Source organism: Acanthaster planci, linkage group LG02, assembly GCF_054643075.1.
Source record: "Acanthaster planci isolate LZ-2023a linkage group LG02, COTS_SCS, whole genome shotgun sequence".
Taxonomy (NCBI): domain Eukaryota; kingdom Metazoa; phylum Echinodermata; class Asteroidea; order Valvatida; family Acanthasteridae; genus Acanthaster; species Acanthaster planci.
Window position 1 is genome coordinate 9733185 of NC_141778.1, and position 69678 is coordinate 9802862.

The 69678-nt window shown below is 41.6% G+C and overlaps 6 protein-coding genes across 11 annotated transcripts in view; 1 reads left to right on the top strand and 5 right to left on the bottom strand.

Moving 5' to 3' along the window:
* Positions 1-4830: 4830 nt before the first annotated feature.
* On the bottom strand, positions 4831-13216 carry LOC147799844 (solute carrier organic anion transporter family member 5A1-like). Its single transcript, XM_087133616.1, has 12 exons — positions 13070-13216; positions 12464-12863; positions 12010-12215; positions 11369-11650; positions 11043-11207; positions 10463-10658; positions 9881-10034; positions 9059-9234; positions 8824-8885; positions 8036-8184; positions 7636-7731; positions 4831-7199 (listed from the first exon to the last, which is right to left on the bottom strand). The coding sequence occupies exons 2-12, from the start codon at positions 12808-12810 to the stop codon at positions 7104-7106; spliced, it is 1929 nt and encodes a 642-aa protein (XP_086989742.1). The 5' UTR covers positions 12811-12863; positions 13070-13216; the 3' UTR covers positions 4831-7103.
* Positions 13217-16490: 3274 nt separating this feature from the next.
* LOC110987638 (solute carrier organic anion transporter family member 2A1-like) lies at positions 16491-29026 on the bottom strand. Its single transcript, XM_022250540.2, has 12 exons — positions 28715-29026; positions 28129-28528; positions 27704-27909; positions 22632-22913; positions 22283-22447; positions 21703-21898; positions 21192-21345; positions 20276-20451; positions 20051-20112; positions 19583-19731; positions 19182-19277; positions 16491-17970 (listed from the first exon to the last, which is right to left on the bottom strand). The coding sequence occupies exons 2-12, from the start codon at positions 28473-28475 to the stop codon at positions 17875-17877; spliced, it is 1929 nt and encodes a 642-aa protein (XP_022106232.2). The 5' UTR covers positions 28476-28528; positions 28715-29026; the 3' UTR covers positions 16491-17874.
* Positions 29027-33641: 4615 nt separating this feature from the next.
* LOC110987658 (solute carrier organic anion transporter family member 5A1-like) lies at positions 33642-44236 on the bottom strand. 2 transcript variants are annotated; one of them, XM_087133604.1, is made up of 12 exons: positions 44078-44236; positions 43003-43216; positions 42591-42864; positions 42023-42218; positions 39623-39997; positions 39214-39378; positions 38575-38773; positions 36866-37040; positions 36274-36470; positions 35871-35935; positions 35552-35763; positions 33642-35182 (listed from the first exon to the last, which is right to left on the bottom strand). In XM_087133604.1, exons 2-12 carry the CDS (start codon positions 43197-43199, stop codon positions 35063-35065), a joined length of 2175 nt encoding a protein of 724 aa, XP_086989730.1. In that variant the 5' UTR covers positions 43200-43216; positions 44078-44236; the 3' UTR covers positions 33642-35062. The 2 variants fall into 2 exon arrangements, with proteins under 2 accessions (XP_086989730.1, XP_086989729.1); XM_087133603.1 differs by having other exon boundaries at positions 35544-35763.
* A 731-nt stretch (positions 44237-44967) lies between these two features.
* On the bottom strand, positions 44968-51574 carry LOC147799845 (solute carrier organic anion transporter family member 2A1-like). The gene is made up of 12 exons (XM_087133629.1): positions 51434-51574; positions 51038-51278; positions 50641-50938; positions 50288-50498; positions 49369-49743; positions 48704-48868; positions 48157-48361; positions 47558-47735; positions 46774-46970; positions 46610-46674; positions 45856-46064; positions 44968-45718 (listed from the first exon to the last, which is right to left on the bottom strand). Exons 2-12 carry the CDS (start codon positions 51262-51264, stop codon positions 45635-45637), a joined length of 2214 nt encoding a protein of 737 aa, XP_086989755.1. The 5' UTR covers positions 51265-51278; positions 51434-51574; the 3' UTR covers positions 44968-45634.
* A 932-nt stretch (positions 51575-52506) lies between these two features.
* On the bottom strand, positions 52507-62301 carry LOC147799846 (solute carrier organic anion transporter family member 5A1-like). Of its 5 annotated transcripts, none has more exons than XM_087133753.1 (12): positions 61947-62301; positions 59690-59995; positions 58953-59256; positions 57821-58025; positions 57361-57729; positions 56939-57103; positions 56223-56427; positions 55571-55736; positions 55105-55301; positions 54755-54819; positions 54006-54217; positions 52507-53699 (listed from the first exon to the last, which is right to left on the bottom strand). In XM_087133753.1, exons 2-12 carry the CDS (start codon positions 59932-59934, stop codon positions 53583-53585), a joined length of 2250 nt encoding a protein of 749 aa, XP_086989879.1. In that variant the 5' UTR covers positions 59935-59995; positions 61947-62301; the 3' UTR covers positions 52507-53582. The 5 variants fall into 5 exon arrangements, with proteins under 5 accessions (XP_086989879.1, XP_086989878.1, XP_086989880.1 ...); XM_087133752.1 differs by lacking the exon at positions 61947-62301 and adding an exon at positions 61345-61561; XM_087133754.1 differs by lacking the exon at positions 61947-62301 and adding an exon at positions 60791-60839.
* A 135-nt stretch (positions 62302-62436) lies between these two features.
* Positions 62437-69678, top strand: part of bysl (bystin like) — an 11118-nt gene continuing 3876 nt past the window's right edge. The window contains exons 1-4 of the mRNA XM_022250579.2: positions 62437-62708; positions 64961-65046; positions 65197-65305; positions 69591-69678. The exon at positions 69591-69678 is cut by the window's right edge and continues 45 nt beyond it. Coding sequence (XP_022106271.2) covers positions 62559-62708; positions 64961-65046; positions 65197-65305; positions 69591-69678 — 433 coding nt within the window. The 5' untranslated portion in view covers positions 62437-62558. The remainder of the gene's footprint in view (positions 62709-64960; positions 65047-65196; positions 65306-69590) is intronic.

Sequence of the window (69678 nt, forward strand, 5' to 3'; positions counted from 1 at the left end):
CTCCCTATACAAGACGGGTTGGGGATGACGTCATGTAACACTGTATTGGGAATTATGCTTACGATGCCGATTTACATCTTATCCGATTACATCTTATCCATTTTTTAATTGTCTTCGTTGTTTGATTGTGTTTTGGTTCAAAAATTTGTCACAATCTACTTCAATTTCTTATATCATGAACACAGATAGCTGCCTTGGGCAATATAAACTGGGCACCAACGTGTTCATCTAGGGTTTAGGGTATCTGTAGGAAGGACTGATCCAAGTCTACGAAGAGAGCTTAGATTTTTGCAGTTTTCACTTTTCAACGCAGGGTCCCTTGGACAACCCCTGCCGCTCGTATTGGTGTTCTGCAGTGTCACCGTGTCTAAAGTTATTTTTTTCACTTTATTTTCGGCAAAGTAAGCGAATGGTTTCTCGCATCATTGAGCACTTTCAAGAAATGAAGACCTCTGTAGAATTGGACTACATCCACAGTGCATTAAAAAACTACTAAAGATTGCACACAATGTGCATTTTTAAAAACTATGAATATTGCAACTTCGCCATCTGTTTTTTGTAATAGAGGTATCTCGCATTTCGGCATGTACATTGCGCAGAAAAATGGTATCACTAGGCACCTTAGCAATAACTGACGAGATAAAGTTTCAGTGAGGCAAAGGAACTGGAAGGAAATGGAAAGGAAAGTAAAGGAAAAAGTAAGGATTGAGTAAATTTTTGCGTCCATGAAGTGCTTGTAATAGTTGAACAACTCCGGGAAAAATACTTTGTAACCTGCATCATCAGTGGTCATAATTTGACATAAGTTGAAGGCCATGTCCGATATTTCACGAGATTTCTTCATGCCAGACTCCAGGATCATTACAAAGGATATCTTTTTACTCAGAGAAACAAGGACGAACATATCAAAATACAAACTTTTATTTTTCATCAAAAATACTTTTGTATGTGCACCCCAGGTGACACAGTGAGCTATACAGAGGATCTTGACTCGAATAATACTGATACTTCATACTTATTCCTATGCAGTATTCTATGGCAACCGTTTGTGTCAGGATAAAAAGAAACACTTGAAGGAGTCACCACGTGCTCGTTTGAACCAGAAATTTGACCTATTTTATAAAGGTTTACAGCTCAAGCAACGATCTCAAAAGTTGTGTTTTACAAGGACGAAAACCATTTTGACGAAGTTGCACCTCACATTGGTGAGGCAAAATTGGTAAATTGCATTGCAAAAACTAAAGAAGTGATTCTTCTTTCAACAAACAAGGAATGAAAAAGCAGTGAACTTAGCTATATGTCAATTTCAAGAACAGCGGTCGAGACACTACTACACAAATATCCTAATGTTACTAAACACGGACCAAATTGATCCAACGTAAGATTTATAACTGCTGGAACATTGATAATAATACAATTGAAATTTAATGAATAGTTCAAGTTTCGAATATTATTTCAAAAAGCTGACCGGAAAATATATATATATATACATAAAAGAAACGACAAATCTTCAAGTTCAAACTCATTCAACAAACGACATAAAAGTAACTTTCTCTTACATATTGAATTGCATATTGAAATTAAAGAGACTATTATAGAAACACCCAATAGATAAACATGCTCACTTAAAGAAAGAAGCCTAATGCTGGAATATACATGTAAATATAGAATTCGAATCAGCTGTGTTAAAGAATATATAATACTCTACAATGTGCCAAGCTATTTATAAAAGGAGAAAAAGTGATTTTCAACCGAAGGAAAAGGTTCTTCAGATATTGTTCGACAGAGTTTATTAAAAAATAACAAAGAAGGCTAAAAAGATCAAAAAGAATTAAGCATTTTTCTCTGAAGAACCTCTGGATATTTGGTCCCATTTTGATCCAAAATTGCTGAAGTGGTTTGAGTTTGGAGTTAAAGTACAAGACAATCATTTATGGGGGTTGGGTGAACTTTCATAACAAGAGTTGGCGATCACCAATTATCTTTCACGTTCATACATGGGGTGGTGGTACCCTACGGTGGTGGGATACGCCTAAGTTTTAAGTTAGGGACGGCATCCCTCCGGTGTTTAAAATACTTCAAATAAATCAAGAATTGGCACAAGGAATTGTTCTCACTGTATATTACAGTTGATTTATTTCTATTTGAAATCAAGTTGAGAAATTTAGGACTGCCCCTTTATTAAAATTGAGAAAATTTATGCAGTTGTGGAAACTAATAAACGGAGTTGACAATGATATGCATTGATTGACCAGTAACGGAAAAAGAAGCTTATGATGTGGTAATTGCAAGAACAAAACGTTTAGTCATAAGATATGGCAGAGCCAGTGGGCAAAGGGATAAAAGGATAATTAAAGGATAGACGAAAAGATAAAAGGGCAAAAGGGCACTGTGCAACCTGCTCTCTCCACAGAGTTCAGCTGTGTAAAGAACACAGAATGAAACGATTCAAGGACATGTAATATTCGTTGAGTGCAACATGAAACAGTCGTTATGCTTCGTGCATGTGCACAAGTCACATGGCCAAACTTTCCACAAAACTTTCACGACAACGGAACTAACAAAATCAGTCCGAATGACGAATTTTTGACCTGGCTTGGAGCCCACACCTGAGCCCACATGTGAAAAGGCCAGAACTGTGCATAACGATAAACGAACGATAAGAGTTGCAAAAAGTTTATGACAAAAGTGAACTTACCTTCTGACAGAACAAACTCCTGCTAGAGTGTGGCGGATTGTCACATACGCCAAGGCGAAGTACGTCGCGTAAGCGTACAAGAATACGTCCATTTCTGGTACGAACTAATAGACTAAAACCTGTTGTTGTAGACTAATATTGATGAGGATACGATTAATTTATGATTTTGACCATTAACAACCACTTGGGCGACTCTACACAGAAAATACAACAAATAATGTTGGGACTATGTTGAACGAGTAGGAACACTCGAGGTTTTATGGCGAAGTGCGTGGTGTGGAAACCTGAGAGAACCCTAGACTTGACAAAGTCTGACCACCACAGAAACATTGCAACGGTGAACCATGAAAAAAGAAAGAAAAAGGATGTGAGTGACTCTCCCTTTTTTAGTGAAGGTTGTGTACAGGTGCGTTTGTAATCGCCCAAGCGCTTTATAAAGAGTGGGATGTACGCGCTCCCTATTAGGATTAGGCGGACTTTTTAGAGACAATGCTGGACAAATCTCGTTGTAACATGCCTCCCCGCTCGCCCCTGTCAATGTTGTTTTTCACTGGGTAAGCTGGGCCGAATCTTGGTCTAATAAATGACCGCATCATTAAATGGGTGAGAGGGGGAATTTTTTCATCGCGCTTCCCACAAGGTGTTCCGACTATTTTGTCCAGGATTGTAGCTTCTGCTGGCGGGATAAATTCTATGCAGTCCCCAGAAGATCAGAATCTGCTAACCTTGTACAAGGATGGCCAAATCCATAACACAGGACAGGATCCTCTGTCAATGTGACAAAGGACAAGCACAAAACCCATGGCAGGAAACGAGAATTTGAGAAGTCATCCATTATTAAGCACTCCCACACCAGATCACAAGCCGAACTCAACACAAGCACTGAACATTCATAACTCGCCGCATCATAGTGGATGTCGAAATCATTGAGCAAAACATAGTTCTCCAAGACACTGGGTTAATTGTCAGCGACTTCTAACGCCCCATCTTCGGATCCCAGTCCAATCTGTCCCCCATACCCTAGAATTATCTAGCTTCCCATACTTAAGTACCCTTCAGTTGGATCCTGAGGTTGATCCTGGGTTAACATCCTCTGCACGCCGAACCGAAACCAGACACCATTGGCCGCTTCACCTTTGGAATCCTGGCAGTCTCTTGACGACGGAGAAAGCACACTACAAAAACGTAGAAAGAAAAGAGATTAATAAAATTCTTAAGGTACCTTCTGGTCCCCATCAAAACCACAAATGCACACAAAGAGCTAATTTTTATGCTGCTACCGTAAACCTATTACCTCTGTTTGCCACCTTCACTGTGAAAACTTCTAATTTCATTTGCACAAACCTCGCAATTGATTGTGGCTTCACACAAGAGCCAGGTTATTTTGACCCATCTCACAGCCGGGGACAGGGGCTTACTTCGCTCCCAAGAACTCACCTGTACCTTGCTCGATTGAAAACTTGGCATGCATGTCTAGACACTCCTTATGATTGTAAATTTGAAGTTGTAAGTTAATCAGTCGTATATTTTTTATGTTACAGTTATTCAAAGATCAGGGCTCCCTGTGTGCCAGCCCCCTTGCGCACCGCAGTGGAAAATTGTACATTTTTTGGCTGACTTGCAGGCCATGAAAAATTTAAAAAGGGCGTTGGGGATGACGTTATGTAACGTTGTATTTGGGATTAGGCTTATAATACCGATATACATATGCAAAAAGAATTACATGCAGAATCTTAGACCAGAATGGCATATTCATGTTTTGCTTTTTATCCTGGTTGTCTTAACTGCGTTGAAATACGTTTTGGTCCAAACATTTGTCACAATCCACTTACTTTTTTATACCATGAAAAAAGATGGCATCCGCTTGTTTATCTAGGTTTAGGGTATCAATAGGAAGGACTGGTCCAAGTATATAAAGAGAGCTCAAGTTTTGTTTTGTGGTCTTGGGGCAACCCCTGCCTCTCGTATCGCTGTTCTGAAGTGTCACCGTGTCTAAATTAAAGTTATTAACGGCAAAGTAAAAAAACGGTTTGTTGCATCCTTGATTACTTTCAGTAAAGTGTAGATCTCCGTAGAATTGGTCTACATCCACAATGCCTTAAAAAACTACTAAAGATTGCACACCATGGGCATTTGTAAAACTACGAATATTGCAACTTCGTGACCTGTATTTTAATAGAGGTATCACGCATTTAGGCATGTACATTGCGCAGAAAAATGGGATCACTAGGCACCTTAGCGATAACTGGCAAGATAAAAGTTTTAGTGACGAAAAGGAAAAGAAAGGAAATAGTTGAAATATCTTTTGGGAAAAACGCTTTATGTACTGCATCATTGGTGGTCATAATTTGACATACGTTGGAGTCAATATCCAACATTTCACTAGATTTCTTCATTCCAGACTCTAGCATCATTACGAAGGATATCTGTTACTCAGAGTGACAAAAACGAAGATATCAAAATAAAAAAAGCGTTTACTTTTCATCGAAAGTACTTCTGTATGTGGGGCCCGGATGACACAGTGAACTAGATACGGTGATTCTCGACTCAAGTAATACTAATTCATTTGCATTATTCTGAAGGAACCATTTTTGCGAAGTTGTACCTCTCATTAGTCAGGCAAAATTGGTAAATTGCATTGGCAAAACTAAAGAAGTGATTCTTCTTTCAAGAAACAAGAAATGAAAAGCCTTGAACTTAGTTTTTTATGTCAATTTCAAGAACAGTGGTCGAGACTCTACTACTCAAATATAGTAATGACCAAATTGATTCGACGTAAGATTTATAACTGCAGGTACGGTGATCATAGTAAAATTCAAATTTACAATTCAAGTTTCGAATATTATTTCAAAAAGCTGACCGGAAAATATATGCTTGAATAATAATGTGTCAAATAAATGTACATAAAAGAAACGACAAATCTTCAATTTCAAGCTCATACAATAAACGACGTAAACGTAACTTTCTCTTACATATTGAATTGCATATTGAAATTTAAGAGACTATTACATTAGAAACACCCAATATATAGACATTCTCACTTAAAGAAAGAAGCCTAATGCCGGAATATACGTGTAAATATAGAATTCGAATCAGCTGTGTTAAAGAAAATAAAACACCTTTATGTGCCCAATTATTTTAGAAAAAGAAAAAGTGAAGTTGAACGAAAGGAAAAGGCTCGACAGAGTTAATTAAAAAAAATGACGAAGAAGGCCAAAAAGATTGTAAAAGAATTAAGCATTTTTCCAGGAAGAAGCTCTGGATATTTGGTCCCATTTTGATCCAAAGTTACTAAAGTGGCTCGAGTTTGGATTCAAACTACAAGACCATGAATGGGTTGAGTAATATTTGACGGAGTTGGCGGTCACCAATTATCTAATTATTGTGTATACAGAGCTCGTGATTAAGGAAATATGTTTTGTGAGAGGCCGAATCATCAATATTTGTTATTTTCGGGTTGAGCTTCAATTGTAAAACGTCATTCAGGTATCTGTGAGCTCCCTGACTCTTAGAAAAAAAAATCATCTTTCATATAGAAGGTAAGGTTAATTTTGAAGGCAGTTACTTATCCAACAACAGATTTATTTCTACATAGGTATACATTATACACAAGGAGGTAAACATTCGATACATAATGCCCTGCTACCGGTCTCAAGCAACATTTTCTAAATAACGGTCATTTCTCATTTTATTGGTCGCGTTTAGCATGGCTGTGTTTTTCGTCGTGGTTTTGGAGATACGAGTGATGATTTTTGCTTCAATAACATTTGGGTCACTCGTTTGAAAACCACCAACGCTTTTTGACAGCTTTACCAGACTTTGAAACCTAACGTTTTGCAGAGCTAAAGTTTTCTTTGTTATTTGTGACCCACCATCCCCAAACCAGGCTGAAGTCAGTATTTGTGATACTGGACAATTCCTCTTCTTCAGTTTTTTCACTTTAAAGTGATCCACGTTAAATCAAAATTCTGTCTGCAGTAAACTTCGTATGGGTAGTGATAGCTTCAAAACTCCCCTGTAAATCTGAACAGTGGAAGTTCCACTACTTTAGGGTTATGACGTTACCTACTTCAGCCTGGTTTGGGCATGGTGGGTGACATTTTGCTTCTTTTACAAGAATTTCATTTCGTGCCATATGGTTATACGACTTGTCCATTTGTTTTCAAAAACGCAGTCCTTTTTTAAACCAGTCTTTTCAGTTGGTCTAATTCCTTATCGTTTTGCTGGTTATGTGATGTTCATTTGGGAATACACCTCTAAACCAGTAGAGGAAACTGTATTATCGCCAAGATTTATTTCCATTTTAGGTTTAGGCACACGGAATGTCGTTGATTGGCCTGGGCAGGGGTCACTGTTGTAAAAGCTTCCTTCGAGCAGGCTGATAAGCTGACAGGTCACGATTGCCTCACAGACTGGTGAAATCGGTCTGGGTCCCCACCTCGCAGTCGATCTCGTAGCCTTTGTTGTCGTGTCCGTTGAGGCCGTTCTGCATAGCTCCGTCCTGAATCGAGAACAAAATAAGACTCGTTAATACGCTGACTCCAGTTTAGTATTGTATGATTGGAAAGGCAGTGCCAAAAATGGTGTCATTATTTTAATGGTTTGGATGGAAGAACACAAACATTTGCAAGAGACTGCATGTAAAGGATGTAGGCTGACCCTTGATTAAACATCCGTTAGAATATTTTAGAGAGAACTGAGCAAATTGTTGGATATAGGCCTACCTTTAATGTTTGTAAATATATCTACAAAATTTAATGGCAGTGCTTCCTATAAAGAAAGATTGGTCTATTTTATACATTGAATAAGAAAAGAAATGATTGAGTTTGTATATTTTTGTACATTAAAAGAACTTTTAAACTATAAAGATTACATATATATAACATGCTTAAATGAAAATTAAATTACCTAAACTCAAGACAGTCACTACATCTCACCTTAAGTTCTTCTGCATGGTCTTCCCGTTCTTTTTCCTTCCGGGCATTTCTGAACACTCCCACCGTGGCGGCGACGTAGCATATCCACGATCCAACCTGATGAATGATACATCAGTCAAGTGATGAGGTTTCTTGTTGGTTCGATCTATATGATTCAGTTAACATCTAATATCGCTCAACTCAGAGCTAATGTGGCCTCTAAGGTTAAGTCAAAGGTCAGGTGTTTCTGATAGAGGACCCCTTTGAAGGGGAGGGCTAGGAAAGTTATTATAAGCTGATTGATTTGATAAAATGTAATTTCTATAAAGACTTGGCCAGTTAGGCTCTCCAAAAGCCAAGTTTGAAAAAAATTAAATGGTTAATTTGTTGAACTCTTTTTTAATTTTGTAATTTTTTTTACTTTCATGCTGAAGAAAATTCCGAGGAAGGTTATGCGGAAGAGCTGAGCGTTGTAGATGAGGCAATCACCAGTGACGCCACACTCGATTCGATCTAGAATACAGGCGCCTTCGATCGCAGCACCAAAGTACAGCGGAGCTGGTAGGAACCCTGAAGCAAACAGGTGAGAAAAGTTCCAAACGCTGTCAATGGACGTACATTACATAAAATGCATTTCAACTGGAAGCTTTGCAGGGACAGTGACCTGTTCAACGGGATTCCTGGCTTTTGCTGTGACACGTTTTTAATCGTGAACCTTGTAAAAGTTATTGACCACAGTAATCACGATTTGGACTCTCCAAAGTGTGGTCTTGTTGACTGTATTGCCCATGAAGCCACGGGCGAGCTGTTACGGGGAACAGTCAAGGCTAACAGCGACACTGGTAAAGGCCAGGCGCTCAAACCTTACACTGCAGAAGGCGCTTGGAGTAATCTTCATCTGCACCCACTTTTTAAAAATACTTTCACCTTTGACATGCACAAACGTTGTACTGAAATTTTTAGGAATGTGTTTAAATGCTAAGTTGATCTCACAAATCTTTTAGATTAGTGTACCACGGAAAAAAAACATTTAAAATTTAAATACATTCTTAAATGCCTTGCGGGAAACAGGCTGTGTATTAAATGTGTTAAAATGTGGGTACACAATATAATGTTTAAGCTCTAGACGCTGTTTTGGGGAGTGTGCATGACACCAAAACAATATGAACACGAAACCCACACAAGATAATCAAACTCGAAGAATTTTACCTAAAGCTCGACCAAACAGAGACTGTATTCCGAGAGCGTAGGTCTTATCGTCTCCAACACTCCTGTTGAAATGAAATGGGAAGTGCACTCTGGTAGTAGTTTCACACTAAATCGTACGCGCCAAGCGGCAAAGAACGGTTGAATGCATTACTGATTTGCTGCAATGGTTTATATGAAATACGGATGCTAACTGAATTTTCTCTCGCTGTGGAAGAAGAAATAATAAAAAAGATACCTCATTGTCATCATAAGCAAGGGATTCTTGGCAGGCGTCCCAAATATGACACAGCAGAAGAGGAAAACTGCAGCGTAATACACCATGTTACATGTCTGCTCACAAGAACCCGCTACCGCCTGTTTTGAGAAATCATCCGTTGAATTGGCTGAGCTACAAGAACATCCAGTGTAGACCTATATTTTGGTGTGAGAAATGACGTACGATCAATATCGCCATATCTTGCTTGATCGTTATCCCCAATACTACAGTGCACAGTACGTGACAGAGCCGATTCTTGAGCCACTGCGCTTTAAGTTCATAATCCATGCTCACTTTGAGGTGAATGCCGTTGAGCTACGTACGAGGGAAGAGTGTTACTTAAAATGGGCTTCATGTTATTTGGTGTGTCTCACGCACCCAGTGACAATCAGGTGATAATTTGATATCAGGTTATCAGTTGAGCGGGTCTACCCCGCAGCTCTCACTGGTTTCACAAGCACACTTTATACGATCTCAATGCATCTCAGGCGAGGCCTAGAAACCATCACCTCTTACACGAATGAAGGGTTAAAAGTCGCCTAAAATCTAAACACGCATATAGTTTAATATTATTTATATGCCTGCTGTGTTGGTGGACTATAATACAGTACAATCGAATTAGTTTAGAACTGCGGTAAGGACTAGTAGTGTATTTATACGTCAAACCCCCTTTATCGTTATCGTCGATCTGATAATATAAAATCAAACCCAGTGCTTCTTTGAAATAATTATTTTTGTTTCAATAGGTCAGTTAGAGATAAAAAAGGACGCAGTTGAAACGGGAGAGTAGTTGCTTCCTACCGTGAGATTGACATTGGGGTCGTCTGTCTGATTTTCCTGCTTGCCAGTACAGCCAGCGAAACACGGTGTGGCGTATACCAGTCCGTCATGGCCACAAACTGGTTCATATCGCCCGGCGGAGCATTTGCAATCTTCGTTGCACGGGTTGGTTGTGCTGTGCAGATGAAAGATAATGGATTAAGTACAATAAATTTCGTTTAATATAGGAAATCTTGTCGGTACGTGTCTTTGTCAAAAATGAATACCTCAACTCATTCATTGACAGGAGAAGTCTAAATCTTCTTGCTAGTTCTACATCTTGGTGTTCACCTGTCGCAGATACGTGAAGACGTGCTGACAAAAGACGTTGCCCTTTCTCGAGCAGCTTGTGTTCACAAGAGATCATAAATATGCTCGTTTCCAGTTTCTGTATACGCCTTTGGCTATTCTACCTTTCTAGCAGTCTGAGCCATCTTGTTCTCCAGGACTTCGAGTGGCAATGCCAGCAAGCGGTACTACTTGGAGAGCGCACGTAAGTATTACGTTAGCTGCTCTGACTTCAGAATGAGACATGTTTAAGCAGTGGTTTGACCATTCTCTCACCTGATTACCCCGTTCATATTGCCGGCGTAAGTTGGTTCAGGACATGAAAGGAAGTATACGACTGGTATGCAGCACATAACTATCACACCGAGTGTCAGAACAACCTTGCCGCAGCCTTTGGAATCCAAGTTGAGCTTCTTGACCAGAAATCCACCAACAATGTTGCCAAGGAAGGCCCCAGGCGTAATGATAATACCTTTGAGAGGGGAAGGACACGAGGACGTCAGATTGAAGTTTTTATGTCCATACATCAAATGGTTTACATCCTCAGTGACAACGAATGGTTAATGGTATTCTGTCAGTTGACATAAAATTCAGAGAACTAGTCATTGTTGTCTTAGATGCTTACCCCAAACTTTGCTGTTTAGTGACCTCCTGGATAGTTCGCTTTAATAACCTAGCAGTTGTCTGAATTTTTTTTTTTGCACATGCATTGAAATGTTTGAATAACGGTTCCAACATGTATAACTTGCAGTTATTCCCAGTCCATTTTATAATGAGTGTCTTTCTCAATCTGGAACAATTTGTAACGTCTATCATCTGAGTTTTACTGGGGCAAGATGGGTTGATGGCAACATACCAACAAATAAGGAAGACTGGGCTGCCGGTATGTTGAATTGAATCTGGAGAAATTTTGCCAGGAAGAAGCCAAAGGAGGCAGCTATCGCTAGATCGAAGATACTTCCTACCAACAGCGCCATGAACACGAAGTTGGTGACGAGTCGTTTGGATGCGACAAGAAAATCTAGCGGGAAGTAGGGGAAAACAAGTTTATAAGGATTAAGAATGGACAAGAGTGAACAGATAATCTAATTTTTTTATGAACTGGAAACTTACTTTACGATCTTGTCGTTTCGAGTGCTCAAAATATACTAGGCAATTTAACCCTCGCACTTAAAGCCTCACCTTTGACAGAGATTTTATTATCGCCTTTTCCTTCCAAGGCTAACTTCTCCTTTGGGATGTCTTCCTCTTTTATTTCCACATCCATCTCCTTCGGGAAGAAGAAGAAAGGAATGGAAAGGATCAAGATGATGACTGAGGTCACGATGAAACCCATCCACCATGCGCCCAGCCACTCCTTGGTGCCGTCGTACTGCTGCGGCCAGTCGACGAACAAGCTTAGGAACAGGAAACCCTCTCCATACCCGACCAGGGTAGCGCTTGTACCAGCCGTCAGGATACCAGCTGAGAGAAGTGGGGAAAGAACAGGGCACTGGTTTATTTCCATGTATTCTCTCTGTTTTCCTGCGTCAGTGGTAAATTTTGCATACGTCATCTGCTGTGTAAGGTCAGTTTTTTTTATCGAAGTAGCTTCAGCTAAATCGTACAAATTATATACTTCGCGCACAGACTTCGAAATTGCACATAGTTTTGTATTTGATGCTAGCACGTATTCCAAATGCCATATTGTGGTGTTAAATACACTTAGCAAGGCCAGGCATGGGATATTTTCCTTTAAACCTCTTGGACGACGATGATCCTATGGGTTGGTGATGGGTTAAACTCATCAGAAGTGAGATACAACAGTGAAAACCTAGACCCACCGATGTAGTAGGGTGTGGTTGTCCCTTTAACTTGATCATCAATATAGGTCAGAGCAACCGGAAAGACTGGTCCGTAGGCCAGGCCCATGAGAGCTTGACCCAGCAATAAAGCCCACATCTCATGAATCCTGGAGCCAGATTGACTGATGTCGTCAGCGGAACATGTTTCATCCTCTCTTGTCGCATCACAAACAAATACGCTGGAACTGGATCCAAAAGAGAGAAAAACTATAGTTTTAGTGTATTAGTTTTGGAATCGCACAACTTGCCGTAATGGGAAGTACACATACCGGTATATATAACACCTAACTGGTCACCTGGGCGTACACGCATGTGTCTTTAAATGTCCCACGTATGTGAGAGAGAGTACCCATATGTGTCTTGTACACTATTTTTACAAACAGAAAAACAAATCTTGTACCTGCAGTATATCTAAATTTCATCTGCTGCTTACCCTGTACTATTGCCACTTGGCAGGGTGTCTCCCTCTCTGTAAGCCGGGTATAAGAAGTGCGGGACCCCGCTCAAGAACCCACCGACTGCCGTCATTATTCCTAGCACGCCGACAATGCGTGGCCTGTGCCATGTGTCGCCGACATACGACATCAAAGGGATCGAGATGAGACTGGCGAAGTCACTGGTGGAGAGCACCAATCCAGCTACCGAGGTGGTTATCCGGTACTGCTTCTCCAAGGTGGTGAGGACGCCGGCAATGTACAGCCCCACGGTCACTTGGAAGCAGGTGAAAAGGGCAAAGCACAAGCCGAAAGCCCAGGGACGACTGAAGAAATTTAAGCCCATTATTTAAGACGAAGACACAAGCAGAAAAAGCAGACTCGTAGCTTGGTCAGGGTCTGCGAAATCACATAAAATGGATTGAAAATGAAATTGTCATCACAGTAAAATTAACTTATATTTCTGGTTCGTTTCAGCCAAAACAGATGAACATAATGTCCGAATCAGTTGTTTCCCAAAATCTTAAATTGAATATTCCCACCAATCTTGCAGCTTTATACAGTGCCCTTCTTCATCATGCACAAAAAGGTGGTACGAAAGTTACCTCGACAGAGATCGGCAAGGTATCCGCTGATTGAATGTGTGCATTAGACGACTTAATGCTTAATGTTCAGCTGAGTTGAAGAGGAAATGTCCAATGGTTTGTCAAATCCGCTAGATAAACATCATGGGACTTGGTGAACACGGAGGCTACACTATTTGGCCTGTGATTGGTGGGCGATGTTTGACTTGTATGTCAGGGGATGCGCAGTCTAGTTAACGCAGTATTCATTTTTCTAAAATTAGTCACTGTCGAATGCATGACAAGCTGCCAGCAACTTGCATGTCTTTTCATTGCTGACGCTAGGTGCGGAAAGTGTGATTTTAATGCTGACCCTCCCAACAGCCAGCAGGGAGCTGTCTATCATTTATGACTACGATATTTTCTATTGGAAGACTTTGAACTTTACAAAATGCTTTAATGTCAACACATTAAACAGTCACAATAGGGTTAAACTATCGTATCTTACAATCCTGTTGTCACGATATGCTGCCAAAGATATCATGTAAAGTGCTCATGAAGTGGGTGTTCGGGCATGTTTTGTGGGGTGACTCCCTTAAACGAGTACTATCTAAAAGTAATGGCAGCCAGTCTTTCTTCGCCTTCCACTCGAGTGTTCCTTTCCAACACAGCCAGAATCACCCTGTTGATCTGATCTTTCTGATTGTATGCTTTAAATTCAGAATGATCATTCTGGGATTGGGTTTATACCTTTTAAAATGACAAAATATTTCCCTGCCTGCTCTGTTTTCAAAACTGGTAGAGGGGAAAACTTCTTTCTGTCACAGATTAGAAGGAATACGTTAGCCATATTTTATGCAACTCTATACTCCTCTGCCCTGAAAGAAAAACTTCTGACATCCCTTTCTCGTTACCGTCACTGAAAAAATGCACGTTAACTCTTAAAAATTTCCATGCCTTTCCCTAAAGGGGGGGGGGGCACAGAGACTGTGATGTCACTGCAGGAAGACAATATTAATTTTGGAGATTTCCTGTTAAAATTGTACTCTCCGAAATGGCTGACTGAAAGTACTAGTGAGAAGTGTCTTGCTTCCGTCGTGAACTGAAACAGCAACAAATCATCAAAGTAGGCAAAAATATCCAAACGTTCGGCGAAATTGCTATTCCTTGAAGAGCTCGAACACTGTGGATTTTGTCCCATGTGACTTTTGCACATTAATGTGCAAATTCATATAAGTGAATAAATGAAAAGGGGCTTTTACCCAGAAATCGACTGTGGACAACATGCATTTACATTAACATTAAAATTACATTGCAGTGGCCCTTAAGAAGATACTGCAATGACATAACTATGGATTGAAGGGGCAGAAGTATCCATACTGCGTAGACCTCAAAGGTAACAGGTTTGTGATACCACCATCACATCAAGCCCGACCTTCGCTCAGAGGAATCTTTTACCCAGCACATTTTTTATCTGAGCTGACGAATCCTCTCCGTAGACAAGACGAAAGGAACACAAGGTTACACAAGGTCCGCAGTTTTCACGCTTAGAAGAGATCATTCCACTCTCCGCCATCTTGACCAGTCGACAGCAAATGAGATCCGCCTGCAAATAAACCTCGCCATGACCGTGAATGATCACAAGGTGGCAGATGTGCTCAACTCCGACTGCTACTGTTTACTTTGGGAAGACCCCACACTTTCCTTTGAAAGGAAGCTGCATCACAAGCTTCTCCTCACTTGCGTCAACTCATCTAGCTTCTGCTGGCGGGATAAATTCTCTGCAGCCCCCAGAAGATCAGAATCTGCTAATCTCGTACAAGGATGGCCAAACCCATAACACAAGGCAGGTGTAAACAAGATTTCCTATCAATGTGGCAGGGGATGGGCATAAAGCCCATGGCAGGAAAGGAGAATTTGAGACATCATCCATTATTAAGCACTTCCACACCAAATGACAAGGCGACCTCATCACCAGCACTGAACACTCGTACCTCGCCGCATCAGGGACACTATCGAAATCATCGAGCAAAACACAGTTCTCCAAGACACTGGGTTAATTGTCAGCGACTTCTAATGCCCCATCTTCGCATCCCGGTTCAATCTGTCCCCCATACCCTAGAATTATCTAGCTTCCCAGACTTAAGTACCCTTCAGTTGAACCCTGAGGTTGGTCCTGACTTAGTTTCCTCTGCCCGCCTCATTGTAATTGGACACCATAGGCTGCTTCACTGTTCAAATCCTGCCAGTCTCTTGACGACGGAAAGAGCGTTCTGCTCAAAACGTAGAAAGAAAAAAAATGAAAAAGTATCTTCCAGTCCTTATCAAAAACCATGCATACTCACAAAAAGCTCATTTTGATGGTGCTACCGCAAACCTATTAACTCTGCTTGCCACCTTCAGCATAAAACTTTAAACCTCATTTGCATAAACCTCGCAATCGATTGTGCGTTCACGCAAGAGCCAGGTTTTTTTTAACCATCTCACAGCCGGGGCGGGGTTTGACTCCGCTCCTAAGAACCTGACTTAATTAGTAGTATAGTTTTGTTGCTACCGTCATTAAAGATCAAGGCTACTTGTGTGCGTTGCGCACCGCAGTGGAAAAAGTATAGATTTTTTTGGCTGACTAGCCTAGACATGGAAAATTTGAAAGGGGGGTAGGGGATGACGTCATGTCACACTGTATTGGGCATCATGCTTATGATGGACCTAACGATTTATATCGGCAAAATGAATTACATTAATGCGGAATCTTACATCTCATTTATTTTTTATTGTCCTAGTTTTTGGACTGCGTTTGAATACGTTTTGGTTCAAACACTGGTCACAATGTACGTAATTTTGTTTTTAAAACAGATAGGTGCTTTGTTCAAAGTAAATTGGGCACAAGCTTGTTCATCTAAGGTTTAGGTTATCAGTAGGAACTAGGAAGGACTGATCCAAGTCTATAAAGAGAGCTGATTGTTTGCGGTTTTCACTTTTCAACGTAGGGTCCCTTGGACAACCCCTGCCGTTCGTATTGGTGTTCTGCAGTGTCACCGTGTCTAAAAGTTATTCCACTTTATTTACGGCGAAGTAAGCGAATGGTTTCTCGCATCATTGATCACTTTCAAGATAATGTTGACCTACGTAAAATTGGACTACATCTTCAGTGCATTAAAAAACTACTAAAGACTGCACACTCTGGGGCATTTTTAAAAACTATGAATATTGCAACTTGCATTATTCTGAAGCAACCGTTTGTGTGAGGATGAAAAAGAAACACTCGAAGGGTCAAATACGAAAACCATTTTTGCGAAGTTGCACCTCACATTGGTCGGGCAAAATTAGTAAATTGCATTGCCAAAACTAAAGAAGTGATTCTTCTTGTAACAAACAAGGAAAGAAAAGCAGTAAACTCAGCTTTATGTCAATTTAAGAACAGTGGTCGAGACTCTGCTAGTAAAATATGCAGGAACGTTGATCAGAGTAAAATTCAAATTTAATGAATTGTTCAAGTTTCGAATATTATTTAAAAAGCTGACCGGAAAATATATGCTTGAATAATAATGTGTCAAATAAATGTACATAAAAGAAACGACAAATCTTCAATATCAAGCTCATACAATAAACGACGTAAACGTAAGTTTCTCTTACATATTGAATTGCATATTGAAATTAAAGAGACTATTACAGAAACACCCAATATATAGACATTCTCACTTAAAAAAGAAGCTTAATGCCGGAATATACGTGTAAATATAGAATTCGAATCAGCTGTATTAAAGAATATATAATACTCTACAATGTGCCAAGCTATTTATAAAAAGAAAAAAAGTGATTTTCAACCGAAGGAAAATGTTCTTCAGGTATTGTTTGGTAGAGTTAATTAAAAAATGACAAAGAAAGCTAAAAAGATCATAAAAAAATTAAGCACTTTTTTGAAGAACCTTTAGATATTTGGTCCCATTTTGACCCAAAATTACTGAAGTGGTTGGAGTTTTGATTTAAACTACAAGACAATCAATTATGAGGGGTTGGGTGAACTTTCATAACAAGAGTTGTTGGTCACCAATTATCTAATTATTCTTTATTCAGAAATGATGATTTAGGACATACGTTTGGTGAGAGACCGAATCATTCGTAAGTTCAATATTTACTATTCTTTCGATAGAGCTTCAATTTTAAAACCCCATTCAGGTTTCTGTGGGCTTTTTGACTCTTAAAAAATAAAATCATCTTTCATAGAAGGTAAGATTAATTTTAAAAGCGGTTTCTTAAAATCCAATTCCAGATATATTTCTAAATAGGTTTACATTATATACAAGGAGGTAAACATTCGATACATAATGCCTTGCTACCGGTCTCATGCAACATTTTCTAAATGACTGTCGTTTCTCACTTGATTTATTACTTTTAACAAGGCTGTGTTTTTGGTCGGCAATTATGCAAAGGAGATACGAATGATCGTCTGGCTTCAGAAACATTTGGTTAACTCGTTTGAAAACCACTGACACTTTTTGACATCTTTACCGAACTTTGATAGCTCAACGTTTTGCAGAGTTAAAGTTTTCTTTGTTCTTTAGCAATATCAACATTAAATATTTCTGAGCTTCTTTTACAAGAATTCCATTTAGTGGCGCATTTCTATACAACTTTCAACTTTGTTTTCAAAAACGCAGTCCTTTTTTAAACCAGTCTTTTCAGTTGGCCTAATTCCTTATCGTTTTGCTGGTTATGTGATGTTCATTTGGGAATACTCCTCTAAACCAGTAGAGGAAACTGTATTATCGCCAAGATTTATTTCCATTTTAGGTTTAGGCACACGGAATGTCGTTGATTAAAAGCTGCCTTCAAACAGGTTGATTTCACAGACTGGTGAAATCAGTCTGCGTCCCCACCTCGCAGTCGACCTCGTAGCCTTTGTTGTAGTGTCCGTCGAGCCCGTTCTGCATGGCACCATCCTGAAATGAGAACAAAACAGACTCGTTACGCTGACCCCTGTTTAGTATCGTGATAGGAAATGCAGAGCAAAATTACGTCATAATTTTTAATCTGCATGTAACGCCCTCGTGTGTTAGGTTTGGATGGAAAACAGAAATTTGCAAGAGATTGTATGTCAAGGATGTAGGCTAACCCTTGACAAAACATCTGTGAGACTGTGATAGATAAAACTGAGCAAATTGTTGGATATACATGTATATTACTATGTAAATTAATCTACAAATGGTTGTGCTTCCTAAAGAAAGATTTGACTCTTTTATACCTTGCTTAAGAAAAAACTGTTCAGTTTGCATATTTGTAAGTGTGACCGGCCATCTATTAAGGAGGTGCGCTGAAATTATTAGTTTAAGGACGCTAAGGCAAAGGAAGACGGGCACAAAGATTCCAAATGTAACTGTCTCAAAATATACAGACTTTTATTTACATGTCAACTTTAGAGGGTTCAAATGTGCAGGTATGATTACAATTAAATGATTTAAATCTCTTTTTATTCCTTCATTCTTTCACATGAAATGCCATAGGGGCCTATTCCCCGAATTCCTCAAATTCCAATTACTCAATTTCTCAATTTCCCAATTTCCTCAATTTCCCCAAAAGCCAGGCCGGTGTGCGACTGTGGACTAGGCCTTTTCCGACAGCACCTAATAATTAACAGTGTGTGGAGTAAGGATCGAAACCCTAGTGTAAATCATACGAGTCACCACACAAACAAACAGCTGAAGTACAATGTACATGTACAGTGAACAACATCATATGTACGCTTCACGTGAGACTTTTACAATCAAGACTGTGAATTTTCACTCCAAAATCACTCATTCCTCGTTCTGCCATGACCCCAATAATCATCAAGTCGGGTCACACACTATGGAATCATAGATTGCGAAGGTGAAGAGACTACAAATCAGCTATTACAATGCAAAAAGCTAGTTTTCATGGTAACAGATTATTCCCAAGATAGTCACTCTGTGTTGCCCACACTAGAAAGAATTATAATTATTACTCGCACGCCCACCGCACTTCCTTCACGGGAATTTGTTATACATTTCTAACCATGGTGCCCCTAAAACACGTTTCCCTACATTCATTAAAAGAGTTTTTAGACTATAAGGATTTTTATAACAAGTTGAAAGAAAAAAAATTACCTAAACTCAAGACAGTCCCTACATCTTACCTTAAGTTCTTCTGCATGGTCTTCCAGTTCTTTTTCCTTCCGGGCCTTTCTGAACACTCCCGCCGTAGCGGCAACGTAGCATGTCCATGCTCCAGCCTAATGAATGATACATAACTCAAGTGATGAAGTTTCTTGTCGACTTGAGCTATGTGATTCAGTTAACATCTGATATTGTTCATTTTAGAGCTATTGTGGCTTCTAAGGTTAAGTCAAAGGTCAGGTGTTTCTGATAGAGGACCCCTTTGAAGGGGAGGGCTAGGAAAGTCATTATAATCTGATTGATTTGATAAAATGTAATTTCTATAAAGACTTGGTCGGGTAGAGGCTCCAAACGCCAAGTTTGAAAAGAAATTATGGTTAATTCGTTGATCTACTTCCAAATTTTCTTATTTTTTGTTTACTTTCAAGCCGAAGAAGATTCCCAGGAAGGTTATGCGGAAGAGCTGAGCGTTGTAGATGAGGCAATCACCAGTGACGCCACACTCGATTCGGTCTAGAATACAGGCGCCTTCGATCGCAGCACCAAAGTACAGCGGAGCTGGTAGGAACCCTGAGGCAAACAGGTTAGAAAAGTTCCGGACACCGTCAATTGACGTATTAGACGTAAACTTCTTTTCGTTTGAAAACTTTGCAGGGCCACTGAACTGTCCAACAGGATCAATGGCTTTTGCCGTGACACTTTTTTTTAGCAGTATTGTGAAATTTGAAAACTTTTCCACTGTGAAATGCGGCCTTGTTGGGCTGGCTGTTGCGAGGAAGAGTCACAGCTAACAGGGACACTGATAGTGCCAGGGGTCCACACTTTATATGACGTCAGGACAATAGGAACATAAAACCCACGCAAGATAATCAGAATCGAAGTATTTTACCTAAAGCTCGACCAAACAGAGACTGTATTCCGAGAGCGTAGGTCTTATCATCTCCAACACTCCTGTTGAAATGGAATGGAAAGTGCATTCTGGTAGTAGATTCACACTAAATTGTGTCAATCGGAAAAGAAGTGTGTAATGCACTGTTGATTTGCAACATTTGTTTATGAAAAACTGACGCTAACTGATTTTCTCTCACTGTGGGAGAAGTAAAAAAAAAGATACCTCATTGTCATCATGAGCAAGGGATTCTGAGCCGGTGTCCCAAATACGACACAGCCGAAGAGGAAAATGGCGGCAAAATACACCATGGTACAGGTTTTCTCGCAGGAACCCGCTGCTGCCTGTCTTGAGAACTCATCCGTTGAATTGGCTGCGCTACAAGAACACCCAGTGTAGACCTATATTTTGGTGCAAGAAATGACATACGAACAATCGCTAAATCTTAAGTAATCGTTATCCGCAATACTACCGTGCACAGTAAGTGACATAGCCGGTTCTTGAGCCACTGCGCCTTAAGTTCATGCATGCTCACTTTGTGGTGAATTCCGTAGGGCTATGTACGAAGGAAGATGTTATTTGGTGTGTGTCACGTACAAATCCCAAAGTAAGGTATTCTTCGGTTGTCATCCATAGCAAATCCTGTTACCAAAAGTTTTCCACTTCAAGTTTTCAAACTCGCAGCCTTCTGAATACAAAAAATAATCGGGTGATAATGTGATATCAGGCTATCAATTGAACAGGTCAACCCCACTGCTCGGTCCGGTTTCGCAAGCAAACTTTACACAATATTGCTATGCATCTCAGTCAAAGCCTAGAAACCATCACTGCTTTAGAACGAAGGGTTAAAAGTCGCTTAGAATGTAAACATGCATAGTTTCAGAAAATAATACTGTGTGAGTGGAGAAAAATACAGTATTAGTACAGAAATACAGGTAATTTGCCAGGCGTTCACGTTCTTCCCTTCCCATTTGCAACCAATAGTGTACTTATACTTCAACAACACCATTTCGGTAATTCATACATAATACCTATAAGATCTAACCCAGTGCTTCTCTGAAATAGTTATTTTTCTTTTAGTAGATCAGATGAAGGTGGAGAAAGAGTCAACAGAAAAACGAGAGAGTAGTTGCTTTCTTACAGTGAGATTGACATTGGGGTCGTCTGTCTGATTTTCCTGCTTGCCAGTACAGCCAGCGAAACACGGTGTGGCGTATACCAGTCCGTCATGGCCACAAACTGGTTCATATCGCCCTGCGGAGCATTTGCAATCTTTGTTGCACGGGTTGGTTGTGCTGTGTGAATGAAAGAGAATGGACTAATTGGAGTAAATTTCATTTAATACAATAAATCTTATCGGTACATGTCTTTGTCTAAAGACAGGCCGAGTCTAAATCTTCCTTCTAGAACTACATCTTGGCGTTTGCCTGTCACAGATACGTGGAGACGTGCCGACAGCAGATGTTACCCTTATTCGAGCAGCTTTTGGCTAATCTACCCTCCTCGCAGTCTGAGTAATGCATCTTGTTCTTCCGGACTATGAGTGGCGATACTAGGAAGCTGTACTTATTGGAGAGCGCACCTATCACGATAGCTGCTCTGTGACTATAGAATGGGACGTTTAAGTTGTGTTCTGATGACCACTCTCTCACCTGATTACCCCGTCCATATTGCCGGCGTAAGTTGGTTGGGGACATGAGAGGAAGTATACGACTGGTATGCAGCACATGACTATCACACCGAGTGTCAGAACAACCTTGCCGCATCCTTTGGAATCCAAGTTGAGCTTCTTCACTAGAAGTCCACCTACCATGTGGCCAATTAGGGCTCCGGGCATGATGATAATACCTTCAAGAGGGGAAGGACACGAGGACATCACTAAAGACTAAAGTTTATGTACATGGTTAACATGTATCCACGGCAGTGTAGGATGAATGGTACATGTTAGCTGACTTCAGGGAACTATATAGTAATTGCTTTTTGTCTTGGTTTTTGCTCCAAACTTTGCTGTTTAATGTCCTCCTAGACACCTCGCTTTTAATAACCTAGCAGTTGACTTTTTATTTTATATTGCAATGTTTAATAAATTTCTTCATGGCTCCAACATTATATACATAACAGTATGTGTAATTGGGTTATCCTTTTCCACTTTTTTAAATCAGGGTCTTTCCTTAGTCGCCAACAGATGGTGAGGATTTGACGAGCATTATAACTGGGTCGATGGTAACATACCAACAAATAAGGAGGACTGGGCTGCCGGTATGTTATATTGAATCTGAAGAAACTTTGCCAGGAAAAAGCCAAAAGAAGCTCCTATCGCCAGATCGAAGATACTTCCTATCAACAGCGTTATGAACACGAAGTTGGTGACGAGTCGTTTGGATACGACGAGAAAATCTAGCGAAAATAAGGGGAGAAAAGGTTTGTAAGGATTGAGAATAGACAAGACCGAAGAGGTAGTCTAATCTTTTCATAAACTTGGATCTTGCTTTACGATTTTGTAGTTTTGTAAATGTGAAGATATCCGTGATCGAGTGCTCAAAACATATTAGGCAATTTAACCCTCGCACTTAAGCCTCACCTTTGACAGAGATTTTATTATCGCCTTTTCCTTCCAAGGCTAACTTCTCCTTCGGGATGTCTTCCTCTTTTATCTCAACATCCATCTCCTTTGGGAAGAAGAAGAAAGGAATAGAAAGGAGCAAGAGGATGACTGAGGTCACGATGAAACCCATCCACCATGCGCCCAGCCACTCCTTGGTGCCGTCGTACTGCTGCGGCCAGTCGACGAACAAGCTTAGGAACAGGAAACCCTCTCCATACCCGACCAGGGTAGCGCTTGTACCAGCCGTCAGGATACCGGCTGAGAGAAAAAGGGAAAGAACAGGAAACTGGTTTATTTCCCCGGGAAGTTGCTTTGTTTAGTGCATTCTTTATTTTCCCGAGACAGTGGTAAATTTGACATATGTCAACCGCTGTATGGTGTGTTCGTTGTCGAGGCAGCTTCAGCTAAATCTTACCGATAGATTACCTCGACATGCCACACAGTTTTGTGTTTGACGCTAGCACGTATACCATTGGCAGGTTGCAAATGCCATCTTGTGGTACCTGGTTTCCATATCGGAGTGAGAAACACAGAGAACAACGCCATCAAGACGCAAACTGCAACGCTGAAATATGGGATGTCAAACGGAAGTGTCGTCACAAACGCAAACCAGCCCCAGACTGATCGGCAAAGTTGAGTCCGGGCTCAACTTTGCCGACTGTCTGCGTTAAGTTGCTGAGTTGGCCGAAACAAACATGCACGCTGGCATGACTGGTGTACTACAACGATGTTTTTCTCGCTAGTACAACTGATTTTGTCCATTTTCTCCTTATTGCTAGCATATGCAGCCCCAATCGTCAACAAAATAGCTGACTCTTAGCAAATTACATTAAACTAGAGTATCAGTTTGGTTTCAAGAGGCAACATTGCCACTTAAAGGTTGTTTGCACCATTGGTAAAATCCCGAACATCGGACTACCGTATAATCCTGAAATATCTTACTTGAAAGAAAGTTCACTGCAGTGCTAATCAGTCTGTAAAGTATTTCCACCCAGAATGCTGTAGTTTTCGAGAGAAACAAAAAATTGTTCTCTTTTATCACGACGGTTGGTCGACCATCGTAATAGAGTTAATTTCACTTCGCACATCACATCCTTCAACAGGCGCCAAATTTCTTATATGTAGTGTTTGCAGATGTTGTGGGAGTCTTGGGCCAAATTATCTATGAAGGGGTCGTTGTAGGATTCGGATACGTGTCTCTTCACAATGGGACGAATCGACTGCTGTGTTCCTGGATGAAGTTTGTTCATGAATCCGCAACGCTACATTGTAGAGGAGGCGCATTACTCCAAGGTGAATTCACTGATTACTCCTAGCCGTTGACAACTGCTCCCTTTTTAAGGGAATGAGAACCTGTCATGCTAGTTTCCCATCCTGACCCCGCAGACAATGTTCGCTTGTACTACGAAACGCCCTATAATCCGTAGATTTTACTCGAGATAAACTACCATACCTTCAATTTAAGCGTTGAAAATGCCGCGGTGTTTTTCTCGATTTTTCACAAAGCAGTTGACTCAATCATGAAACAAGTGAGTGGTATGTAAGTTGCAGAGAATATTACACACCCTAATCAGCCAATTTTGTGAAATTACGACAAAAAACCCCCCAAAAAACACAATGGTGTACATCACCTTTGAAAAAACAATTTTTCTTTGCAAATACATTCCGAGTTTAAGACGCCATTTTTTGGGGTGAAATGACGTCGCATAGCGTCTCTTCCGCGAATATCGGCATCTTGGCGTCGTGTTCTATCTGCGTTATTAACGACCGTATGGAAACCAGGCTTACTCATACTTACTATATTCCTGTGCAATTACACTCTTTAAGAATTCATTGATATTCTATCATAAATTCCTGGGACAGTTTTTCTATTCCTATTGGTCTAAACGCGTCACATGACCATGTATTAACATTTCATAATGACTGCTGAGAAGTGATAATGCCCGCTGCGTAAATCACACGCTGGCATATGGATACAGTTTAATCGGTCTGATTGGCCGGGAGTCTGTGTGCACGCGACGCACCATGTTCATTGAAGGGGATTCTATTGGACATCTTTCAAAAGGAATATACCATAAAAAGGACGGGGGAGTTCGGGTAAATGAAAGTACAATTTTAGAACAAAATCGTTGGAAACACATCGTATGTTGACTTCTTTTGACTGTCTGAATAAAAGGTATTTAGGATTTGAAACTAATATGTGCTTGGCCTGTCTTAAACTAATGTTTAAGACCTTGCACTGGAGAATGAACGCTGATAATGCCCTTGCCTACGGCTCGGGCATAGTCGCGTCCACTCTCCTGAGCCGGTCTTAAACGCCCGTTTAAGACTGGCCAAGCACATATTTATTCCCTTTTTATCAGGTAGTAAACAAATATACAGTTAAATCCAAGAGTACCCTGCACTAAAAACAAGGTACCAAAAATATTAGGCACACATACATGACACAAAAAGCACACAACAATTACAGACTGGCAGTGGAAACTTACATAATTTCGGAGACCAAAGCTTACAATTACATGTTCCTATATGAGCTTTTTAAAACTCACTACAGATGTAGGAAGAGAATACTTGAATGATGTAGAGAGAGCATTAAATGCTCGAAGCACAAATGAACGTTCTCCACATGTAGTTTCACGAAATGGAACAAGGTCATCATAAGAAACAGACCTTGTGTTTTACATATTTGCAGTGTGGATGGAGCAGTTAATGCACAATTCTGATGGTAACTTCACTGTGAGTCTCTTATATGCTAAGGCTGTCTTTCCGTATGCGCGTCAGCACTTGCGCCAAACGTTGCATATCCGTCAAAATCGCTCCCGGGGTGGTTTTGACTTCTGAACGCAACGTACACGTGCATTCGAATGAATGGGTTAATTTTTGTGTCCGTGAAGGTGAAACGCATGAACGCATCTTAATCTTAAGCTTATACGCAATGCGCCAAAACACGTTCATTTGGAAAGGCGCGATAATGTGACCAAATGAAAGGTAGTCTTTCATTCTAAGGTAGACCACCCTAAAGTCGACAGGACAAAGTCTGTGTGAGCTCTCCGGGGAAGACCCAAAATAACTTTCCCACCATTGCTTTGAAGTTTGTCGAGCTTACTGAGGTTTGTTTTTGAAGAGCCCATAAATAAACTATGGCAAAGTCAGAGTTTTGTAAAGCAGATTTATAGTGTGCAGTATTAATAGGAGGACATTTCTGACTCTCCGGAGAACCCCGACACGCTTAACTTTCTTAACTGGTTTATCGATATGAACGTTCCATGTTAACGATGGGTCTAACCAGACACCTGGATACTTACGATAAGTAACATTATCAACAGCATTGGTTTCGATATGCAAGTTGTCCTTGCTCCTTATTAACAGGTATGAGTGCAGAGCAGCATACTTTTAGTTTGATTGATATTCAGAGTTCAGAAATACACCTGCAACCATTTGAATATTACAGCCATGTCCCTATTAAGAGCTCTATTGACATTGCCTACAGACTTAGCCCGGGCTCAAAGGGTTTTTCATCAGCATATAAAAAGTTTCTGGAGTCTGGAGGAACAACATTTATAAGGTCACTGATATACAAGGTAAACAAAAGTGGACCCAGCGTTGAACCCCAGGCACCCCACAATTCACATCGGCGTAGGCAGAGTGTAAGATATTCTACCTTTTGCGCCCTTCTTTGGCTTTTGATGTGTTGGTGTAATGATTAGTTGTTTTACCCCTCAAATTTTAATGGAATGTTCTTTCCCCCCAATTTAGGTTGACCAGGCCATGAGTCTTCTTCATGAACTTTCTCATCTTATACATCTCTCCAGTTGGAGTCTTTCCATGCAGGTCTTTTGTGTAGTTTGCCTAGTTTTCTTTCACTGATAGGGAAGTATTGTTAAATTTAGAGTTGAATTAGTGATGGGAGTCGACTAGGAAGTCTCAAATCTCAAATTGACAAGTTGGCTACATATTCACTCCATGTGTTGAACAATAAACCAGCATTGAAGGTGAACTCATGTTTGTGTCTCTTTCTTTAGTAAATTAGGTTAGCCACGTTCTGGCAAAAAGCTGCTTCTTTTATTATTTAAAATTAGCTTGAGCTTGTTTGAGTGAACTGTGAAAAAGAAACGATGTGGGAAACATTTGAGTTACTCCTATAAAGTCTTTTCTCGTTGGCAACCTGACACAATTTAGAGGCATTTTTGCCCAGTAGGCACAAATCAGGTGTCTCATGCAACAACAACCCTGCCACGGTTAGAACAGAACCGAGGAAAATCCAACCTGTTAGATTTTGTTGTCAAGGCCAGTAGTTGAGCAAAACTCAAGTACTTGTCACTGAAGAAACGTGTAATTGTAAATACCTTATTTATTTTGACAGATTATTCTATAAGTTCATTGATGTTTTGTTAGGATAAAGTTCCTTTCCTTTGCTGGAAGTAGGCCTATCAATGGAATTTGTGGATGCAGTAAATTTGATTTACTGCATCTTGGAATTTGAATTTGATTTATTTTGGATTAACAGAATAAATTGGATAACTAATAATACGAAAACTAAAGAGGCAATTGAACAGTCGATTATAAAAGATTATAAACTTCATTTTGCAAATCCTTGATCGAATCTTGTTCGTTTCATGCTTACATATAGCGTTTTGTAAATAAATCAGTTGTAAACCCGAAGGGAGGAACACTTTAAAACTGAGACGTTTCCGCTGCATCCTTTTGGCAGTCACGTCCTTACACAGAGTAACTGTCACTAAGTTTGGTTATATGCCGTCATCAAGGTCACGCACACTGGAATTTGCTAAGTTTTTCAATGAGACAATTGTATTGAACAGTATCAAAGGCTTTCTTTAAGTTCAAAAATATGGCACCGGTGAAATACCCAGAATTCATATTTTCAAGCAAGAAATCTGACAAACTTACAAGACAAGCTTTCCAAACTTAGCACGAGCAGACATGTGATTTTTTCCTTTAAAGCTCTTGGACAGCACTGATCCTTACAAAGGTTGGTGATAGATTAAGCTCATCCAGAGTCAGACACAAACGTGTATACACGGACTCACCAATGTAGTAGGGTGTGGTTGTTCCTTTAACTTGATCATCAATATAGGTCAGAGCAATCGGAAACACTGGCCCGTAGGCCAGGCCCATGAGAGCTTGACCCAGCAATAAAGCCCACATCTCATGAATCCTGGAGCCAGATTGACTGATGTCATCAGCGGAACATGTTTCATCCTCTCTCGTCGCATCACAAACAAATACGCTGGAACTGGATCCAAAAGAGAGAGGGAGAAAAACGTAGTTTTGTATATAAAGATTGATCGGAATTGGATAACTTGCCGTTATGGAAGGAAAACAAACATGACACAACTGGTTAGCTGGACGTACGCATAATGAGAAAGTAAACGTACCGGCATGTGTCTTTAACCTAGTTTAGAGTAAATATTGTACGACACTTCAATTTGAATGCAATAGATCTGCTGCTTACCCTGTGCTGTTGCCACTTGGCAGGGTGTCTCCCTCTCTGTAAGCCGGGTATAAGAAGTGCGGGACCCCGCTCAAGAACCCACCGACTGCCGTCATTACCCCTAGCACGCCGACGATGCGTGGCCTGTGCCATCTGTCACCGATGTACGACACCAAAGGGATCGAGATGAGACTGGCGAAGTCACTGGTGGAGAGCACCAATCCAGCTACCGAGGTGGTTATCCGGTACTGCTTCTCCAAGGTGGTGAGGACGCCAGCAATGTACAGCCCCACGGTCACTTGGAAGCAGGTGAAAAGGGCAAAGCACAAGCCGAAAGCCCAGGGACGACTGAAGAAATTTAAGCCCATTATTTAAGACGAAGACGCAACCAGAAAAAGCAGACTCGTAGCTTGGTCAGGGTCTGCGAAGTCCAAATTTGAAATGAGTTTGTCAGCACAGTACAGTTAACTTATATTTCAATTTTATTTTAGCCAAAGCATAAGGACATATGTCCTGATCAAATGTTTTAAATGGAAGTGATTTCCCGCCAACCTTACGGCTTCATAATTTTTCCAATCTTGCGCGAAAAAAAAGTAGGAAAAGTTACCTTGATAGAGATCGGCAAAGTATCCGGTGATAGAATGCGTGCATCAGACGATTTGCATGTTCAGCTGTGTTGAAGAGGAAATGTCCAGTGGTTTGTCAAATCTGCTATATAACATCATGCTATTTCATCCACGTCTACGGAGGCCACGCCATTTGGCCTCTGATTGGTGACCAATGTTTGAATTCTAAGTCAGGGGATGCGCAGGACAGTTGGCGCATTGATTAACTTAATTTGAACAACTGGTCACTGTCAAAGGCGTGACAAGCTGCCAATAAGGTCACAGCTTTTCATTGTCCCCTGTGATAACGCTAGGTGTGATAAAGTGCCAATTGCAATCTCAGATCCTGCCAGTTTGTGTGATTTTGAAGCTGACTCTCCCACCAGCTGTCTATCATTTATAATTACGATATTTCCTATTAGAAGACTTTGAACTTTACGAAATACTGCAGTGTCAACACATTAAACAGTAGTGTTAGGGTTAAACTATCCTATCTTACAATCCCGTCGTCGACGATATGCTGCGAAAGATAACGAGTAAAGTGCTCGTGAATGGGCCTTCAGGCATGTTTTGTGGGATGACTTCCTGAAACCACTACTGTTGCATGCAAGTAATGGCAGCCAGTCTTTCTTCGCCTTCCATTCGAGTGTTCCCCTTCCAACACCAGCCAGAATCACCCTGTTGATCTGATCTTTCTGATTGCATGCTTTGAAATCAGAATAATTGCGCTGGGATTGTGGGTTGTACCTTCAAGTAAAATGACGATTTCGCTTTCCTGTCTGGCCTAATTTCAAATTTGGTAGGGAGAAAAACTATTTCAATCACAGAATGAAAAGAATTCGTTAATCATTAAAAGGGTCCTTGACATTAATTTCATTGGGAACAAATTTTATGCAACTGTATACTCCTCTTGAAAGAAAACTTCTGACATCCTGTTCTATATAGTTACTCTCAATACTTCGGATTTTCCACACCTTTTCTGGAAGCTGGGGCTGCAGTCACAATGATGTCGTTGCAGGAAGACACTGCTAATTTTGGAGATTTTCTGTTCGAATTCGAGCTCCAAAAATAGCTGACTGAAACAACAATTCATTAAAGTAAACAAAATTATCCAAAATTTGGCGAATGTTCAATGCTTGAATACCTTGAATACTGAGGAATCTGCCCTGGATGGCATCTCAATTTTTCTTGTGTATGCGCACATTTACACTACTGTAAAAGATAAGGGCAATACCCTGAAAATTGAGTTCAGTTGAACAAACGTGCACTTACAAGAAATGCATTAAGATGACATAGCACGGGCCCTTTGAAAAAGATACTGGAACAGCGTACTGTTGAGTGAAGGGGCAGAAGTACACTTACAGCATCAACCTACCCATTGACTGAACCGGAACACAAGTTGCCTGCGTTAATTAAAGCAAACTATGATAAAGGAACCCTGCCGTGGCGTAAATGTGTGCTGGAAATCGGGGGGATTGGGGATGGAAACTTGTAGGAGGGGGATTTACCGGTCCTAGATATTTGAGGAGTGTGAATGACACATAACACTATATAGAGGCTATGTTCATGAAACCGGTGTACATTAGGCCTTGGCTACATTAATCAGAACGGCATATTCATGTTTTTAATAATTGTTTTCCTTTTGGAGTAGGCTCCTATCGAATACGTTTTGGTCGTTGGAAAGTAAAAAAATTCTTCAAAACCCGCTTATTTTTTTTTTGCAGCACAAAAATGTCGTGGGAGATGATTCAATAGCCCGTTTCCTGGTCAAAAGTGGGGGATATATACCCCTATCCCATGGGATTTACACCTGTGGAAGGAACAAACCAGGCTTTATGAACGCCATTTGAATATATCTTAAACCAAAGCAGACTTTCTTTTATAACTTGACTTGTTTGATTGATTACAGAATCTAAAATACTAAAGCCCTAGCCCTGTGTTATGCAGTAAGTTGGCAGTAAGCAAAGGCAAAGATGAGATTCTAACCTATGCCAAAGCAGTGATACTCGGAGGGTTCTTCAATAGTCGTCCTTGACATATATAGCATGGAACCTTATGTGACCCTGTGCTTTAGCTATGTTAACAATGTGTTCCTCAAGAAAACACCCAGAGCCGAATCTGGGCCAACTCGAAGGCATTGAAATGTTTTTTGCACAGGTTGGTGCTGGCCTACTTTTCTTTTGGTGTCCTACCGACACAGCCCCACTTACAATAATTGCCACCTCCCACTCGTTTTCTTTGTGGCAAGTGTCAGCAGGATAGGGAGCTTCACAACAGTTAAAAAAAACAACCAATAACAGTTTTTAGGGAACTGACCCACTATTGGGGAGCGGGTTAGCGAAGCGGTTCTTTCCTCGCTGTGCACCAACAACGCCCAGGCTCCAGTCTCGGCTTGGCCCAGACTTTTAAATTCATTTGGTTTCCAGTCCATACTCTTTCATTCACAGGTTTCCCCCTGCCCATAAACCTGAACCTTCTTGCTACCTCCGTAATGTGATTCTGATTAATAAAGATTGTGATTTAACGTGCAGTTATTGGCTCCAGTAGCCTGAGTTGCTGAAAGCGCCGGCAACAAGGCAACAGCGACTGAGCCACTGCAGGAGTTACCAGCAGGAAAATCTCTATGCTTTGTTGCTTTCAGCATATTTTGCTTCATTCAGATCGCTCATGTCAAGCACAATCGTCCTATCACTTTTTGCCATTTTTCCCTGCGCCTTTGAGAACATTTTAAAAAAATGTATTTAGGTTGCCAACCCACTTTCCCAGGTTGGACACAGTAGCAGGAGCATCAGGGTGTGCTCGACAAAACAAGTGGCATAAACAGGAAAAACAAATCTAAACAAGTAGATACAATTAATCAACCTGTGGACGTTTTGTCACGACGCATGCATTTCAGTTTGGGAGACTGTTAGGTTGAACACCATTGCGCAATAGAAAAGTTTGAACAGCTTTCTGGTTCCCACGCATCGTACACTCTGCAAAAAGACTGCCTGGGTAATTGAGAGTAGTTCATCCGTGAAACTCTATTCCAGGTTTTTTCATAATACAAACTGGATTAGAAACCTGTGATGGCTTTTAGTACAAAGAAATATTTTGCATTATCTTTTACTTTTGTGAAGAGAAATATATTTTTTTAACATGCATGATTGCCTGCCCCATACCAAACACTGGCAAGTTTGAATAGCATGTACTTGAATGGACGTGAATTGTACGAAAAATAAACATCTAAGTTTAGGTCAAGGCTAGGTAAACTCTTAAAGGGGCTGGGCAGATGAGTTTGCGTTATTTCAGTGTATGTTTGAATCTCCTATGAACCACCACCTGCAACTCTGTGCAAGTTAAATTTACACCTGGGTCGTTAAAACAAAACACGTTTATGTTGCTGTCAGAAAGAGAGAGAGAGAGAGAGAGAGAGAGAGAGATGAGGAGAGAGAGAGGAGAGAGAGAGAGAGGAGAGAGAGAGAGAGAGACGGAGAGAGAGAGAGAGAGAGAGAGAGAGAGAGAGAGAGAGAGAGAGAGAGAGAGAGAGAGAGCAGCAGTTCTTGTTTTTTGTTTTGCTGGTTTTTATCTGTAATAACTGCAGGGCTATATGAACCCTTCAGATTTCTTTTTACCTGTACACAAAAGTACCACCCGGATGTCATTGTTGTTTCTTTTGTTGATAATGAAAATACTGACCTGTTTTCTTTTTACTTGGACACCAAAACCAACTTCTGATCAGTAAATTTCTCTTCACTTGCTCAACATGAGTAAGTAAAAGAAAATATAAACTTCCAATTACGATGCCTCTGGCCACGATTGCAAGACCCGTAGACAATTTATATTCCGAATTTCTTTTAATTAAGAGGCAATTCGTTTGACAACTCTGCTGAAGTCGATCATCGCGAATTTGGAGCAAATGTCCCGTTGGAATAAGAGACGTCCATTGATCGTACAGGTAAGTGAAGCATGTTTAAGCACAGTGGCGTTGCCAGGCTCTTCTGGGGGAAGGGGGCAAGATTCTCCACACGCTGAGAGTTTTCCCCTTTGCATTCAGCTCCGCCAGTGGGTTTGTATAACGGACTGCTCGCTCGAGAACCTAGTTAAGAAAGGTTCATGTCCGCACTTAAGTAAAGTAATGTATAACACACTACAGATGGAGAGGCGACAGCTTCCCCAAATCCAGATTTTCCAAAGAGGCAAGGGGGAGGGCAAGAATTCCCAGTGGAGCAGTTGCTCCGCCCCCCCTGCATACGCCACGATTTGCGCATTTACACAGAGGGCAGTCTTACAAAACAGTAAAGTATTGTGTTTGTGGCTGTAAAATGTCAACGAGTGGTGGCGTGGTTTAGAGAACCAAAATTTCAGGGATGTAAGCTGTTAGCTAATCCGCCTAAATAAATGTAGGCCTACGTACGTGACGTTGTCTTTCTCCTGACAAAATGGTGAGAGAGAAAATCAAATCGATGTCCAAAACCTGCTGATAAAGTTTCAGTTTGAGAAATATGAACCAGCAATTACTACAATCAAGAGCATCATTGCAAAGCAAGCCAATCTCATTTATTGTCATTTCAAAACTGGATCAAGTCAGAGAAAAAGAATCAAACCGCTCACCTTGAGGAACATACAAAGCATCTGATGAAGCTTTACGAGTTTGATAAGAAAGTGGTAGCCAATCCCTCCGTTTCAGATCGGAAAAATCTTTTCTCGATGAAAAAAAATGTGCATGTAATTATGTCGAAATAATGAAAATACGACACATGAAATACCGTGAAGTTAAACAACAAAATCAGGACAGGTATTAAAGTCCGCGTTTACGGGTTCGTGTGTTGGGCAGAATTTTGTGGGTATTACTTTGCTTACGGGCTAAACATAGTTGATAAGGTAACTGTGCACCTACAAATGATTACTTCCATAAGACATCAGAGTAGAAAAGACAGAACAGATTGATTGCAGTTATGAAAAATTCACTCCATTGAGCAATCCTCTTTATTTTACAGAGAGAAACAAACCTAGCTATTATCATTTTAGTGTACCGGCATTCCATCTTTTGTCGTTCATCATTCAGACAAAAGTACCTGCGTTCAATTACAAAAATTACCAAACTGCACCTTTGATCTGGGATTGTATGCAGGAAAACTGCACTGCCACATTTAATAATGCAGTCTTCTACGCAGGCTTTGACTTGACTATAAGGGGTCGTTTGGTTTCTGTAAGTCTGCCTCGGGTATGGCTTATCGTGCGCTATTTTGTGAATGTTTAGCTAAAAAATTGATCAGAGATTCGAAATAATTCACTAACAGCATCCACACAGCGGCAATTGGTCGTTAGGAACTTGATATAAAAACGAAGTATTCCCACTGATAATTCCTTCAAGCCTCGACAGATTGCAAAACAAATTACAGGTCAAAGGATCGACGGAGTGATTCCCCGACCATAATTCCAAAGTTCAATGTCTGATGACACTGGTCTTTAAGCCCAGCAACATGTACTATTGGGTTTCCATGTTAAGATTGTGTAATTGATGATACAGAGTTGAAGCATTCATGAATACACCGACAGCCTTAAATTCCAAGCCACTATTTGTTCTGCAGGTTACCAAAAAACTCCAATAATTCTACTCAAAACACAACGTAAGAGTCTATTTATTCTCTTGCTTTTTAGTTCCAAAATCCTTTCCCGAATAAATATCCCTGTTTTAAGCAATGTGGGCAGTAAAACAAGACTACAGTCATCAGGCTTTGTAATCGGAGGCCCCCATAGCGAACACCAGAGTGAGCATTTAACAATGCTAACATTATTAAACTATTGAGTTAGCACAATTTTAAGTCGCATTGATAAATGATAAGGTGTTATTTTAATTCGTGGTGATAACACTTCAAGAACAACAAAACAAGTAAGCTCTACCATGATCCACTGGGGATATGTACATCGAGAGTCTCATACTAAGCTAGGGTTTGTAAAGCTATGCATTACAGACAATTCAACATTAGCGTAAGTTAATCAAATACGCTTATGTTTAATGAACTTTCCTTCTTTACAGTCTACCTTCTGTAGATTAAGACTGTATACAGACAATAAATAATTTCAAATTATTGATTAATTATTGATGTATATTTGTAAAGTAGTGGCAGTAACTTTGAAGGAATCAATTGGATGAGCGTGAGTGTGATCTTCAAGACAGCGAGAATATACTTTAATAGATAGACTAAGCAGTATCTGTGATGAATATTCCCTTATATAGTAGGATTTAGCTGGTATTGGAAGCTTTTCCGGTTCAAATTGATTCACAGTGGTTCAAGCTAAGAATAATTGTCAAAGGTTTACTATTAGTAGCCCCGCAATAACAGATGGCTGCAATGTAAAGCGTTTCAGATGCCCGTGTCTTGAATGTCCTCCGTCTGCAAAATTGCTCCATCGTCTCTCTGAAGGCCTTCATCCCAAGTGTCTGCGTTGTATTCTCCATTCTCGACGGGTTTTTCCTGGAATCGCTACACGTTTGTAAAAATAATCGTATGTGACGCATACAAGTGCACCGAGCCCAATAAACAATATAAGTGAATTGTTGATTCTTTAAAATTAATGTGATCTGAAGTTGTAAAATTCGAAATAATTGTCACGTAATCTGTGATGAAATTGCCGAGAAACACGTGGCCACAACAATGGTACTTTGAAGACTACTGTTTGACAACCGAGGATAAATGATAACCACCAAGTTTTGGAACGACAAGCTGTAGTGAGAGACGCACTACAAGCTGTGTAGTGAATGAGTAGAACTTTATTTAAAAAGGGTGGTCGATTAATGGGGATGATTCCCAGTAATACAACACTTTTACAAGAGCGTCCGCTTACCGACCTACCTCGGCTTCGTCGGTCGATTTTAGCGAGAGGTAACACACTAAGAACATGACAAATGCCAGAAAGTTGATACCAACGGTCAGCCCATTAAAAGCGTATCTGAAATGAACGATGTCGTAGATCAGACAGTTTCCTGTCTTCCCACACGACGACTGGAAAAGGAGACAAGCGGTATCGATGACCGCGCCGAAGATGATAGGAGATGGAATAAATCCTACCAATGAGAAAGAGAAGGAAAAGATCAAACTGGCAAAGGTTACGCACTCAGTTATCCATTTTTATTTCGGATTCTTTTGAAAGGAAATGTATCATTAAACCAACCTAGTAACCGTAGACACATAGACGTGAACCCAACAGCGACGGATCGATCATCATCATTTACTAATCTGAAACAAAAGTAAATAAAGCGAATATTGGCCGTGTTGGTTTTCAAAGGGTACACTCTTAGAAATTTCCGGAATTTTACGGAGAAAAATGAACGGAATTTTTCCGTAAACATCCATTCACGGGAAAAAGGCCGTATTTTCAGATGGAACATGGGGAATACCCGTTATTTTACGGGAATCAGAAGTCCTTCATTTTATAGAGTATATCTCTGTACTAATGATGTTGGGAAGCTTATCAGAGAGAAATGTCTTGCCTTTAGGTAAATGGGAGAGTATGACGACCAGTTGTAACTAGCAGATACAATATCAATTTTTCTGCGGAACTATCTTAGCCGTACCTGAGCTGCAACATAAAACTTGGATTCCCCGATAGTGTGGTGATGAGCGACCCAACCGTCACCGAAGCAACGTAAGGAATAAGCATGTTGCATTCATGAGGACATTCATCCGGTACCGCCACGTGCTCGTAGCTTCCGATCAAGCCTAATGGGTCATCCGAACTGTTTGTACCAGTGCACCCACAGTCTGTGAAGATCTGTGAGAAAACAGAGTTGCTCATCGCTAGTCCAATGTTACCACCACATCCAACACACGATGATGTCCGTCTATTACATTTAAAATTCTTTCCAAGCTCAACACTGAACCGTTTCCTCTCGTAAAGCCTGTTTGTCGCGCACTTCACTTTAAAAATTAGACAGGATTATGTCATGAATGCGATTCGTTGTTTCCGTATAAATAGTGATTACCTGGCTCCTTTTAACAAATCAGTAACCAAGTCAAAACAAAATAATGCTAATTTTGCCTGGTCTGAACCTTTCTGGGCGAGTCTGCGGAATTTCTAACATTACATTTATTGTGGTGTTTTGAAGGGTCAATGTCATTTTGTCATTCGTTTTCTTAAGTGTTCCAGCTTAAATAACCTTTACTCACCGTTACATTACCACCTTCCTCTCCTCCAAGCTCCCCTCGTGCCGTTGCTAGGCAACCTGCGTGACACGGTGTTACATACGTCATGCCATCGGAGCCGCAGATTGGTGTATACCGCGTCTGACATGCGCAGTCAACGTTGCATTCGGCCAGCAGCTCTGGGAGTTTTGCGTCTGTCCTGAACAATAGACCAGTTCACTAATAAATTCTAATTCATGCGCGCCTGCGCATAAATGGCAAGTGGAAGCAACAAGCTTGAGCGGCCCATTGAGACTACACGGGGGCACAAATTGTAACGTCATTTTCTCTGAGCTTCTGCATTTATGGTCACTTTTGTTTTCGGAAAATAAAATCATTACTTTCTCGTCTGACAGGATTTTACGCCGCAGGAAATAAAAAGTCTTTGCTTTCTCCCCGAGCGCATGAGGTCAAAGGAAATTAACACGACTTCTTTCTGACCATGTCCAAGTAGTTGGTAATCCAGGGCACTATGAACCACTCGTACTATGTTGAATCGCGGGCTGAACGCAGGTTGAATGGCGGGCTACCTTCATCAGATTTTTGTTTCGCCACTTACGTTGTTGACCGAGAATGACGGATGGTGCCCTAACGTATCGCATAATTTGTTTTACAGCTCACACAGAACGGAACCCTACTAATTCCTTTCGGCCTCGTGCGCTTCGAACGAACGAAAATGCTCAAGTGTTTATTTTGTTCTCTAAAAATTCCTCTTACATCAGAAAGCAATAGCTATAATGACTTTAGAGGGTTTTCCGGAGACAAAAGTGAAAAAACAGTGCAGTCTGAAGCTGACAGAAAATGATGTTGAAAGTTGTTCCCCTGTACATTCTTAACAGGCCGCTCCAGTTGGTTGCCTCCACTCGCCATTTGTGCGCATGAGCACATAAATTAGAACATTTTAATGAACTAATCTATGAATTGAACCAGTTCGGTTTTCACAAGGTCATTGGGGAAAAAAGCACGCGTGCTAACCTGCGCATGGTCATGCTAATAATGGGATATGTCTCGTGGGTATTATTTGGCTGTTTCTGAATGACCTCGGAAACGCTTCATTTTGGGCACAGGCCTACACAGTTGGAATAATAACAAACTGTCTCGTGGAGAAAATCCACCGGACCGACAACTCACCGCTGTTAGCAGCCGAAGCTTTAAAGAGAAATGCCCATGTTCAGAAGGGGATCAAAATATCTTTCGGTATTAGCTGGCTTATGCAACAGCCTGAGCGTCATATGTAGAGTTATGGGCACGAAATAAAAAAGACAAGTCTAGTCAAGCTGGTTTGCCTTGCGTAGTGGGTAAGAAAGCGGATTAGTGTTACAAGAATTCTCGGTTCAAGTCCGAAAGTTTATTTTTCCTCTTTTTTTTAGTTTGCTCTCCTGTTGGAAAAGAGAAAGTTTGAAATTATTACATTTACTGTCCAAACTTGTAGCCTTGAAGTTTATTTCAAGGACAAAAACTCACTCGGGGCATTTCTCTAAAAAGCCCTGTTTGGTAAGCAGAGGGTGGTCGGATCTATGGCGAAATCATTCCGAGATCACCGAGTAACTGCAGTGACACGTTACATATGCCATACAAATTTGATCGATGCTCACGTCATTTTTGTCCATCGACAAACAAACATTTTGGTGAGTGTTTCATGGTTTTGTTATGGCGTGGATCAGTTTTAACTGACAAACGTCCCACAAGCTTACATGTTTATGTAGCTGGTAGTGATGCCAGCAATGTCTCCGTTATCGCATCCAAGGAGGAGGTACAGTGGAGTAAGCAGGAAGAACCAGGGTAAGACGATGACGATCATTCGAGCCAATCCCTTCTTAGACAACTTCATCCTCTTGACCACGAATCCACCAATCAGGTTGCCGAAAATAGCCCCAGGGGTCAGTATTATACCTGGCGGGAAGAGGTGGGAAAGGAGCCTTTTGTACACATTCGAGTTTATGGTTGCAAAGGTCAGGTTTGGTTTGTGGTCGGGAATTCTCCTCATACCTTATTGTGACCCCTTGTGAAGAATATCACGAACCATGTGTATGGTGTTATCCTTCCAAGCACACCTGCTTTGATCCCATGGAGTTTCTCAAACCTTGTTTTAATCCCAGAGTGCACAGCGAGGGTAGGCATATCTCCATGAAGTGTTTGCTCACATTCACATTCCCTCAAAACTGGCGTTTTGAGTCTTCATCGCACGCTAAAAACTCTTCTGCTGCATTAGGAAGATCATCGGCTACGTTTAGTATCATTATCACATGGGTCTGCCATGGGTACAGTCTCTGAGTAGTCAGGATCTCGGTGTGTAAGGAGCAGAAAGAGGAAAGAAAGGTTGAATCACTTACCGAACAGCATGGGTGCTGTGGAAGCTGACAAGGAGAACTGTGTCTCCAGATATTTCGCCATAAAGTTTATGGTGCCACCTAAGGCAAAAAGGATCGCGCAGACACCCAAAACCAAGGACACAAATGGAAGACTGGTAACTAGGCGACGGATGGCACTGAGGAAGCCTGTAAAAAGCGTCAGAGAGAGAGAGAGAGAGAGTAATTAGTCGAGGGGTGTCCTGTCTCTCTCGAAGGTAGAGGCAAATAGGACTGCTTGTATTTTGTCACATGGAATTAGAGACTTCTACTGTTAACACTGTCCTCCTGAATATTCAGAATCACCTTGATATTTTGTTCGGAGTAAACGAATGACCTGCCATCAAAGGAGTAAGAGACTTTGAAAAATCAGATCAAGTTTTTTGAGTCTGACCTTTGACATATGCCCACATTCCCTCTCCAGTCTGGTGAACCTGTAGACGATACAGAGCAGGAACATCATCGCCTTCATCTGCCTCCGGGGCTGTTTCTCTGGCTCCCTCATCACATCCTCTCGCTGTCTCCTCTCCGTCTTTAATTTTCTGTGCCCGCCGTCGGATCTTCTTTGGGAACAGCAGAATGGGGAGACCCGAAATTGTAACCAGCGCTCCGGTGATAGCGTAGGTTAGCCACCAGGCGCCCAGCCAGTTAGGGTCCTTTGGCGTGGCGTACACGGGTCCCTTGTAAAAATCGGAGTGTCTGGATAGGCTCAACCCGCTGATGCCGTACCCCAGGAGGGGCCCCAGCGCAGTTGCGATGAAAGAGCCAGCTGTATTGGATAAAAAAGTAAAGAAAGACAAAGTTAAGCTTTCGGTTGAATCCTTGCTAGGACAAATTGAAACCCCTGAGTCAGAACGAGTCACCTATCTCTAATAGTGGTCAATAACCAAGGCAAATAAAATTAAGCCTACAAATTCGCTTGTAATTGTATTAGTTTATTAAACTACAATTATACACTTCACAATGATAAATTACAAAGGACAAGTCACAAATAAAATAACTTCATTATATGTATCTGGCCCTACCCAAGGGTCAAATGCTAAAATCGAAAAATCGAGATACACCCTCTGTTAATTACAGTTTGCACGAAACTTATGTAACTCTCCAGTAAAATTGTATACCCCGCTTTTTTCAAGAAGCAAATTCGGTTAGCTGTCAACAAGTTTTGATCAATTTAATTCAAAGCGATAACTTTTATTCAAATTTAAATTCAGTTCCAGGCGCACCCTTATTTATCCACAGCGATAATAATTATTTCACAAGAATTATAACTTACATAATACTCCAAGGAAGGCTTTATATAATAATGAATTAAACTGACTTGATGGCTTTTATCAATTATCTGGGTCGATCGCTCAGTTTCTACTTGACTCCACTTCAAATGGCCTCCCTCCACGTCCACACGTCTACACGCGTTACGTCTTCACGAGTTCCTCTTCCGTCAAGACTCGGAACAGAACATCAAGCCATGCCAGCCATTAAGATTCAAACCATGCCAGCCATCAAGATTCATGCAAGACCATCAAGACCAGAGTATATCAAAATCATCAAGGGCCGTCATGTGAATTCATCAAGTGCATTAAATTCTCAAAATGTTATGCTCTAATAATTAAACATGCAAATTCGCTCTACTTTCAGATTTTATATCACCAGTATTAAAGTGAAACATTAATGTTGTTTCCATACACCCTTCAATATAGCACTTATTGTAGCATCACTAGACCTTTCCATCTTGGAACTCTAATGCAATTGACACAATTTTAGATCAATATCTAGATAGAGCCATCACATTTATACAACCCAATTATTCAACATGTTCATCAGTTCGTTACTACAATTACTTCAAAATCCTGCTTCCATCCTTATTCCTGGTGCATCTCACAATAATAAATTTAGTAAGGAAAGCAATATTTCTGTCATTCAACAGTAAATATTAAATTCTTTAACGTACGGTTGCTGGTTGATGTTGTTGACTTGTCCCCCTCAAACGTGCCGAGTAAAGATACAAAATTGAGTCAAAATCTGCTCAAAACACACTCTTATAAAATTGCTGTAATTCTTCCAAGTCAACCGAACAACCTTCTACTAATTTACATCTCATTGGCTCATGCTCTTCAATCTTCACAGCACTACCATTCTCATTCAAACCAAAACTCATGCATATATAATAGTTTTCCTTACTAGAGTGGGGGTACAGAAACTATATATCATAAATGTGTTTGTTTGAATGTGGGTATGGGGAAGATGTCCCCAAAAGTATGCGTGTACAAGGTGTCTTTATTGTTTGACCGATCAACCACGGCTCTGCCCTACTCATACAAGCATGCACAGTAGCTAAAGGACTGAAAGGAAAAGACAGACAGGAAACAGAGTTATTCACAGATACTCTGAGGGTGGTTTATTGTATCACCCTGATACTTTTTGTTTCCAGTATTTTGCATTTAGCTGAGAGAAACATTGCTCACAGATCAGAATGTCCTAATTGCCTGTGATGAAGCTAAATTTCGCTAATCTTAGAGTTTGTAAGGCCTATTGGGAAGAGTAGTAGCCTAACAACTCCAGAACAGTTAAGTTGCGACAGCTTCCGACCAATGCCTGCATAGAGAACTGACTATAAGCAATGCCTCTTCTGGACCAACACTATTTTATGCATCAAATGATGTGGAAAAACTGTGGCAGACTAATCATGAGCTTCTAGTGCACATGCGTCTGCAAAACAGTACGTGAGTGTTGCCACTTACATTGAGTCATCATTAGTGCATCGTGAACACCTACGGAGCTCTGTGTAACTCACCAACAAAAATTGATGTTGAGCTCCGATCCAGATTGTCATCCATGTACGTGACGGAGAGCGGCAGTATTGGGGCTGCTCCGAATCCGTACAGTATTTGACCAACGATAATCAATGCCACCTGCCATATTAACGAACCGGAGTTTTTCTCTTCCTCCTCGGTACACCCAGGAGGTGTACCTTCGGTATTTTGACAAACCTATAATTTAAAAAAACCTTTGTAAGACAGTTAGCTATAATGTTGACATCTCTTGTTAATTGATGAGATCTCATCTGGCTGAATGGAGTTCTTGGAATGTTATTGAGACTATTCGCTGTCAGGTTGCTTCATACCACTGAAAATTACGTCATTAAAGTCATCTTATATCGGGGAAATATCCAGGGGAATTTTTTTATCCTACAGCAGTAGATTTCAAAGTGCATCCCAGCAACTTGATAACAACATATACTCTATGCTGTATAGAATAAATGACCCAGGATTGGCAAAATTTCAGGTCATGCTTTCTGAACGTGTTGGGAAATGGGAGTTTCGTGAGAAAGCACGGTTTTATTTGTCCACCGACATGCTCACCGGGTATACGTTCTCTCCTGTACTGTTCTGATCAATATCTATTGAAAACTGCGGAGGCGTTTCGTAGATGAACTGAGGTAGCATGCAAAGCAGTAGACCCAAGCCGATGAGAAGGCTTCCTCCCCCGATGAGCCTCGGTCGGTGGCTGGTGTGGCCGTAGTACGCCACGAACAGCACCATGACCACGCTCACAATGTCATTGACGATTAAGAATGGCGCCAATTCAGAGGTTCTGAGTTGGAAACGTTTCTCTATTGTAGTCAAAACACCTCCTCTGCAAATCAACCACAATCAACCTTTGGAGAAAGAGACTACTCAAATAAAAGACCAACACACGAACAGTCACGAGAAGCATTCCAAATTTGATAAATAATGCAACAACTTAAAAGCAAGCTAACAATGTTGTTGTTACCCTGTTCCGGTTGAAGCAGCTGTCTGGAAGAGGTTGACCAAACACACCATGACGCCGAAGAGGTAGGGGGACACCAGACACTGGAGGCCACTACAGCAGCATTGCTCTTCCGGTGATAGCTCTTTATCCGGGCTCATGCCTTCTCTGCCATCTTTTTTTCTCTTCAACACCTCGCTGAGCGTGTTATCGCCCTTCATTGTCTTTTCAGACGGTGCTTATTGAGGAAATATCAACACCATTCTTTGTTTTCGTGAATTAATAATAAAAGCATTGAGGGTGCAACAACGAATTGTTTAGGATTAGTTACATGTGTATCGATTTCTTTCTGGTGATGATACATTAGTTATTAAAACCCAAAGAAATCAAAGTAAATGCTGACATTTCACAAGCAGCTTCCAAAGTGCTACCTTTGTCTGTTTATCTTGACCTTTATCTAGGGTTTGTATAACCGGTATACAACATTAATTTATGTCTTACTTTTTGTACTTTGGAGCATACTGAATGCTAACCACAATTTCAATTTGACACTTTGACAGATCTTTCACCCTTGGGGGCGGTGCTTCAACTGTTTTCTAAATAAAATCCAATATCACCTTAAACTGTACATGTTCTTGTTGAAATAATTGAAATTTGACCCCTAAATCATGAGGGGCTTTGGCCGCGATGTAGAATTTGTCATTGAACTACAACAGCAATCTGTATGTTGTTAAAATAGTAATCATAACCAATCCCTGTATTATGGCCACCTTTAGTAGCACTGATGGTATTTCCACATTGGTGCTTAGGCCCACACCATACCTTGGCATACTCAATGACATCTAGAAGTCTCTTTCAATAGCGTAACTTTATTAAAACATTGCGCACTTGATGTTACCTTTCAGATGCTAACGGTTACTGCATTTTTTGTTGATAAGCGTGTCTAGGTCGGCAAAAATTAAAGGCAGACAAGTTATCAAGTAACATTGCAATGGAGGCAGCTGACAAGGTAACCTTGTTTCCTGCAACTAGTGCATTAATAGTCAAGTGCTAGCAGTACTGGCAATGTCTATTCACAGATCCAACCTGTAGAACTCACCTTTATTAGATATTTCCACCTAAAAACAAGCAGACTAATCCGTGTTTTCCGTCACAGTCTGAGAGTTGCATGCATCAGATATGCCTCTGCACGGCCAATAGGGGCTGAAGTCCCTATGCTCTCTTTTTACCAAGAACAAACACATTAGTCATTGATTCTAGGACTCTCGCAAAGAGTAGCAGGCTGAACAAACAGGTTTAAAGGAATTCTCGTTGTGGAAAATTGTTTAATTCATTACCTATACCGTTAGGTCCGTTTTCGTAATTTGGTGTTCGGTAAGGTCCGCAGGAATAGGAGTGACGTTCCTTTCACAGGTTTTGGGAAATCTGGAAGGCCTTTATGAGTGCCTCTTAGGAGTTTCTGATTGCTGTTGCGCACTAGCTGGGTTATATTTGGCACGAGAGGAACATGTCGTGTAAAGGCTGCTTCACACTTCGCGCAAAAGTGAACACGAATGCGAATTTGTGACGTCAGATCAAACATTCGAGTGCAAAGTCGTGAAAGTTGAACACATTTCAACTCGTGCCAGATTTCTGGGTATATATTTCATGACGTCAGATTCACTTCGTTTTCGCATTCACCTGAAGTGTTAACAGGCCTTAAGGTTTGTATTTGCCACTACGAAACTTTTTGTTATTGGCATAATTGATAACGCATATTCTAGGGATTGAACAAAATACTGTCTCAATTAGGGACATTTCTTGGCCATTGCAATGGAGTGGAAATTTGGTCATTTTTTCCCCTCGGTTTCCAAACCAAATCTGTTTTAAATCATTTGGGGAAATAATTATTACTGAGGCATGCGATCTTGTTCACTTTATGTTGAGTTTTTGAAAAGACGCTGTTTACCATAAGAAACCAAAGCATCATATAAAACGTTGACTCCAAGATGTAGTTAATTGATGACAGTAAAACTGCTGAAGCTTTTATTTCTTTGCATTTTTTTTATCTCAGATAGAATGCGTGAGATTGTTGTTACTTACAACTTTGACTCGTTGAGTTAGATTCATGATTTACACAGTAGTCCAGGCTCATTCGCTGCGTATCGAAATAATCACATTTTAAAATCATTTTCCAATGAACAAACTTATAGATATAAGAATGCATAGATTAAAGTACCTTGATTACATATCTACACAATTTTCTGAGTTCATAAGCTGGAAGAATAAAGATATACAGTTGTAAATTCAGTTTTAACTCCTTTTGTAAGTAAAGTTTACACTGAAACGTAAACGCAAAAGTAATAATTAAACTATTACAAAGCTTTAAAGGAATTCCGTTCGGTTCTGTTTAATAAATGCAAGTAAACTGCAGAGCGTAACAAGCAAAGGACAAATTAAGCTTACGGAATTAATGCCATTTTTCAAAACTATGATTTACACTACCATTGTGCTAATCTGTCAAACTCTCAGCATGTCATATTGCTTCACTGTTCCAATATTGAATTACAACCACTGTATGCTGTGTACTGAATGCTTTCTTCCTAAATTAATTTTGGTGCTTGTTAGACGTCGAGAATGTGAGTGGATGCCATCACATATCAGTTTCTTCCTGTGCTTAGGTGAAGACGTCCTCCTCTGTCTCCCCATCAGACGGGTCACTATGTTGTGATCCGTCAGCTGCAACCGACACTTGTCTATTCTGAGGAGACAAAGAAAGTATTCCAAATCAGTTAACTGTTTCGAATCAAGCTACAGTTGAGCCCTTCCGCAAATCTTAATATAATACACTCAACACAGTTTCAGAATTTGAGATGTGTGATGACTTTTTCTGAGTACCTCGTTTGTTGTCTCTTTTATCGAGTAAAAGCAGAGGATGAACAAAATTGTGGACAGGATTTCCAGACCCAAAATCAGTCCATGAAAGAGGTATCTGAAATGAACGATGTCGTAGACAAGGCAGTTGCCTGTCTTCCCGCACGACGACTGGAGTAGGAGACAAGCTGTTTGGATGGCTGCTCCGAATATAACAGGAGCTGGTATCGTCGCTTGGAACAAAAAGTATGATAAAGATTACACCAGTTATACTAATGTTGGGTCGGTACTCAAATCCCAAATTCACTCTCCACAAAGTACAAAAACTGTACATGTACATAACAACGGACACTCCTTCAGGTCTTGTGTTCAAGATGTTTACTCTGTTGAGTCATTTTATCCGACTGACTCGAATTTTGTAGAAAGTTTTAGACTTTGATCACCACTGTCAATTTCCAACACTGTTGGGATGTTGTTAATCATTTTTGCCTGTTGACAGTGACGCCTACTGATTGCTTCAAGTATTGCACAAGAAGTGCGAAACTGTCCAGTTTCTAACTACCTCGTGTCATCCTTCAACAGCTACTGAAGTTGAGAGATGGAACGGAAGGGGTTGTTTTCACGCGTGCGCAATGTCACGCGTTAAAGAGCAACGTAGTGCACGGGCACCAACACTATCTTGCCTTGTTGTCGCTGATGAAGGGTAAGCCAACCTATGCTCCGAGTCTATCGGAAACAAGCCTTACAATCAAATATGAATGCATGCGAAATGTTTTACCTAGCAACCGCATCATCATTGATGAGAAACCAATGGCCAGGGAGCGATCACCCTCATCCACAACCCTGTAAACATCAAGAAAGGAAAGCTTGCTTCAAGCTCGCATCATCCATAACGAGTTCCGTCAATGTTTTCTTAAAGGTGAACCCGTCACTGCAACTCACCTGAACTCCAACATGAAACCTGGTATACCGACAATGGCACCAAGGATTGTGTTGAAAATCGCAATGGCGACGAAGGGGATTAGGGTAGTGCACTCGTGAGGACATGCGCCAGTCATCGCCACATGCTCATTGTCTCCTTTTAAGCCAATCTGGCTGAGCGAGTTGGAGACATCCGTGCAGGTACAGTTTGTGTAGACCTAGGTAAAAGTATATGTTAGACATGTTAAGGGTTTGAACTTGAGACCACGACACCTTTCACGGCCACGCCCTTGAGCAATAATTCAGTAAACTAGTTCTAACCAGTTAACCACAACGATCACGAAGTGTGTATACAATGGAGATGTGCAGGCGTGGCATACACAGTGTGGACCTCTGCATAAAAGCCGTCCACATAATGTAGGGTGTGATGGCATTGTGTGGACTTGCACGCGTCCACACAATGTTTTCCCCTCTCTGAAAAACAGTTTGAGAGGCATTTTGGGGTCAAGGTTAAATGTGGCAAAATGAAGAGTAACAGTCCAGGAAATCATCATCAAAAATCCAGCTCGAAAGAATTATCCTACTGGGAGAAAAAGAAGCATTTTCCTCAAATTTCCTTAACCACAGGAGAACAAAGGAATGTCCACACTTTGTATGTAAAAAAAAGTACTGTTGCACATGGATATGGAACACAGCGCCAAAAATGTAGGCCCAATGCACAATAAACATCATGCGAATTGGGAAATTTAGTGCTAGTCTGGCTCATTTTTTTCAGATTTCGTGAAGTCGTTTTTTCTATCCTTACAAAAGTGGTGCTTCCACCATCGTCACTATCGGGCATCCCTTGTATCCATGCTGAGCAACCAGCGTGGCATGGTGTCACATACGTCACACCGTCGGAGCCACACACGGGTGTGTAAGTGGTTGGGCATGCGCAGTCGACATTGCAGCTGGTTGTAAGATTTGGCAGTGGTCCATTCGTGCTTGAAAAAAAATCATATACATGGGAAACAAACGAAATAGCATTGGTTTTAAATGGTAAATCGGTGTTGGCATGGATATCGAGGCTGATCATTTTACACAAAATTTGTAACTCCGTGGCCTTTGCAGCGCAGCACGTGCTCTGAACTAAAACTAGGTATAGAGACGTCCCGAGGAACACCGTGAATTATGTTGAAGCTAATTTCTATCTCAATCGTTGCGATGCTCTTTTCTCGGCATAAGCCACAACATTTGACTTACCCCCCGATTGTCTGGATAGAGCCCTTCAGATAGCAGTTAATCTTTCCATCAACTGCATTGAAGCTCTGAATTAGTATTTAAAAACAGCTTACTTTCAGCTTTGCAAGGTTGGGTCTTTTTTGATAAGCTAAATATAGGCTAATAGACAGTAGAAAAACCTACATGTTTGAGGTAGGGTAACTTGCCGTGATTCCTGCTATGTCCCGATTGTTGCATCCAAGGAAGAGGGACAGTGGAAGGATGAGCAGAGAACACGGTTTGAGGATGACCACCATTTTGGCCATTCCTTTCTTGGTCAGTTTCAGCTTCTTGACCACCAGGCCTCCTATAGCGTTGCCCAACAACATACCTGGCGTTGTGATAAGACCTGATCAAAGGTAAAAACCAAAATAAAATGGTTCAACCAAGACAGATTTTCCTTCGGTGAGTTTCCTCGACAAAAAAAGAAATAATATTATCCAACAGCCTTCCGTACGGAGCACACATTATTATGCTGATCTGCCTTGATGCTAATGAACGGCACAGGAAATGATTTTTTCCCAGTATGTTTTCACGGAGTAAAAGTAAGGGTGGTTGATTTTAATTCTGGTGGTAATTTATGCTAAGAAATCAAAATTCATGGAAAATTGGAGTCTAATAATCCAGAAACGACATTCGAAATTCAGGCATGGCCACCCTCTGTGTTGACTAACAAGAAGTGGGACTTTACCAGTTAGTATCGGTGCTTCCGAAACGGGAAGATCAAACTGGGTCTCGAGGTACTTGGCCATGAAAGCAAATGTCGCAACCATTGATGAAATCGTGGCGCATGCTCCCAGGACCATAGATACAAAGGTCACGTTGGTTACCAGGCGCTGAATAGCACTGAGAAAACCTGAGGAATTGTAGGTTTAAGGAATGGTAAAGTCTGAGTTACAAATTACGAACCATATGACCGAAGGAAGTCATTTTTAAGGGTTTGAAGAGATCACTAATCTAGCCAAGTTCTTCGTTTTTCAAAGGTCAGTTTCACCAAGATCAGGCTAGCTCCACCATCATTTGGATTGAACAAGGAGTTTGATCAGAGCGACACTTTAGCCCTCGCTCCCTAAAGCCCTTAATAGCGCCCTACCCAGTCAGAAAGCTAAAGAACGAGCGTACATCTTAATTTAGCCTGGAATCAAGTCTAAATACAATGCCAGAAACATTAGCAAAAGTGCACACCTGGGTAACGGCAGTCGCAGATCATTCAGAAGATACGACTTTTCTTTTAGTTGCTTAACTACATTAACATTGCTTAACTCTGAGGACAGCATGGTCACTGTGAAGCATAGTTTCCAAAAATCCACACTAGCTTGTCAGGTAAATAGTATACAAGTAGGGCCTATAAATTACCGATGGCATACGAGCATTTTCCCTTCCAAGTCCTGTCCGGCACGTCACAAACCCTAACGTCATCACCACACACATCTTTCTCCGCCTTAGTCTGCTTCTCCCCATCTTGGTGGGTCATCCTTATCTCTTCCTCATCAGTTTGAGCATCCTTCACTCGCATCCGGATTTTCTTCGGAAACAGCGCGATGGGTATACCTATCAGGACCAGCAATACGCCGGTCAGGGCGTAGCACAACCACCACGCGCCGATCCAGTTTGGGTCACTCGGTTGAGAGTATACAGGGCCCTTGTAGAAATCGGTGTGGATGGCAAGACTGAAGCCGCTGATGAGATAACCGAGAAGCGGTCCAACTGAACCAGCAACGAAAATAGCCGCTGGGAAGTGAGATATCACATTACACATAAAACAATCAGTTTCAGCTGATGAAAAAGGTTTTAGTTTATTCCAGTTTTACTTCAGCTTTTCGGAAGAGTAGTTTTTTATGATTTAAATTTATCGCCCGCTGGCGAAGCAGAAGGAACCTTTTTTTCTCAAAAGACAAGTATAGTTATCACGGTGTGTTAACACACATTATAGCAAGAGACTTGGGTCCCCCATAAAAAAATGGGCTAAGGTGGCTTGTAAGTGATTTTTTTCATTTCTCTACAAAGAAGACTTGAAAATATGACAAACGGATTGCGTTTTCTTGAAATTATTTCGCTCAGCCCTTTGGGGGTGTTGTGCCATATTTTATGGGATTGGCCTTTGAGGTGCCACCAGTTCGACGGACAGATTGCCAGAAAGTCGCACAGATATATTAACGTTTTAATCCCTTGAAGAAAAGCGTTCCCTTTGGCACGGTATGACCCCCGCCAGGGTACACAATATGCACGAAGGATTTTTTCTAACCCTTCTACAACCAGCCTTAGTTTCATTTACATATGAATATTGCTGTTGAAGATTTCTCCACGCAGTCGTCGATGTACGTGATGCAAAGTGGTGATATTGGAGCTGCCCCCACACCAGCTATTATCTGACCCACGATGATCCACGACACTTGCCATATGAGAGACCCTGAGGTCTTCTCTTCTTCCTCTGAGCACTCCTCCGTGTTTTCGCTCCCGGAGAACGTTTCATTTGTCTTACAAATCTGAAACAACACGGAATCTATATGGCAGAAGTGTACCTCCATAAGCACAGAAGCCAAATTCTCCTTTGATTGCCATTCAAAATCATCATGAAGCTTTTTAATTAAGGAATTTCATGTAGCAACAAGTAGAAACATGGCATACCTGATAAATCAAATTTATTTCTGGGTCTCCATCTGCCGTGCCGTTCGCAGCTGAAGCGGTGCTGAGGGAAAATTGCTGAGGCGTATCGTAAATGAACTGTGGCAACGTGCAGAGAAGAAAACCCAAGCCGACAATAACGGTGCCTCCCCCGATGAGTCTCGGACGGTGGCTGGTGTGGCCGTAGTGGGCAACAAAAAGTACCATCACAATCATCACTATGTCGTTGACAATCAAGAAGGGTGCCAGTTCAGATGTCTTGAGCTGGAAGCGTTTCTCTATTGTACTAAAAACACCACCTCTGCAAAGACAAAAATAAGTTGAAATGATGACCAGATTTGATGACTGGAGATGAGAGAAACCAATGAGAATACTTTCCGTGCAAGAATGACTGTTTTACCCAGTTCCGGTGAAGGCAGCTCCCATGAAGATGCTGACGAGGCAAATCAGTCCACTAAAGACAATGGGGTGTGCCAAGCGCTGGATGGAGCCACAACAGCATTGCTCTTCTGGAAGGAGCCCTCCATCTTTCCCCAAAACCCTTCTCTTGTCAGTGTCGCGCTTCTTGGTGTTTTCATCTTCTGTGTCCACCGGTTGGTAAGCTACGTGGACGTCGTTTTCTGCCATCGTGACTCAACAGACTTTCAAAAAAGAAATCCGAGTTGTGACAGTGTGAATACACTTAGTGGCCAAACAAAAACGAGCCATGTGATCCTATAATTCATGACGTTATTATTCAAGATTAGAAATTGCGTATATTGCGTATATCATATGCTAAATAACGTGAGCAGCTTACCAAAGCTAGTGGGTATCAGTCCCGGAAGTAAAGGCATTTGCAATGCGCAATTGCACCCTATCCACTTGATATCCCATCAATGCAGATCGACCCCCTCAACGGTGATAGAATAGCGAGGCTGGGCTGTTAATAAAACACCATTTCGCCAAAACCCCATTCTAGAACGATACGTCAACAAATCCGATACGCCAGAACCTAAACGTACAATCAGTTTTAAATGACAGTTTTGTTTTGGCAGCATGTCTGCTGCAGCGTTTTAGTGTGCCTTACGACTGAAATCAGACGCGTTTACATGTTGTGTTTGATCAACGACAGCTAGTTAACCAAGTTTGATCAGCGACAGTAAGTTAACAGCTGGTCGATTTTACCTTGTACTGGCGGGTATATTTCGTGCACTGATTATCAGGGAGAATCGACCAGTGGTTGATCGAAATTCATGAAAGCCATATTTACCTTTTGTGCAAATGTTAAAACAGCCAAGTTTATACATGTATATGAGCATGCTACTTACCTTGGACTGTCGTCAAGCTTTTGAATCGTACAAAGAGGGCAAATATGAGCCGGTGGTATCTCCAGCAGATCAAAAAGTCGATGTCGAAGTCCGATTTTTATGTTTGGATGGTGCAACATTTGTTGATATTCCTTTCAAAAAGTAAACACTCCTAACGTTGCACCCATCATCAACGACACAAGCGAGTGATTGCACCGTTTTGGCAATGTGACAGGTAATGTCTAAGATGTATAACACTTAACGATCTTCTAGGATTTGTTTTGATAATTATCCATTCGATTTTTTTCTGGAACCCGTGGGTAGTGAGTTTGGCAAAATACAGTCAAAGAATCCGATTAGGGGATATTGGAAATAGAAATAATTTGGGAATCGTCGACCCGTGCGATCAGACTACCTGTCCGCCTTTCCACCAGTCCATTAGGCTACTGGTGAATCGTAGCAACCGTAATTAGATGTGGAATTACCAGCTTGGAAACAAATAGTCAGTCGTTATCTAAAGAACAGCGATGAAAATGGATACTTGATACATGTATACCAAAAAGTATTACATTATCTTGCAGTTCACCTTTTAATTTTCCTTCGTAATATTAATAAAAAGTTATCCGCTTCATCTACCATTAATACCTTTCACGCAGTGACATGTTTATGTATTTTCTTACAATTCTAAACCATGCATAATCAAAGAATTGGCCGATGCAGGAGATATTTACCATTATCAATTCAGCGAAACTGAGTGCCTTAAAACAATGTCACATAAAGTGCCTCAGCATTAATAATGTTCCATTGTATGAGTTCGATTAAATCTGAAAAAGGGGTTGGCAATAGTCTTCAAAAATGTACAACAGTCGATTAAAAACTGCATATATTCACACAAAACATTTAAAAGGAATTATGGAAAACAAATGGAATATAAAATATAAACAGAGCATGAATGGAAATGTGCACCTGCTTCTTCAAATAAAAAAATATACAAAAACGCTCTTGTTCTTTCATAGTTCATACGGTGCTCTGTTGTGTTCCTAGCTAAAAAAAAGAGGCAATCATTTTTTGAAATATAGAAAAATCAGAATAAAGCTATACATGTATATACAAAACCTTTAAAAACGAACAGGAAAAATAGAAACAAATTCGATGTTTTAAGTATCTGAAAGAACCTGAATATACATGTATGTAGCCTCTACATAATGCAGAAATACACAAAATTGCTGCAGAGTTTAGATTTCACGCGTTATGAAAACACTTCTTTACAAGAAGGTTGGAAAAAACATTATTTTTTCCTTTTGTTTCGTGAGCATTCATGCATCACAATAAAGACTCCCTTTTCTTTCCGACTTCTTTTCGGATTTGCTTCACTAAATGCAAAATGACTGACTGCTTTCAGTTGAATGACTCCCCCCCTTGGCGTTTGGTCTATTATCTCTGCCCAGATATTAAATTGACCTTTAGTCGACGAGACTTTAATGGGGATATTGACTCGAGCCATGGAGACAGCTAGATATCACTAATGATGATTATTCCTTCCAGCTGGTATAGAAATTGGAACAATTCCTTAGGCTTGGGCCATTGCTAGCTCAGAGCGACAGTGCCAAAGTTGAATCTGGAAGATCTCGACCAAAGGCAAATGTAGCCACGTTGCCCCTACACATCGGTTTCTTTGCGTGCGCTTAACACCTGGTCTTGTGTAGCAATGTTAGCCGGTTCATCCACCGATGCAACAGCGTGATCTGATTTAACTGAATGCATCTGTACGAAGCCCTGCAAGGTGTGATTGTTATAAAAGGTCATTATACTCCTAACATCACATTTGTACAAGAAAGCGTATGCATGTAGGTCTTCGAATTGGACCTAACGAATATATATACATGTGTGAGGTCGAGACGTCAAAGAAACAATAAAAGATTTCATTGCCATTATCATTTAAGAAGACCTAAATGTGCATGATGAACAATGTAATCATTGACTGCATTAAGTAACTGAAAACCGTATTATCTTTCTGTGATTGAAGCAAAATCTTTGGTTTCATTTTGAGCTCATAAACGAAGGATACCAAAGGGTTGATACCTCAGGACTCTTAGTCACTTTGATGGAGTAGTAACAGACGGTGAACATCACCAGGCTCAGGAAATCAAGACCATACGTCAGCCCGTAGAAGACAAACCTAAACTGCACAATGTCGTACACAAGGCAGTTGCCCGTCTTCCCGCATGACGACTGGAGAAGGAGACAAGCTGTTTGAATCGCTCCCCCAAAGATCAGAGGTGATGGAATAAAAGCTATAGGTAAAGAAGTTGCAAAAGAACAAACAGGTGTTTAGCCTATTCCTCGAATCCAGTACTCCCAATATCCTTTTCTCTGTTGGAATACTTATCAAATGCGCAGCACTAACTTTTCAAATGGGGTGTTTCGCTTTCCTGGATTGCCTTCAACGGGGTGCGTAGTACATATAGGTCTACATAGCCTTGCTTCCATGTACGTTACACAAAGTGCTTAGTACATGTATTACATGTAGTTTCATTGACTTAACCATTCCCAGATTACAAACAAACTCCCGAAAGGAGAGACGGGAACCAGCCTCAAAAGAAGAAGAATCAAACATGTCACCAAAATGTAGAATGCTATCACTATAAGTTAACATTTAAGAATAATTCTTTTGGCCCTAACACAGACGGGACTTTCCTGATTAAAAGGCAGCACGGGATTTCTTCAACCACTGTTAGCGGATTCTGTCAAGAAGAGTGCAACCTCGCTTTGTTTCAATAAGGTTGTCTTTAATTTCTTAGCATAAATTTTCTCTAGGCAGTTTTTTTTACCAAGCATTCGTAGCAGCATAGATGTGAAGCCAACGGCTATAGACCTGTCATCCTCGTCTACCGTCCTGAAATAAATGGTGAATGAACCACACTGTTAATTAATTAGAAGCATGATGAAGGTTATTGAGATAAACATATGTTCCCTGTGGTCTGTATGGAAAACATCACACTGAACATTGAACAAACTGTGTTATAGATATCTTTATCTCATGAACCGTCGTCTCAAATTATCCAGGACTTTCAAAATTAACTTTACAGTTCTGTGAAAAGTAGTGGAGTTTAATGTACTGAGTTCTATGCACTCTCGGTTCGTTGGTAAATTATTCTGACGTTATCATCATGTGACGTACCTGAGTTGCAACATGAATCCTGGGTTACCAACGATGGTTAAGAGAAGAACTTGTATCATGGCCACCGCTACAAAAGGAATCAGCGTGCTACAATCACGAGGACATTCTCCTGGTATGGCCACGTACTCGTAGTCTCCATTCAAGCCTAATGGGTTAGCTGAACTGTTCTCACCAATGCAGCTGCAGTCAGTGTATAACTACACAGAGCGACCAAGTCGGAATCAGACAGGCTGTACATACATGCACACCGATATGTTCACCAATCCATAAGAAACTCGATAACATCATGTTTATTTAAACGCCATGGACCATTATGTCATTTACTACGTCGTGGTAGGCCTATAGATCACGCACGGTGAAGAAAAACGGAAATCATATTTCAAAATTCAAAAAATAATGATTTGAAGGACTGGTCAGTGTATACATGTACATGCCAATGGGTACCTACTCTTGTCTGAATACTCACCACGCCACCTTTTGTGATATTACTCTCCTTAATTATCGTCCGGCAACCAGCATGACATGGCGTCGCATACGTCACACCATCAGACCCACAAATTGGTGTGTACTCGGATGGGCATGCACAGTCTATGTTGCAGCCCGACGTCAGGTTTGGTAGCCGTATATTGGTCCTTTGAAGTTGATACAAAGTGTGAAAGAGTTTTTTTACGAACTTACAAGTGAACTGCAATTCTAACTAAAACTGGTACGCGATATAGGTCAAGCTAAGCATCAAATTGAAAAAAGAAGAAGAAAAAAAACCCAGACTTTGTTCCGTAGTTGTGCATGGGGACAAACACGGTTAATTCACCAATTTGTAGGGACCTTAAGACACTGTGGAACAGAGAAATGTCCCCACAACAAAGCCTCTGTTACAACAGTCATGGCTTTGTTGAATTCAATCAAATGGCAAGTTATATCAATGCACAATTATCCAACTACAGTTACCAGCAAGCATAACGTCTGACATTTGTTACTTTCATCTTACAACTTTTGTCCCATCGGCCGTCAGAATAGTACAATCTGTGACAGGGTATTCTGCCTGAAACCATGGACAAGCTTTTTGAAAACTATTTAATTTAATTTGACTTCTATCCAGCGAAGGCTTTAATACGCACGTGTTGATGGCAGGATATCCAACAGTGAGGCCAGCGATGTCAGGATTGGTGCATCCAAGGAGGAAGAACGCCGGTGCGAGGATGAAGACGATGGGCTTGAGAGTGACCACCATTCTGGCCAGTCCCTTCTTGGCCAGCTTCAATTTCTTGACCACGAAGCCACCAATTAGATTACCCAGGAGGGAACCAGGTGGCGCGATGATACCTAAGATGATGAACGAAGTCACTATGCCGAGAATTCAAAAATATGGACACTCTTGGCCAAATACGGTGATTCGGGGTAAAAAGCCTCAATCTATACCTCTATAGTTTATGTATTTCAGTCTACATGACAAAATTTCATTTGGCCAGCTACATAAGGACCACCAAATGCCAAACCGAACTTGAAAAGTGTCCTCTCATTAGTAACCGCAGAAATTTCAACGCACAGGGACTAGTTCCGAAAGAAGTAAAGGGGCCAGGATGAGATTTGTAACCAAACTGTAACCAACATCCCAGCCGTTTTTTGTATATATATAAATATGTACTTTGGGGAATTATTTGTACAGAAAAAATTTGGAGGGGTCCTTTTGAGGCAGAAATTCACCTAAGCAAACTGAATAACAAGGGAATATTACTCGTCAGGACTGATAACACCTTGGTCTTGGAAAGAGAAAGTATCGCTTTCAAGATGCCATAAAAAGGTGCAACAAGGGCAAAGGTGGTACAAGTATTACCGAAGAAAATGGGCGCTTGAGAGGCAGGAATACCGAACTGTGTTTCCATATACTTCGCTAGGAAGATAAATGTTCCCATAACGGACGCCAGCATCGCGCAGACTCCAAGAATGAGAGACACAAACGTTAGGTTGGTTACCAAGCGACGAAGTGCTCCCAGAAAACCTGACATAGTACAGACAAGAAAAGGAGGTAGAGGAATTTTGGAATGTATACATGTATTACTGCATGAAACCTTACTTTTTAACCTCAGCTCAGTATAAATGCCATCAGAATTCTTTTCCTAATGATTTTTCCTTTCCTACTCTTCCTCCTGACTTCCTACATTATTTTGTAGGCTAAACTACGGCAAAGTTGTCCCCAGTCCCCAAGTACATTATACATACTTTGCTGGTTTTTATTTTGCCAACCTCTTGATTTACCTTTGACATAGGAGCATTTTCCGCCCCCGCTACCACGGACATTCAGGCGATACATCTTCGCTATATCTTCCTCCTCGTCATTAACCTCCTCCGCAGTCTGCGCACCCTGCTCCGAATTCGCCCTCCCCCTCCCGCCAGCTCCCTTCGCCCTTCTCCGGAACTTCTTCGGAAACAGCATGGTGGGCACACCGACCACCAGCATCAGCACACCCATGATGGCAAAGCTCACCCACCAGGCGCCTAACCAGTTCGGATCACCCGCTTGGGCATAAACCGGCGCCTTGTAGAAATCGGTGTGCATGGAGAGGCAGAAGCCGGAAATGCCAGCCCCGAGGAGGGGACCGAAGGAGGCAGAGATGAACATGAAGGCTGTGAGGTAAGAGAACAGTTTGTAGGGTAAAATAAAGACTGAATTAAACATACAACATCAGAAAAGTTGAGAAATTGGAACTTCACTTACCTACAAAAACTGACGTCGAGGACCGATGCAGACTGTCATCCATATAGGTGACAGCGAGAGGCATAATTGGAGCAGCCCCCACACCAGTCAGAATCTGGCCGACTATTATCCAAGACACCTGCCACATAAGAGACCCTGCGTTCCACTCTTCCTCTTCTGTGCACTTCTCGTAATCACCATCCTCTTTGTCGCTAACTTTACAAATCTGCAAAGTGAACAGTATTGAGGAAAATTTGTAAGGAACTTTGACAGCTTGTCAAGAACGTCGAACACAAGACCAGAGTCGAGCACAATGCAACGCAATACGGCTGTACAGTCCAGTCTCCCAACGTGGCTCACTTTGATTTTCACTTAAGTTGACTGCCCCTTTTTGGAAAAACTTAAAATTCATTTGGTTTAACACTGGTACTATACAACCTTTATAATACGTGTGGTTGAAACTTCTGTGAACAATTTTCGTCATGAAATTTCCTCCGAAATTAAAAAACAGCGGTGTCCAAAAATTAAACAAGAATTCAGCTGAGTCTTCGCTAACATGGCGCACTTGAAAGAAATCTCAGAAAACCTCACATAGGCCTAACATTTAAGACGTTCTTTAAAGTTGGTAAATTCTAATAAATTATTATCACCTCTGCTTACATACCTGAACTCAAGTTTGTAGGAGTTATTTTTGCGCTAAAAAAATCGGAAAATCCAGCCTAAATAAAAAATCATCAGAACTTTGTAGTGGGTGTGCAAAATAGAGATATTCGAATCAGAATATTGTGAGTTTGATGAAATGTCACTCGTTATGAAATTTGAGGTAAAAAGGTTGCTCCAGCAAGGCACCACAGGTAAAAAATCAAAGTAGAGATCACATTAGGGGCCATGCCACGTTAGGGTACCTCAACAATAGAGGGAACCTATGATGCCTAGTGCATCAAGCTCAGGATTCTGTGAGGAGTTGTGCACATGGTGACTTTCAGTCCAGCTCGTACCATTAAGTTGGATATTTCATTGGGCAAGTCAATTCATTCTCTTTCTTTTCTTGATCCACTTTGTGTTTGTCCTGGGGAGTTCAAATAATAGTGACAGCGACAACTGTGAAAAGAGGGCATACTTTTGCCACTTGTCAACAAAATACCTAACTTACTGGATAAAGAATAGTCTTTCCATCCTCTGAGAATCCATCTGCCGTGCCGTTTGCCCGACGACCAATGTCGAGGGAAAACTGCGGGGGTGTCTTGTAGATAAACTGCGGTAGTGTGCAGATCAGTAGACCCAAGCCGATGAGAAGGCTTCCTCCCCCGATGAGCCTCGGTCGGTGGCTGGTGTGGCCGTAGTACGCCACGAACAGCACCATGATCACGCTCACGATGTCATTGACGATCAAGAATGGTGCCAATTCTGAGGTTTTGAGCTGGAAGCGTTTCTCTATTGTGCTTAATTGAGCACTTCTAAAAACGTCACAATCCAAGAGAAACAGAATTGACAAAGGAAAAAGTCACAGTGGGAGCTGAAATTATTTCAGACAGTTTACCACGAATTAAGAAACAATCAAGACATATCCAAATTAAATTTATTAAAATATAATATCTGTCAATCATTCTCACTATAAAACTACCACCGTACGGCTGGCCTCAGTTGGTAGAGCACTGGTACGGTATTAAGGACGTAGCTGGTTCAAATTCCGTTCAAGTCAATTTCTTTGTTCATCTCTATAATCAATTTTACGCGCCTAGTTAGTTCCCCTATATAGTTTGATAATTTGCTATAAAACTAACAAACACTGCTTCATACACGGCACGTACCGTAAGGAATTACAGATTGAGCCACTCAAGACAAGTGCAATGTAGATGAAATTTCCGTGTTCCAAAAACTCAAGTTTACCCAGTTACAGAGGTCGCAGCCGCCTGCAGGAAGTTGATCAGACACACGAAGACGCCGAAGGCATAGGGAGATGCAAGACGCTGGAGGACGCTGCAGCAGCATCGCTCCTCGGGAAGGAGGGGGGTTGAATCTTGCCCCGCCCCAGCCCTGTCGTCGGCAGTTCGCATGCCACCTCTTTGCCTTCCCGGCCCGTCTTCTGCGGTTTGTACAGGTTGGTACCCGTTGAGATCATTTTCACGTGGCATCGTCGCTTACGGGACTGGACAACTTGACAAGGGCACACAACTACAGAGTTGACGAGATTATCTGAGCGAAATATTAGAGTAACGTATCCGGTAAATCACTCGATGTGAGAGAAGCCCATTTATGATCTGGTCTTGCCTGCCCTCTGCAAACTCAGTTGCTGACTTGTCTTTTAGTAAAGTGTTATTTTTGCGGTGTTGTACAAACTGTTTGGTACAGCCTGCAAGCCAGCAAAGCTGACATGCACATTCAGCATAGGCGGTTCATGAAAGCCTGGTCACCAGCAGAAGTGATTAGCTAACTCCAGGTGGTGTTCTAGTCTGTATTCACTGTGAGACATTTCTTATGCGCCCACACGTTTTATCTGTTGTCTCCTTAAATTCCCTGGAGAATAAGACCGCGGTGACCCATTTCGTAGAAACTATAGAAACGCTCACTCCAGCACCCCCCTCAGAACCCCCCCAAACAACAACAAAAAATTATCTTGCAAAAAACTAAAATAAAACCTACTTAAAAAGACACATAAAAATAGATCTTCTGTACACACTCCAGATAACGTACCCAGACAACACTTCACTGGAGTCAAAATGCAGAGTTATGAAACCCATCTGGGCCAGAGTTCACCACAACAAGGCAGCTTTTATTCCTTTCTATTGATTCTGGTTCGCGTGACAGAACAAGTGCTATGACACTTTGTTATGATAATTGGGCAGGTTGGAACCAAAACCTGACTTAACCCTATACAACTGTACTATAGAGACTGGAAAAAAAATGGAACAATGGAAAGGTACAATAAAGTTTATTTTGCTTCAGCTCTCTACATTTTTGTACCCAGAAGTGTTTGTCACGTAGACCTACCTGTACTTGCCAAATCGTATCCCTTTTTACGTGACGAGGCAAAGTTTACAAGTCATGCAGCAAAGTGGAAAGTGCACCAAGGAGTCGCATTCAATTAAAGCAGCAGTAACATATTATTTTTTCCCTTTCATGAAAACGATACTGGGCCTATCTTGAAGGGAGTGAAACGCAATGGTGGAAAACAAAAACCTTTCAGTTGGCACCATGATTTCCGATCCCTGGCACGAAATTAAGTATCTGAATTTGCTGTCACTTTCAAAACCAGGAGTAATGATATTAAAATGACCCACAAGTTTTGTCCTCTTCAGAAGGAAGTGAAGCAAAATATAAAATCGTACACACGGACAATTTCTGTCCACTAGAATTTGTGCCCTATACAACTTTGGGCGCTGCTTGTCTCAAGTGTTGGTGTTAGCTCTTGCAGATACAATTAATTGTATCACAAGCATAAGTCAAAGTCAGTGCAGGGTTTGGTTTGGAGTTTCAGGGCAAAACAAAATGTGTGTAGAACGTATTACCGCTACTAATTCGAAATAGATCTGTAAGTGTCCTACCGTCCGATCTTCTACGAGGATGAAAGTCCAACAAATGGCGTCCCCCTTAAGCTGGCACTCAGGTCAGGGGGCTAGATACCCTAGCAGTTCATGGGTTTTAAAGCGCCCACCGATAGGTCATAGTGGATGACCAACCGTGCACTCATGTCGTAGCCCTCAGTTAGTTGCTGTGCTCGGTCTTGAAAAGTTTACATGCGGATGACCCACAATACGTCGGTATTTGCCTACAGGGTGTACTCTGCTGGAGTCCTTTGTGGCTATAGGACCCACTTGAGACCTAGGAATTTTTTTTGGGGGGGGTGGGGGGATCGGGCATTGGAGCAAAAAGGTTTCACTAGAAAAATTTATTGCATCTGTGTAAAACAGCAACTGACTTCGATATTTCCTTTCTATTGTAACTTGCAAAATTTGCCAAATATTGTACACCTATTAATCAGTAGCTCAGAAAAACGGAAGTTTGACGCTTTCAAGCCTCTCACGGTGCACCACTTCGGTACTTGAATTTCCTGCACGAGAAAGTCGATCCACTCAAGCGGAACAATTAAAGTCCATTAACGGTTTGGCGACGTTTTTGATACATATACAACTATATGTACACGTACTTTGCTTATTATCTCTCAAGTTGCCATCCTCGCTGTGTGATATAATTGTTTTCCGCGTGAAATTTAGTCATAACTCCAAAGGAAGAGGCAAAAGACCCATGAAGTGACCTTCCATAATAATACACGTACATACATGTACATCGTCAGGCTGTCCTGACAGGTTTCGAGTCAACTCGGGCATTCGGGTTAGGCTGAAGTGAAAATCTCAGCTCTCTGCTGTATCAAACATAAAGTGCATACTCAGTATAAAGAAGGCAGCGTTCCGTAAATGATCGAGAGCCCAAACTACATATATCTTTAGAAATAATACTAAGGCATTGTCTGAATTTGTTTTAAAAATTGAACCACAATAAATCAAAACAGGATAGGGACTTTCCAACCGGAAATTCTAATTTTTGGAAATAGATGACGCACACCCTCTACACAGTAGTGAACAAAGATTGTATAGCGCCGCCCAGCGGCGCTGTACAATCTTTGGTAGTGAAGTCGGCAACTCTTAACCTTTGACCTCGCACATGGTTTTTCTTATGGTTTATGGCGATCAATGGGCGAAGCTAGTAGTATACGGTACATGTAAGTAGTGAAGCTCGTGTGACTTTCAAATTCAGGAGAATGGGCAAGTCAAAGAAGGGAAAGTCAGCAAAGTTAGGGGGTGATCCCGTCTCAAGATCAGCGGCACTTGCAGAACAGATCCTGGAAAACAAGGCTGTCCGGTGGAAAGAAAGAGTAAAAGAAAGACAGAGACAGGACGAAGATGAAACGGTACAAATGGAAATTGGAATTAATGTAACTGATATGACCGATGTGAAGTTAGTTCTCGTTTGACTTTCGACATTGAGTGTTTAACAAGTACATGTAGGCCTACATGGAGTAACTGTTTCAGTGTTTGATACTCAATATTGCATATGTAATCGTTTGACATTCGGGATGCCCTAGAAATGATGGAGTGCAAAAATGACAAGAAGAAAAAAAACTGCGCCATGCACAACCTGACAACATCATGTCCATTCACTTGACATGCATGGCACATCATGGTGTATAATATGAGCTTATGCCATTTCACAATGATGTATACTAAACACACAAATCTCTCTCACAGAAGCAACCCAGGGCATGGGGTTTTGGGGGTCAAACAAGCCCTCGATTTTCATGTGCATGATATGTACATGTACAGGTAAGTTATGGTCTGTACACAATAATCACAACGGCAAGTATGGTCTCCGTTTACGGAGACTATCCACAGAAACAGAGAAGTCTCCTAATTTGAGGGTCGGCGCGCCTAAAATATTTTTTGTTCAAAGCGGTCTCCCAATAAGGAGACTATTCGCAAATTCAGAGAGAGTCTCTGAGTCAGTGCATGCACCTCTAGTACTGATGACAGCCATGGCACTAGTACTACAGTATTTGTTTGAAAGAGGGTCAATTTTATACATGTACTTGTGGTTTTCATTGAGACTGAGTCAACTGAAAGAATATCAAGCCTATCATGCCTAAGCCCAGGGTCTAAACTTATTTTCACATTGGTTCTGCACATTGTAGAGACCCTGCTGCCTCCAGAGTTCCTTACCTTTTGCACCCTACATGTATAATACGGGAAAAAGTCTACCTTTTTGAAACAACTTACATGTACATGTACCTACATGACCTACTCTTTAGTATCAGACAAAAATGTGGTCAGAGCTTTGGATTTCACTTCACCAAATGTTAAACTGTTATTTATTAAACTGTTATACCCCCAGAACTATGGGGTTTCATGTCCGCTGTGCTCTTTTGTGGGAGCAATGCTGACGTCGAGCCCCACAGTTCTGGGAGTATAAGTTAGCCCTAGGCCTCCATGTACAGTGTGAATGTACATGTATATGTAAGTTTATAAAATTTAAGTCATTAGCCTTCAAAATAAGTAGTAAATCTCTAACTTTACTTTTCTTTTTTTGCAACAATCTTTCACAATTTGAAAGAAAAAGCAATTGCCTGATCAGTGCTGACATACATGTAGCTGAAATGGTTGATAAATCATGCAGTAAGAATTGTACTGACCATCATAACCACATTGACTGATTGCGCAATGATCGACTGATGAGGGAAAGTATTGAAGCATGTCCTAAGAAAACACTTCAAATATATTGTCTGTCTTTGTGCACAGAGCGATATGTACATGAACAGGTACGTGTATATGAAACAGGTACATGTACATGCATGTATGTAGAAAGATAACTTTAAATGTTTGATGAAGGAACAAAAATTAAAAGTTTGGGGAAAATACAGCTAAGAAAGACGCTATGGCACCACTCATGTAGAGATGCAAAGCACATCGCATGGCAGTGAGGTGATTGCAAAGTTCTGAGTAATATACATGTACTTTGCCATCACAAATGTTTAAGCAGAGCCAGGGAAGAAGTTCATGCCATTCATTTCATTATCATTTAATACCACTAATATTCATATTATATTATGAGACATGATTTTTGTTTTGTAAAAATGAGACAAGTCGATGTTGGTCGACAACAAACAAGCATGGCCTAGTAGTCTAGACTCTGGAACAGTACATAGAGATGCAGAGATATGAAGGAGGTTTCAATCCCACCCAGGGAATAGAAAGCTTGCAATGATGGAAGAATACACATACATGTACGTGAACCTGCACAGGTGGTGAGGCAGTGAAAGATAAAGAGGATGGTCAAGTGCAAACAGGGGAAAAGCTATACCTGTACCTGTGGGAGGCTAAGAGATGGGTGGAAGAACGCATAGGGACACCCTTTTTTGGCTTTCGAAAGCCTCATCTCCACTCCCTTACAAATGTTTCTCCGTACACTAACCACTCACCGCAACAGTACGCACCCATTTACTTGCTTTGAATTGATCTTCAAATTGGTGCAAAAAAAAAACCCCAACAGAATAGGGGAAAAAGAGGCGGGGAGGGAGTTTATACATGTAAGTAAAATCTTTCCATCAGTTGTTATTTGAACAAAGTGGTATTAACTTGACTTTTATTCATCTGATTTTTGCCCTGGCAGTTTGTTGATGAGAAACTGTCCCGTAAGATCTTAGAGCAAGCTCGCCTCCAACAGGAAGAACTTGAGATTGAACATGGAGCATCAAGGTAGTACACTGTATATATGTATATCAACAAATTTAATAGGATGTAAATTTAGTCAGCACTTGATGTTTTTTATTTGCAAGGCATTGCCAATTGCGACACGCCATTTACATGTAGAGATGGACTTTGATTCCTTACATTGTTTTGTGACAGGAGTGAGAAAAGGCCCATCACAAGTCTGGGTCCGAGCAAAGTGGAGCAGTCAGATGATGAAGAAGAAAAAGACCTTACTGAGCATGAAGATAAATACTATGAGGACATTGTAAGTGAACAAAATTGGATTTAGCTTAACAGAGAGAAGATGGCAGAGTACCACTTCTACATGTGAAGTAATTTTTGCAGTTAAATGTGGAGGGATCCTTCATGCTTTACTACAGATGTACATGTACACAATATCTGACATTTCAGATTTAGTTATTCCTTTGAACAGGGAGGTTTGTCAAAGCTTACATATACAGGTAATGTTGGAAACTTGGCAGAGAAAATGTTACAATAGGAAAAACTGGGGGGGGAAAAATGAAATATTAACTCCAGCTTTTCAAGTTGGATTAGATGATTTACGACCCCTACATGTACATGTAGCTGGGATTGAGGGATTTTCCTCAGATCATCCTAAAGTTAACAAAAATACATTGTTGGCGAGCTGCAAAGCAAATGCGAGCCTATGTAATACCAATTTCTGTCTTCTGTCCGGCCGTCCGTCCATACGTTGGTGCGTCCATCCGTCCGTCCGGCTGTCCTCAAATGTTAAAGTTGTATGTTAAAGTATGCAGGTCCATAGGTGTTTAAATGTGAAACTGAGTGCTTGTTTGCTTCCTCTTGGAATTCCATCAGTGTGTACATAGTCTTATATAGCATTAATGCTTAGAAACTTATGAATTTAATGAAAAAGTTATAAAAGTTGATTGTTAATGTTTTAAGTTGTACATTGTGTACTAACCCTGTAGTACATACATGTACATATGTACTGAGCACTCCTCTATTGTACATGTACTTGCATATATACATGTATAGACAGTGTTTAGACTCATACAAATGTACATGTACATGTACATGGTGTATGTACAGTGTGGGAAAATTGTAAGGAATGGGGGGGGACTCCAAGTGACAGATTAATAAAATGCTGGATAAGGTTGGCGTAATGGTTGGGCTGGATAAGTGGGATGATGGGACAGCCAGAGTAAGAAGTGAAGGGGATGATGGGGAGGGGGCAGAGTAAAAAATGGATGGGATGATAGGGAGGGGGTGGAGTAGGAGATGGATAGGATGATGGGAGGGGTGGAGTAGGAGATGGATAGGATGATGGGGAGGGGGAAGAGTAAGAAATGGATAGGATGATGGGGAGGGGGTGGAGTAGGAGATGGATAGGATGATGGGGAGGGGAAGAGTAAGAAATGGATAGGATGATGGGAGGGGTGGAGTAGGAGATGGATAGGATGATGGGGAGGGGGAAGAGTAAGAAATGGATAGGATGATGGGGAGGGGGTGGAGTAGGAGATGGATAGGATGATGGGGAGGGGGCAGAGTAGCAGATGGATAGGATGATGGGGAGGGGTGGGAGTAGGAGATGGATAGGATGATGGGGAGGGGGTGGAGTAGGAGATGGATAGGATGATGGGGAGGGGGTGGAGTAGGAGATGGATAGGATGATGGGGAGGGGGTGGAGTAGGAGATGGATAGGATGATGGGGAGGGATTGGAGTAGGAGATGGATAGGATGATGGGGAGGGGGTGGAGTAGGAGATGGATAGGATGATGGGGAGGGGTGGAGTAGGAGATGGATAGGATGATGGGGAGGGAGTGGAGTAGGAGATGGATAGGATGATGGGGAGGGGTGGAGTAGGAGATGGATAGGATGATGGGGAGGGAGTGGAGTAGGAGATGGATAGGATGATGGGGAGGGGGAAGAGTAGGAGATGGATAGGATTATGGGGAGGGGGGCAGAGTAGGAGATGGATAGGATGATGGGGAGGGGTGGAGTAGGAGATGGATAGGATTATGGGGAGGGGGCAGAGTAGGAGATGGATAGGATGATGGGGAGGGGTGGAGTAGGAGATGGATAGGATGATGGGGAAGGGGAAGAGTAGGAGATGGATAGGATGATGGGGAGGGGGTGGAGTAGGAGATGGATAGGATGATGGGGAGGGGGTGGAGTAGGAGATGGATAGGATGATGGGGAGGGGGAAGAGTAGGAGATGGATAGGATGATGGGGAGGGGGTGGAGTAGGAGATGGATAGGATGATGGGGAGGGAGTGGAGTAGGAGATGGATAGGATGATGGGGAGGGGGTGGAGTAGGAGATGGATAGGATGATGGGGAGGGGTGGAGTAGGAGATGGATAGGATGATGGGGAGGGAGTGGAGTAGGAGATGGATAGGATGATGGGGAGGGGTGGAGTAGGAGATGGATAGGATGATGGGGAGGGAGTGGAGTAGGAGATGGATAGGATGATGGGGAGGGGGAAGAGTAAGAAATGGATAGGATGATGGGAGGGGTGGAGTAGGAGATGGATAGGATTATGGGGAGGGGGTGGAGTAGGAGATGGATAGGATGATGGGGAGGGGGTGGAGTAAGAGATGGATAGGATGATGGGGAGGGGGTGGAGAAGGAGATGAATAGGATGATGGGGAGGGGGCAGAGTAGGAGATGAATAGGATGATGGGAGGGGTGGAGTAGGAGATGGATAGGATGATGGGGAGGGGGTGGAGTAGGAGATGGATAGGATGATGGGGGAGGGGGTGGAGTAGGAGATGGATAGGATGATGGGGAGGGGGTGGAGTAGGAGATGGATAGGATGATGGGGAGGGGGCAGAGTAGGAGATGAATAGGATGATGGGGAGGGGGTGGAGTAGGAGATGAATAGGATGATGGGGAGGGGGCAGAGTAGGAGATGAATAGGATGATGGGGAGGGGGCAGAGTAGGAGATGGATAGGATGATGGGGAGGGGGCAGAGTAGGAGATGGATAGGATGAAGGGGAGGGGGTGGAGTAGGAGATGGATAGCATGATGGGGAGGGGGAAGAGTAGGAGATGAATAGGATGATGGGGAGGGGGTGGAGTAGGAGATGAATAGGATGATGGGGAGGGGGTGGAGTAGGAGATGGATAGGATGATGGGGAGGGGCAGAGTAGGAGATGGATAGGATGATGGGGAGGGGGTGGAGTAGGAGATGGATAGGATGATGGGAGGGATGGAGTAGGAGATGGATAGGATGATGGGGAGGGGGAAGAGTAGGAGATGAATAGGATGATGGGGAGGGGGTGGAGTAGGAGATGGATAGGATGATGGGGAGGGGATGGAGTAGGAGATGGATAGGATGATGGGGAGGGGGAAGAGTAGGAGATGGATAGGATGATGGGGAGGGGGTGGAGTAGGAGATGGATAGGATGATGGGGGGGCATAGTAGGAGATGGATAGGATGATGGGGAGGGGTGGAGTAGGAGATGGATAGGATGATGGGGAGGGGTGGAGTAGGAGATGGATAGGATGATGGGGAGGGGTGGAGTAGGAGATGGATAGAATGATGGGGAGGGGAAGAGTAGGAGATGGATAGGATGATGGGGAGGGGTGGAGTAGGAGATGGATAGGATGATGGGGAGGGGGAAGAGTAGGAGATGGATAGGATGATGGGGAGGGGGTGGAGTAGGAGATGGATAGGATGATGGGGAGGGGTGGAGTAGGAGATGGATAGGATGATGGGGAGGGGTGGAGTAGGAGATGGATAGGATGATGGGGAGGGGGTGGAGTAGGAGATGGATAGGATGATGGGGAGGGGGCAGAGTAGGAGGTGGATAGGATGATGGGAAGGGGGTGGAGTAGGAGATGGATTGGATTATGGGGGGGGGCATAGTAGGAGATGGATAGGATGATGGGGAGGGGGAAGAGTAGGAGATGGATAGGATGATGGGGAGGGGTGGAGTAGGAGATGGATAGGATTATGGGGGGGGGCGTAGTTGGAGATGGATAGGATGATGGGGAGGGGGCGGAGTAGGAGATGGATAGGATGACTGTACTACATGTACATGTAGCTAGACCACAAAGGCATTCGTCTCTCCTGTAAAGAACTGTGAAGCCTTTGTACCCCTACAGTATCTCCCTCGTTGGTGGTCTTTGTTAATTTACTTTTAAATGGCAGGCGCCTTTCAACACACAGTCTGCACACAGCACCAATTGGGTTTTTTTCTCCTAGAGTATAATGAACTTTATGGCTAAGGCGGATAAAATATTTTGTACATCTGTGTTGCAGTCACATGTCAACCAATCTTGTAAAAAATTTGGATAAAGCTTGGTTAGTATACACCTGTTATTTAGTAACCATATATGTATAACTTGGATGACTCTTAACTTAAGCTGTTGTTTCAGGAAAGAAATTCAAAATCATAACAAGAAACAAGCCATGGCGGCTTTGCCGTTTTAGTTATTACATGTATGATGTGATGATTGACAAGCTGGTTCATTTACAAGACTCTCCTTATCTTTTGCATGAAATTTCAGCGTCTTTGCCTTGTCACTCTGATAAACAAGGGTGATTGTTTTGACTGTTTGCAGGAAATTAATGTGGATGATGAGCGGGCCTTGGAGAGATTCATGGCTCCGAATGCTCCTGCTAGAAGGACCCTTGCGGACATCATCATGG

Excerpts from the sequence above, each read along its gene's own strand:
- LOC147799844 (XM_087133616.1), bottom strand. The coding sequence starts at position 12,810 with ATGGGCTTAAATTTCTTCAGTCGTCCCTGGGCTTTCGGCTTGTGCTTT. Across the intron at positions 10,659-11,042 it reads CCAGTCTTCCTTATTTGTTG|GTATTATCATTACGCCTGGG; the intron begins GTATGTTGCCAT and ends CCCCTCTCAAAG. Across the intron at positions 7,732-8,035 it reads GAATTTTCTTCAGCATGAAA|GTTGGATCGTGGATATGCTA; the intron begins GTAAAAAAAATT and ends ATCATTCATCAG.
- LOC110987638 (XM_022250540.2), bottom strand. The coding sequence starts at position 28,475 with ATGGGCTTAAATTTCTTCAGTCGTCCCTGGGCTTTCGGCTTGTGCTTT. Across the intron at positions 27,910-28,128 it reads CCAAGTGGCAACAGCACAGG|TTCCAGCGTATTTGTTTGTG; the intron begins GTAAGCAGCAGA and ends TTTTGGATCCAG. Across the intron at positions 17,971-19,181 it reads ACCATGCAGAAGAACTTAAG|GATGGTGCCATGCAGAACGG; the intron begins GTAAGATGTAGG and ends TTCTCATTTCAG.
- LOC110987658 (XM_087133603.1), bottom strand. The coding sequence starts at position 43,199 with ATGAAGGGCGATAACACGCTCAGCGAGGTGTTGAAGAGAAAAAAAGAT. Across the intron at positions 39,998-42,022 it reads CTCAACATCAATTTTTGTTG|CTGGCTCTTTCATCGCAACT; the intron begins GTGAGTTACACA and ends TATCCAATACAG. Across the intron at positions 35,936-36,273 it reads AGTTTTATGTTGCAGCTCAG|ATTAGTAAATGATGATGATC; the intron begins GTACGGCTAAGA and ends CTTTTGTTTCAG.
- LOC147799845 (XM_087133629.1), bottom strand. The coding sequence starts at position 51,264 with ATGGCAGAAAACGACGTCCACGTAGCTTACCAACCGGTGGACACAGAA. Across the intron at positions 48,362-48,703 it reads GGAAGCACCGATACTAACTG|GTCTTATCACAACGCCAGGT; the intron begins GTAAAGTCCCAC and ends ACCTTTGATCAG. Across the intron at positions 46,065-46,609 it reads AATGATGATGCGGTTGCTAG|CGACGATACCAGCTCCTGTT; the intron begins GTAAAACATTTC and ends TTTTGTTCCAAG.
- LOC147799846 (XM_087133753.1), bottom strand. The coding sequence starts at position 59,934 with ATGCCACGTGAAAATGATCTCAACGGGTACCAACCTGTACAAACCGCA. Across the intron at positions 56,428-56,938 it reads TCAAGCGCCCATTTTCTTCG|GTATCATCGCGCCACCTGGT; the intron begins GTAATACTTGTA and ends TCATCATCTTAG. Across the intron at positions 54,218-54,754 it reads TATGCTGCTACGAATGCTTG|CTTTTATTCCATCACCTCTG; the intron begins GTAAAAAAAACT and ends CTTTACCTATAG.